Raw genomic sequence first — 72,089 nt, forward strand, 5'->3', positions numbered from 1 at the left:
ACTATGTTAGCAGACAACTTAGTTTATCAGGGAGAAAAACATGAGTGTCAATTGATGATAGCAAATGACCCCAAGGGCCCATTTGTATCAAAACAAAAAGGAGGGGGTAAGACGGGCCTGAAAGCAGAAAGACAAAGGAAACAGGAAAGGAAGAACCCTATTTTAAAATTTTTGTGGATGGCTCTTCATCAGTACAGGACGGGGAAAGGAGAACTGGCTGTGGGATATACATGAGGGATGACCACGGACAGGAAAGATTTAGTGCGGCTCTGAAATTACCTAACACTATAAGTGCGCAGGCAGTAGTACTAGCAGCCGTCGCATATGTGGTTGGTCACCCAGAATATGTTCCGCCCAGATCAGTCATATATTCTGATAGCATGTATGTCTGTAATAGTCTCACAGAACATTTGCCCCTATGGGAAGTGAGGGGATTTGTCTCAGCGGATGGAAGGCCCCTTCCGTCAGCCCCGCTATTACGGTACATCTTTGAAGAAGCACAGGGGAAAGGATATGGGGTCACAAAAGTGAAAGCTCATTCAAAACTATCTCCCAAAGGGAACAGGAAAGCTGATGAACTAGCTAAACGAGGTGCTGTAAGTGGACAGGAATGGCAGTTCGGGAAATCGGGGGCCAGAAAGAGAAGAGTCAATTCTCTCTTAATTCTCAATTCGCTTTATTAACGTTATTAGATCATGTACATACAGCTTATACGTCTGGTTAGATATAGGCATGCAGTTTACAGCAGGTTATACAGTTTTATACTCAAACTAGGATTTAAATGCACACCCACTAGGTTTCTCTGACTAACACTCCCTGAGTGGTCACAGAATAGAAAGGATATTATATTACCCGGAAAGGAGAGCTGACGCTGGCCAGGCATTCCGTTCTCTCTCTCTTGACGTCGTCTCTACGTCCCTGACGTAGTCTCTACGTCCCTAACGTAGGGTCTCCCACTTTTGCGATGGTTAGTCTCCGGAGTTTCGCACACAATGCCACCAAGCCTGCAATTCTCCAGTTTTAACTCCAAGCCTGTCTTTTTGAATGATGCTGTCTTTCTCCTGTTGGCTTAAATTTCCTCGAGTGGTCGGTGTCATCCCCTGATTGGCTCTGTTCCAAGGGGTTAGGTAGCATCACCTCAATACTCCTTTTCTAAATAAGGACTGGTGCTCATCACATCTCCTTTGTCCCTTAGAAGCGTAACTAATTCAAACTGGTTCCGGCCAGCTCAGACCAGTGATTGAACTCCAGGTCACTTCAGTTCAAAAGTTACTTTTGCCTTAGTGTTAGCAATTCGAAATAAACTCAGTAGTTTTCTGCAGCCCCTGGCCAACACTACCCTTCCAAGTTTTGTTTCATCTGCAAATTTTGAAATTGTGTCCTGTACACCCAAGTCCAAATCATTAATATATATTTAAAAAAATCATTGGTCCTTGTACTGACCCCCGGGGAACACCACTGTAAATCTCCCTGCAGTCCGAAAAACAACCGTTCACCACTACTCTCTGTTTCCTGTCACTTAGCCAATTTTGTATCCGTACTGCCACTGCCCCTTTCATTCCATGGGCTTCAATTTTGATGATAAGCCTATTATGTGGCACTTTATCAAACACCTTTTGGAAGTCCATATACACCACATCAACTGCATTGCCTCATCGACCCTTTCTGTTACCTCATCAAAAAACTCTATCAAGTTGGTTAAACACAATATGCCTTTAACAAATCTGTGCTGGCTTTCCTTAATTAATCCATACTTGTCCAAGTGACTGTTAATTTTGTCCCAGATTATCATTTCTAAAAGTTTCCCCACTACCGATGTTAAACTGACTGGGCTTTGGTTGCTGGGTTTATCCTTACACTCTTTTTTGAACAAGGGTGTAACATTTGTAATTCTCCAGTCCTCTGGCACCACCCCAGTATCTAAGGATTGGAAGATTATGGCCAGTACTTCCACAATTTCCACCCTTACTTCCCTCAGCAACCTAGGAGGCATCCTATCCAGACCGGGTGACTTATCTACTTTAAGTACAGCCAGCCTTTCTAGTATCTCCTCTTTATCAATTTTTAGCCCATCCAGTATCTCAACTACCTCTTCACTTACTGTGACTTTGGCAGCATCTTCTTCCTTGGTAAAGACAGGTGCAAAATACTCATTTAGTACCTCAGCCATGCCCTCTGCCTCCATGCGTAGATCTCCTTTTTGATCCCTAATCGGTCCCACCCCTTCTCTTACTACCCGCTTACTGTTTACTTGCCTATAGAAGACTTTTGGATTCCCTTTTATGTTGGCCGCCAGTCTATTCTCATACTCTCTCTTTGCCCCTTTATATCCTTTTCAACTTTCTATATTCAACCTGGTTCTCACTTGTATAATCAACCTGACATCTGTCATACGCCCTTTCTCGTGCTACATCTTACTCTCTATCTCTTTTGTCATCCAGGGAGCTCTAGTTTTAGTTGCCCAACCTTTCTTCTTCATGGGAATGTGTCTAGACTGTACCCGCACCATCTCCTCTTTAAAGGCCACCCATTGTTTAATTACAGTTTTGTCTGCTAATCGTTCATTTCAATTTACCCGGGCCAGATCCACTCTCAACCCACTGAAATTGGCCCTCCTCCAATTGGGTATTTTTACTTTAGAATGGTCCTTGTTCTTTTCCATAACTAATCTAAACCTTATGATACTATGATCACTATTTCCTAAATGTTCTCCCACTGACACTTGCTCCACTTGGCCCACTTCATTTCCCAAGAGTTCAGCTTCAAACCTATCTCAAAGCTTCGCGCAGTACAGCAGTACTCACTCATATGGGAGTATACAATCATAGAATGGGAGTATACACTTAATAGAATGGGACTATGCAATCAATGGAATGAGACTATACACTAAATGGAATGGGAGTATATACTCAATGGAATGGGAGAATACACTGAATTGAAAGGTAATATACACTAAATTCGATTCAAGAAACGGCTGAGTGCACTGGATACAGCAAAGGCGAAGGGCACCGACAACTGTCGCGCTGAAGCCTTGTGCTCCAGAACTACACATGCCTCTAGCCAAGCTGTTCCAGTACAGCTCCAACACTGGCATCCACCCGACAATGTGGAAATATGCCCAGGTATGTCCTGTCCACAAAAAGCAGGACAAATCCGATCCGGCCAATTACCGCCCCATTAGTCTACTCTCAATCTTCAGCAAAGTGATGGAAGGTGTCGTCGACAGTGCTATCAAGCGGCACTTACTCACCAATAACCTGCTCACCGATGCTCAGTTTGGGTTCCGCCAGGACCACTCGACTCCAGAACTCATTACAGCTTTGGTTCAAACATGGACAAAAGAGCTGAATTCTAGAGGTGAGGTGAGATTGACTGCCCTTGAAAACAAGGCAGCATTTGACCGAGTGTGGCACCAAGGAGCCCGAGTAAAATTGAAGTCAATAGGAATCAGGGGGAAAACGCTCCAGTGGCTGGAGTCATACCTAGCACAAAGGAAGATGGTAGTGGCTGTTGGTGGCCAATCATCTCAGCCCCAGGGCATTGCTGCAGGAGTTCCTCAGGGCAGAGTCCTAGGCCCAACCATCTTCAGCTACTTCTTCAATGACCTTCCCTCCATCATAAGGTCAGAAATGGAGATGTTCGCTGATGATTGCACAGTGTTCAGTTCCATTCGCAAACCCTCAGATAATGAAGCAGTCCGTGCCCGCATGCAGCAAGACCTGGACAACATCCAGGCTTGGGCTGATAAGTGACAAGTAACATTCGCGCCAGACAAGTGCCAGGCAATGACCATCTCCAACAAGAGAGAATCTAACCACCTCCCCTTGACATTCAACGGCATTACCATCGACGAATCCCCCACCATCAATATCCTGGGGTCACCATTGACCAGAAATTTAACTGGACCAGCCACATAAATACTGTGGCTACAAGAGCTGGTCAGAGGCTGGGTATTCTGCGGTGAGTGACTCACCTCTAGATTCCCCAAAGCCTTTCCACCATCTACAAGGCACAAGTCAGGAGTGTGATGGAATACTCTCCACTTGCCTGGATGAGTGCAGCTCCAACAAGACTCAAGAAGCTCGACACCATCCAGGACAAAGCAGCCCGCTTGATTGGCACCCCATCCACCACCCTAAACTTTCACTCCCTTCACCACCGGTGCACCGTGGGTGCAGTGTGTACCATCCACAGGATGCATTGCAGCAACTCGCCAAGGCTTCTTCGATAGCACCTCCCAAACCTGCGACCTCTACCACCCAGAAGGTCAAGGGCAGCAGGCACATGGGAACAACACCACCTGCATGTTCCCCTCCAAGTCACACATCATCCCAACTTGGAAATATATCACCGTTCCTTCATCGTTGCTGGGTCAAAATCCTGGAACTCCCTACCTAACAGCAGTGTGGGAGAACCTTCAGCACACGGACTGCACCGATTCAAGAAGGCAGCTCACCACCACCTTCTCAAGGGCAATTAGGGATGGGCAATAAATGCCGGCCTCGCCAGCGACGCCCACATCCCATGAATGAATTTAAAAAATGGAATGGGAGTATATACTCAATGGATTGAGAGTATACAATCAGTGGAATGGGAGTACACGCTCAATGGAAAGATACTGAAAGGTTATGGATGAACAGAATGATCAAGGGATTCAAATACAAAATTCTGTGCAAATGAGAGTGCAGGTAAATTATAGAATCATAGAATCATAGAAGTTTACAACATGGAAACAGGCCCTTCGGCCCAACATGTCCATGTCGCCCAGTTTATACCACTAAGCTAGTCCCAATTGCCTGCACTTGACCCATATCCCTCTATACCCATCTTACCCATGTAACTGTCCAAATGCTTTTTAAAAGACAAAATTGTACCCGCCTCTACTACTGCCTCTGGCAGCTCGTTCCAGACACTCACCACCCTTTGAGTGAAAGAATTGCCCCTCTGGACCCTTTTGTATCTCTCCCCTCTCACCTTAAATCTATGCCCCCTCGTTATAGACTCCCCTACCTTTGGGAAAAGATTTTGACTATCTACCTTATCTATGCCCCTCATTATTTTATAGACTTCTATAAGATCACCCCTAAACCTCCTACTCTCCAGGGAAAAAAGTCTCAGTCTATCCAATCTCTCCCTATAAGTCAAACCATCAAGTCCCGGTAGCATCCTAGTAAATCTTTTCTGCACTCTTTCTAGTTTAATAATATCCTTTCTATAATAGGGTGACCAGAACTGTACACAGTATTCCAAGTGTGGCCTTACTAATGTCTTGTACAACTTCAACAAGACATCCCAACTCCTGTATTCAATATTCTGACCAATGAAACCAAGAATGCTGAATGCCTTCTTCACCACCCTATCCACCTGTGACTCCACTTTCAAGGAGCTATGAACCTGTACTCCTAGATCTCTTTGTTCTATAACTCTCCCCAACGCCCTACCATTAACGGAGTAGGTCCTGGCCCGATTCGATCTCCCAAAATGCATCACCTCACATTTATCTAAATTAAACTCCATCTGCCATTCATCGGCCCACTGGCCCAATTTATCAAGATCCCGTTGCAATCCTAGATAACCTTCTTCACTGTCCATGATGCCACCAATCTTGGTGTCATCTGCAAACTTACTAACCATGCCTCCTAAATTCTCATCCAAATCATTAATATAAATAACAAATAACAGCGGACCCAGCACCGATCCCTGAGGCACACCGCTGGTCACAGGCCTCCAATTTGAAAAACAACCCTCTACACCCACCCTCTGTCTTCTGTCGTCAAGCCAATTTTGTATCCAATTGGCTACTTCACCTTGGATCCCGTGAGATTTAACCTTATGTAACAACCTACCATGCGGTACCTTGTCAAAGGCTTTGCTAAAGTCCATGTAGACCATGTCTACTGCATTAATTAATCCATAAAAAAGGCCAATGGCATCTTGGGAAACCTATTATAGAAGGGACATTAACACCATAGAGAGCATACAACAGGATCGCCAGGGTCACTGGTGGTGGAGGGGGTGAATACAATCCAGTGACAGAGGCACCAATCAAACATTGTGCTCTGTCCTGGATGGTGTTGAGCTTCTCAAGTGTTGTATAAACTGCACCATCCAAGTGAATGGTGAATATTCCATCCCACTCCTGACTTAAGCCTTGTAGATGGTGGAGAGGCTTTAAGGGGTGAGCAGGTGAGCCCCTCGTCGCCAAAGAACCCAACCTCTGCCCTGCCCTTGTCAGCCCAGCACTCCGTGTTGGTTCAGGTCTGAGGCCAAAGTCCCAGGTGACTTTGACCTGACTCAGAGTCCTGCAAAGATGAGAAGTTAAATGTGTGGCAAAGTGACACTGGGTTAGTAAGCTTGGCATTCAAATATGATTCCCATTTACCACCTAAATGAGGAGCTGGAGATTCCACAGAGCAGTTTGTGGTTTCTGAAACTGTTTATACTGCACTGGGGAATGAAATAACACCTGAAATAATTCTGTTTATTCTCACACTTATTGTTCCCAATAACAGTCCAGAGAGCTGAAGGCCACTCTTTCATTGGCTCCCAGCGACAGTGACTATGTACAAAAGATCTGTATAAAAGCCCCCGGTCTGAGAACACGTTTAGGGCAGGAATGCCTGAGAAGCCCTCAAGTTCTTCAGTTCAGGGCATTGCCTTTAAACCCATCATCAAAAGCAGAAGTGCTAAAATATCTTGGTGTCCAGCAGAAAATATTTATAGTTTTTGCTTTTCAGAGAAACACTGAAAGCACAGCAATCGGAACTGTGGGTGACAAAAAGTCACATTTTGCTAACCAGCAGAAAATATTCATAGTTGTCACTGAAAGCACAGAAAGAGGAAATGTATGTGACAAAAAGTCACATTTCTCCAATTGACTTCCACATTTTCTTCAAAGACAAGAAGTCCTTCCAACTGATAACATGGAGCTCGACGACACTTATCAAAATGTCAATGACTTTTCTCCTGATCAACTGAGAGGAGACAAAAGAAAACGGGAAGATTTGAAGTCAGGTACACATCAATGATCTGATCACTATTGTAGTTTATTCAGTTTGAGTTGATTAGCTAGAATTCATTATCACCTTCAGATCAATTAACATCAATGGAAAGGTCATTTCTTGTTCGTTGGGAGAACGTGTTGTCAGGAAATTCCACTTCTACAGAAGGACTGATTGGTTTTTAGAGCTGAACAGTGAAATAAAGCAGTGGGGTCAGAAATCACTCCGTGACCATCCCTTTAACTGATGATGTTATTGACTCACACTGAAATCTGTCAGGATGATTTTGAAGTAAAGTTGCTGGATGAGGGATGGTGAAATGTTGAATAAATGCTGAGGACGGAGATGTGAGATGGACGAACGCTCTTTATTCCTTGTACCTTGCAGATTACCTGAGTAAATGATATTTTGTGTCTGTTGTTTGTAACTGTCCATAACTTGTGTTACTTCAATTTCCTGCCCAGTTTAGATCTCTAACGTTCTATTGATGAAAGTTCTTGAATTTAAGAATTGTATGTTCGATCGGCCCAACCGTGCAAAGTTTGAAAAATTCCAATGTTGACAACAACACTTGGCTCTTCTGCCTCTTCCCCAGGTCCAAATGGGAAAAGGTTTGGAATCTTTTTCACAAGACGTTTCTCTCTAATCCTTTCGGTGATGACTTTCACTTACACTTTGCAGAACATGGTGTCGGAGCAGCAGAGCCTGTCCAAGGAAAGCGGTCATCTCTGGTCATCTATATTCTCCTGGGTCTCTCCATCCTGCTGTCTATGGTGATTCTTGGTGCTGCATTTATACTATGTAAGTTTTGTGATATCTTAAACTATGGAAATTATTGAATTCTGCAATGATAGTTAACAAAGCTAATTCGGAGATGTACTTAAATTAGCATGCATTAATAATGTAGGTAATATTAATTCCGTAGTGGGACTGGGGATCAGTAATAGTAAAGGTGATCCTACCAGACACTGTGGGGCAGGACACATAACAACACCTTATCCCGTATTGAGACCCCATCCTTCATCACTTTCTTGTGTATATATATCCCCATCTCATCCCCCTTCCCTCTTCTGACCACACTTCCTTCGGTGTCTGCCCCTGGAAAAAACTCTCTCCCAAGTCACTTACAAAGGCAATGTCAATTTCCCAACTGTCTAGCCTTTGGCCCTTCATTCACCATGACATTTCTGATAGGGAATTTCTTATGAGGTGGGAGACAGAGAGTAGGGATAATGGGTATGTACTTCAATTGGCAGGATGTCACTGGCAATGTCCCCCAGGGATCTGTACTGGGGCCTCAGCTTTTCACTATATTTATAAATGACTTGGATGAAGGGATCGAGAGCCGTATCTCTAAGTTTGCTGACAACACTAAGTTAGGTGGCACAATAAATAGTGTAGATGGGAGCAGAAAGTTGCAAAGGGACATTCAGTGAGTGGGCAAAACTGGCAGGTGGAGTTCAATGTGGAAAAGTGTGAGGTCATCCACTTTGGACCTAAGAAAGATAGATCAGAGTATTTTCTAAATGGTGAGAAGCCAGGAACTGTGGAGGAGCAGAGAGATTTAGGAGTCCAAGTACAGAAATCACTAAAATCTAATGGACAGGTATAAAAAATAATTAATAAGACTAATGGAATGTTGGCTTTTATCTCAAGGGGGCTGGAATGTAAAGGGGTGGAAGTTATGTTAGTTATATAAAGCTCTGGTTAGATCCCATTTCGAGTACTGTATTCAGTTCTGGGCACCACACCTCAGGAAGGCATAATTAGCCTTGGAGGGGGTGCAGTGCAAATTCACCAGAATGATACCGGGGCTCAAAGGGTTAAATTATGAGAACAAGTTGCATAGACTAGTCTTGTATTACCTTCAGTATAGGGGATTAACAGGTGATCTAATTGAGGTAATTAAGATGATTAAAGGTGTTGATAGGGTAGATAGCGGGAAATTATCTCCTCTGGGGGAGTCCAGAACAAGGGGGCATAACCTTAAAATTAGAGCTAGGCCATTCAGGGGTGAAGTCAGGAAGAACCTCTTTACACAAAGGAAATCTGGAACTCTCTCCCCAAAATTGTTGAGATTAGGGATCAATTGAAAAAATCAAAATTGAGTTTCATAGATTTTTGTTAGGCAAGGTTATTATGGGTTAGGGAACCACAATGTCATTAGGTTTACTGTCGTTGTGGAAAAGGACAAGGAAAAATCAAATATGAAAAGACTCAACTGGAAGAGGGCTAATTTCAGTGAGTAGAAAAGGGATCTGGCCCAAGTGGGTTGGAATCAAAAATTGGCAGTAAAACAGTAAATGAGCAATGGAAGCCATCAAAGAGGAGATAGTTTGAGTACAGACTAGATACATTCCCACGAGAGGGAAAGGAAGAGCATCCAAAGCTAGAACTCGCTGGATGACTAAAGACATAGAAATTAAAATGAAAAAGAAGGCTTATGATAAATATCGGGGTCATAATTCATTAGAGAACCAAGCTGAATACAAAAAGTACAGGGGAGAACTGAAAAAGGAAATAAGTGGGGCAAAGAGAGAGTATGAGAATAGATTAACTGTTAACATAAAAGGGAACCTAAAAGTCTTTTACAAACAGATAAATAGCAAAAGGGTAGTCAAAGGAAAGAAGGAGTCACAAAGATAACTTTCGTGATCAGTACATTTCTGGCTCAACGAGGAAGGAGACATTGCTAGACTTGGTTCTAGGGAATGAGGTGGAGCAAGTGTCAGTGGGGGAACATTTAGGGAATAGCGATCATAGTATCATAAGGTTTAGAATAGCTATGGAAAAGGACAAGGACCAATCTAAAGTAAAAATACTCAATTGGAGGAGGGATGAGAACTGATCTAGCCTGGGTAAATTCGAATCAAAGATTGGCAGGCAAAACTGGAATTGAATATTGGGCGGCCTTTAAAGAGGAGATGGTTCAGGTACAGTCTAGGTACATTCCCATGAGGCAGAAAAGTAGGGCAACTAAAGCCAGAGCTCCCTGAATGACAAAAGAAATAGTGAGTAAGATGAAATGGAAAAAAGGAGCATAGGACAGATGTCAAGTTGATAACACAAGTGAGAACGAGGCAGAATATAGAAAGTTCAGAGAGGAAGTGAAAAAGGAAATATGAGGGGCAAAGAGAGAGTATGAAAATAGACTGGCAGCCAACACAAAAGGGAATCCAAAAGTCTTCTACAGGCATGTAAACAGTAATCGGAAAGTAAGAGGAGGAGTGGGGCCGATTAGGGACCATAAAGGAGATCTACACATGGAGGCGGAGGGGATGTCCGAGGTACGAAATGAGTACTTTGCATCTGTCTTTACCAAGGAAGAAGATGCTCCAGAGTCTCAGTAAAAGAGGAGATAGTTGAGATACTGGATGGGCTAAAAAATTGATAAAGAAGAGGTACTAGAAAGCTGGCTGTACTTAAAGTAGATAAATCACCCGGTCCGGATGGGATGCATCCTAGGTTGCTGAAGGAAGTAAGGGTGGAAATTGCCGAAGTACTGGCCATAATCTTCCAAACATCCGTGAATACGGGGGCGGTGCCAGAGAATTGCAAATGTTACACCCTTGTTCAAGAAAGGGTGTCAGGATAAACCCAGCAACTACAGGCCAGTCAGTTTAACCTCAGTGGTGGGGAAACTTCTAGAAACGATAATCTGGGACAGAATTAACAGTCACTTGGATGAGTGTGGATTGATTACGGAAAGGCAAATAGTGTTTAACTAACCTGATTGAGTTTTTTGATGAGGTAACAGAGAGGGTTGATGAGGGCAATGCAGTTGATGTGGTGTATATGGATTTTCAAAAAGCGTTTGATAAAGTAACACACAATAGGCTTGTTAGCAAAATTGAAGCCCATGGAATTAAAAGGGCTGGTGCTGCATGGATAAGAAATTGGCTAAAGGAACAGAAAGCAGAGGGCAATGGTGAATGGTTGTTTTTCAGACTAGAGGTAAATGTGCAGTGGTGTTCCCCAGGGGTCGGTGTTAGGACCACTGCTCTTTTTGACATATGGACTTGGGTATACAGAGCATAATTTCAAAGTATACAGATGACCGAAACTCGGAAATGTAGTAAACAGTGAAGAGGGTAGTAACAGACTTCAGGAGGACATAGACAGACTGGTGAAATAGGCAGACACATGGCAGATGAAATTTAACACAGGGAAGTGTGAATTGATTCATTTTGGTACGAAGAATGAGGAGAGGCAATATAAACTAAATGGTATAATTTAAAAGAGGGTGCAGGAACATTTGCATGGCTATGAGGAGACAGCAGGGGAGTGGGTCTAATTGAATAGGTCTTTCAAAGAGCCAGGACAGGCACGATGGGCAGAATGGCCTCCTTCTGTGCTATATGATTCTATGATTCAAGGTGATTGATGGAGTTGAGATACAGATCAGCTATGATCTAATTGAATGTCTGAAAAGGCTCGAGGGGCTGAATGGGCTGCTCCTGTTCCTATGTTCCTATGTTCTGCAGCTACCTATCTGCTCAATCACACCCTTAGCTCCACCTTCGATGCCCTTGTCTGGTTGGACCACATAAAGAACTATTGGGACCGGCTCTTCTCTGCCAAAACTGCTCACTATTCCAGGATCATCCTGGAATGCAAAGATAACCCCCAGCTTCTCTTCTCCACTACAAACCGTCCTCTTAAACGCCTCTCCCCACCTCCTCCACCCTCAACTCCAACAACATGTGCGAGGAGATCTTGGGCTTCTTTGTCACTAAGATTGAGACCATCCGTTCAGCTGCTTCCCTGCCTACCAAGATGCTGAGAGGCTGTTTCCCCTGGCTGGAGAGTTTAGAACTGGGAACATAGTCTCAGGATAAGGGATCAGCCATTTAAGACTGAGAGGAGGAGAAATGTCTTCACTCTGAGGGTTGTGAATCTTTGGAATTCTCTACCCCAGAGAGCTGTGGATGCTGAGTCGTTGAGTATATTCAAGGCTGAGATAGATAGATTTTTGGACTCCAGGGGAATCAAGGGATATGGGGATTGGGCAGGAAAGTAGAGTTGAGGTTGAAGATCAGCCATGATCTGACTGAATGGCGGAGCAGGCTCGAGGGGCCATATGGCCTACTCCTGCTCCTAGTCCTTATGTTCTTATGTTATGTACCCCTAACCCACCAACCAAGCTTCCCCTACACTTCCTCCCTGCCCTAGCCCTGAACTTGCATCTTTCTCTAGTTTCTCTCCCATCTCCCCTCATGACCTCTCCGAGCTCCCCTTGATCGTGAGGCACACCTCCTGCTCCATTGACCCTGTTCCCACCGAACTGCTGACCACACAACTTTCCTTCTTGGCCCCCACGTTAGTTGATATTGTTAACGGTTCCCTCTCCTCAGATTATGTGCCCCTCCCCTTCAAATCTGCCGTCATCACCCCCCCCCTCCTCAAAAAAACCAGCCTCGACCCCACTGACCTTGAAAACTTCCACCCTATCTCCAACCTCCCTTTCCTCTCCAAAGTCCTTGAACTTGTTGTTTACTCCCAAATCCATACTCATCTTTGCTGCAACTCCATCTTTGAATCCCTCCAATCAGACTTCCACCACTGCCACAGCACTGGAATGGCCCTTATCAAAGTCACAAATGACATCCTATGTGACTGTGATGATGGTAAACTATCCCTCCTCATCCTCCTCGACCTGTCTGCAGCCTTTGACACGGTTGACCACACCATCCTCCTCCAACACCTCTCCTCTGTCATCCAGCTGGGTGGGACTGCGCTCGCCTGGTTCCATTATTATCCAGTCGTAGCCAAAGACTCTTCTGCAACGGCTTCTCTTTCCAGTCCCACACCATTACCTCTGGAGACCCCCGAGGATCTATCTTTGGCCCCCTCTTAATCTCATCTACATGCTGCCCCTCGGCGACATCATCCGAAAACATAACATCAGGTTCCACACGTACGCTGACGACACCCAGCTCTGCCTCACCACCACCTCCCTCGACCCCTCCACTGTCTCTGATTTGTCACACTGCTTGTCCAACATCCAGTACTGGATGAGCAAAAATTTCCTCCAACTAAATATTGGGAAAACAGAAGCCATTGTCTTCGGTCCCGAGCCACTATTTCATCCCACTCCCGGGCCACGGTCTGAGGCTGAACCAGACCATTCGCAACCGTGGCTTCCTATTTGACCCTGAGATGAGCTTCCGACCCCATATCAGCTCCATCACAAAGACTGCCTACTTTCACATTTGTAACATCGCCCGTCTCTGCCCCGCCTCAGCTCATCTGCTGCTGAAACCCTCATCCGTGCCATTGTTATTTCCAGGCCCGAATATTCCAATGCTCTACTAGCCGGCCTCCCATCTGCCACCCTCCATAAACCTGAGCTCATCCAAAACTCGACAGCCCATAGAAACATAGAAACATAGAAATAAGGAGCAGGAGTAGGCCACTCGGCCCTTAGAGCCTGCTCCGCCATTCAATATGATCATGGCCGATCCTCTATCTCAATCCCATATTCCCGCTCTCTCCCCATACCCCTTGATGCCTCTTGTGTCCAGAAATCTATCTCGCTCCTTCTTAAATATATTCAGTGACTTGGCCTCCACAGCCTTCTGTGGTAAAGAATTCCACAGGTTCAGCACCCTCTGAGTGAAGAAATTTCTCCTCATCTCAGTCCTAAATGTCCTACCCCGTATCCTGATTCTTGACCCCCCAGCCAGGGGCAACATCCTCCCTGCATCCAGTCTACCTAGCCCTGTCAGAATTTTATATGTTTCAATCTTTCACCTTTCACTCTTCTAAACTCGAGTGAATACAGGCCGAGTCGACCCAATCTCTCCTCATACGACAGTCCTGCCATCCCAGGAATCAGTCTGGTGAACCTTCGCTGCACTCCCTCTATGGAAAGTATATCCTTTCTTAGGTAAGGAGACCAAAATTGTACACAATACTCCAGGTGTGGTCTCACCAAGGCCCTGTATAACTGCAGTAAGACATCCCTGCTCCTGTACTCAAATCCTCTTGCAATGAAGGCCAACATACCATTTGCCTTCCTAACTGCTTGCTGCACCTGCATGTTTGCTTTCAGTGACTGGTGTACAAGGACACCCAGGTCCCTTTGTACATCAACATTTCCCAATCTATCACCATTTAAATAATACTCTGCCTTTCTGTTTTTCCTTCCGAAGTGGATAACTTCACATTTATCCACATTATACTGCATCTGCCATGTATTTGCCCACTCACTCAACTTGTCTAAATCGCCTTGAAGCATCTTTGCATCCTCCTCACAACTCACAATCCCACCTAGTTTTGAGTTGTCAGCAAACTTGGAAATATTACATTTGGTTCCCTCATCCAAATCATTGATATATATTGTGAATAGCTGGGGCCCAAGCACCGATCCCTGCGGTACCCCACTAGTCACTGCCTGTCACCCCGAAAAAGACCCATTTATTCCTACTCTCTGTTTCTTGTCTGTTAACCAATTTTCAATCCATGCCAGTATATTACCCCCAATCCCATGTGCTTTAGTTTTGCACACTAACCTCTTATGTGGGACTTCATCAAAGGCCTTCTGAAAATCCAAATAAACCACATCTACTGGTTCTTACTTATCTATTCTACCAGTTACGTCCTCAAAAAACTCCAGTTGTCAAACATGATTTCCCTTTCATAAATCCATGTTGACTTTGTCTAATCCCATTGATATTTTCTAAGCATCCTGTTATCACATCCTTTATAATAGACTCTAGCATGTTCCCTACCACTGATGTTAGGCTAGCTGGTCTGTAGTTCCCTGTTTTCTTTCTCCCTCCTTTTTTAAATAGTGGGGTTACATTTGCCACCCTCCAATATGCAGGAACTGTTCCATAATCTATAGAATTTTGGAAGATGACAATTAATGCATCCACTATTTCCATGGCTACCTCTTTTAGTACTCTGGGATGCAGATTATCAGGCCCTGGGGATTGATCGGCTTTCAGTCCCATTAATTTCTCCAGCACTATTTTTTTACTAATACTAATTTCCTTTAATTCCTCCTTCTCACTCGTCCCTTGGTTCCATAGCATTTCTGGGAAATTATTTGTGTCCTCTTCCGTGAAGACTCCGCCATCATTGAGAATGGGGATGTTTACAGAGCCTCCTCCTCCAGTTAGTTGTTTAATCGTCCACCACCATTAGATTAGAATACTTCACTTTCCATCTTAATGAAGAATTCTATTATGTTATGTTCACACTTCACTAAAGGACCCCGCACAACAAGATTATTAATTAACCCCTTCTCATTGCACAATACCCAATCTAGGATGGCCTGTACCCTGGTTGGCTCCTCAACGTACTGGTCTAAAAAAACATCTCATACACACTCCAGGAATTCATCCTCCACAGTATTATTGCTAATTTAGTTTGGCCAGTCTATATGTAGATTATAGTCACCCATGATTACTGTAGCACCCTTGTTACATGCATCTCTAATTTCCTGCTTGGTGCCGTCCCCTATATTACCACTACTGTTTGGAGGCCTATAGATAACTCCCAGCAGTGTTTTCTATCCCTTGGTGCTTCTTAACTCCACCCAGACTGATTCTACATCTTGATTTTCTGAGCCAATATCCTTTCTCACTATTGCTCTCATTTCATCCTTTACTAACAACGCCACCCCACCTCCTTTTCCTTTTTTCCTGTCCTTCCTAAATATCGAATACCCTTGGATATTCAGCTCCCAGTCTTGGTCACCCTGCAGCCATGTCTCCGTAATGCTGTTGTTTTCTTGGGTAGTTGAGACACTTGTTTGACTTGGACAGACACCCCCTGAATAAATGTAATTCAGAGTCCTGTGATGTACAAAGTAACCCAAAGGTATTTTAATGGCTGACTGGCAGAGCCTCCGCTCAGTACAACCGTGAAGGCAAGAAGTAGAGGTAAGTGTAAAGATTCAGCCACGTGAGCCAACTGGTCTAATCCCACTGCTGCTCGCTCCCCATACTTTTTAATCTTCCTCTTTTTCAAGCAACTGTCTGATTCCCTTTTAAAAAGATTAATGAGGGTAGAAATTCTGATGTGTGGGGATGTGGAGAACCTGCAATGTGGCTGGAGGCTGCTGTTTAGAGTGGAGCCCAGATCCACAGAATTTCCACCCCTTGCAACTTCCCTGGGAGACTGTGCTCGATGGAGGGACTGCCCCCCGAGACCTGTCCCTGTAACATCGCACTGACTGGGGGCATGTCTGGGTCTCTCTAGGACACGCCCAGGAATTCTGCCCATCATGCCCCTGATGGGCCCAGTGAGAGACACGCTGCTGAGAGTGGGCACGGGGCCAGTTGTGTCCTGATGAGGTCCCATGAATGATGAACACAAAGGAGATTGATCCTAAATGGACCGATTTCCTTCACATAGTTGTTCCTCTGTTCCCTGAGGGGCAGGTCAACATTTGGAAACACTTATCTTTATCCTGATTTGGGCCCCTGGGCCCTCTCATGGAGTTGCAGGGAGCCACTCCAACATCCACCTTCTCAAAGTATTCAATACCTTCACACTCAGCCACTATTTGTTCAAGGGCAAATGTCACAGTGTGCCCAGCTAAATCAGCCATTCTGTGCTTCATATCATGGGAGGGTATCATGCAGGGAGGGGGCAGCCACTTCAATAACTGCCAAGGCATTTCTAGATGCACAGCCAGTGGGGTTAAAGGTCAGGCTGTGGTGACCAAGAAAGGGCATGACTTTGAAGAGGATTTTTTTTTTATTCGTTCATTGGAAGTGGGCGTTGCTGGCAAGGCCAGCATTTATTACCCATCCCGAATTGCCCTTGAGAAGGTGGTGGTGAGCTGCCTTCTTGAACCGCTGCAGTCCGTGTGGTGAAGGTTCTCCCACAGTGCTGTTAGGAAGGGAGTTCCAGGATTTTGACCCAGCAACGATGAAGGAACGGCGATATATTTCCAAGTCGGGATGGTGTGTGACTTGGAGGGGAACGCGCATGTGGTGTTGTTCCCATGTGCCTGCTGCCCTTGTCCTTCTAGGTGGTAGAGGTTGCGGGTTTGAGAGGTGCTGTCGAAGAAGCCTTGGCAAGTTGCTGCAGTGCATTCTGTGGATGGTACACACTGCAGCCATTTGTCCTCTGATGCTCCTGATGGTCAGGTCCAGATAGTTCTTCCTCAACAGCAAAGTTGTGAAGGGTACAGCAGCTGTCACTATGCTGGACACCTGATCTTGATAATACATGCAGAGCCTGACCTGTCCAGGCAACCAAAGTGCGCTTTCAAAATGCCAATGATGCCTCGTAGCTGCATGTGCCTCACTGTAGTGCTCCTCTTCTGCTGTTCAGGACAATCTAATTGGGGTCATCATCCAAGGTTACCATTTCATGCTTTGGTAACCTTCACTTTAATGGGAAGATCTCACAAATTAATCCCGATGTTGTGCATCAATCTTTCTGCAGCAGATGTCACAACTCTGGCAGCCTATCTTGTGAAGTGTAGGCAGCAAAGCCAGTTCTCCTCTGACATATCCAAGTTTGGGTGAAGGTTCTATAAACCGAGGTCTTGAGATAGTGCCGGGTGTGTGGGCAAAATGCCTAATATGTCATTGCACGTTATTTGTTGGCCTCTCGTGGATTCCGCTTCCTCCCATAAAGTGTTTGTTTTTCCTCTCTTAACTCTTTAGGGTAATCAGAGTAAGATCAACTGAGACTTTAAACTTTTCGAACTAATGGTTTTATTAACATTATAACAGTACAGGTTTAGAGATAGAGATGCATACAACCTTCAAATCAGGAGTACAGTTTGAGACTCAGAATGGCCAATTCTTCTGTTTCGTGAACACGAATTGTCCACCGATTTCCTGCCTCACGTTCTTCTGGTCCCATGCTCCGAGCACCGTTCGGTCTCATGGACTGTCTCTTATACCATTCTTGTTGACAATCATAACCTCTCAGTAATTTTCCATTCTCTCTTTCCCATGGTTACACAGACTGATGCTACCAAACAGCACCTGGTATTTATGGTGACTTCCCACCGTCTCTCAAGGCCACATTATCTGTAGCCTTCCTGACAGACTGCGTAACACTTTTCAAATTTGGTCGCACTTCCCTGCAAACCCTCTTGTTACAGTTCTTTGAACCAAACTCTGTTCCTTTAGCAGGTAATTAATCCAGGTAATGTCCAAAAATCCTTCATTCCCCACTAATGTGTTGTGTGTTCAGAACTCTCAAAGGAACACAAACCTTCACCTCCTTGTAAGATGCAACATCAAAGTCAAAGCGAACAAGAATAATGATGGTGATGGATCCATTAGCCTCATTAAGGTATCATCAAACTCCAATCTGGACCAGAACAGCCTCTGAGCTGCCATTTGTGTACAAACTATGTGAACCTGTGCCACACTGATTTGCTGGTTGAGATCTAAAGGTTTCTTTCTATTTCAGTTACACAGATGTTCAGTGAAATGAAAGCATCAGTGGCCAATTTCAAGATGGAATTTTCCCAGATAAAGATTAACAGTAAGTGTTAAAGGCCTATCACAATCTCCAGTTCAAAGGAGTCTCTAGTTTTTCAGACAGTCTGGTCATTCTTCAAGGATTGAGCTGCAGTGCGTTCGACGAGAAGAAGATATAACTTATTCAAACCTACGGCTCACTAAAGAGCGGGCTTATATACACACCCATTCACATATATATATATATTACTAAGGAGGAGCAGGTATTGCTTGCAGTGAGCAGGGTTTAGGAGAGAAGTGGTGAGAGACAGTGGAGGAACTGAAGAGTGGGAAAGTGTTTTTGATTGGTTTCTGGGACGTTTGAGCAAGTTAGGATAACTGGATGGTGGTGAAATGTCTTCTGATTTGTTCAAAATTTGAGTCAATCAAGTATAAGTGGATTTGATTGGTTCACAATTCCCAGGAACCGATTATAAAAGCTCTACAGATGTTTATACTATGAACACATTGGGGGTAATTTTAACCCCTCGCCCGGTAGAAACCAGGCAGGGGGGCTTTTAAAATGTAGTGGAGGACTTACCCCAATCTGATTCTAAATTGCAGGCGGCAAGGACACCCGTCCCAAGCTGGCGAGGTCCTCTTTAAATATGCAGATCGGGCTCCGATGATGTAATTGGGGCCCAAGCTGCTATTTTAACCTAAGGCTTGAGGGGGGAATCAATGGTTGCTTCCCTGCCAGACCAAACCTGCTGGGACCCAGACTGAGGGCCAGAAGAGGCACGGAGAGGTGACTTGTTTTAAATTTGTTTTTAGGTTTCTTTGTGGGCCCCAAAAGGAAACCTTGGGCCTCACCTATCCCGGGCTTTCCTCCCCCCTGACCGTAATTCCCATTGGAACATCCTCAAAAGCATTAACCTTAGTGTCAGTGAGCTTTACCTCAGGTCCCCACAGGCGGCAGCCTGCCACCCGACATCCCACACCCTCCCACCGGCCTAGAGTCCAACAAGCTCCATTTAAATAAGACCAAGGAGTTAAAACCTCCCAGGTGTCACGCAGCAGTGGGGCAGCGGGCTTGTCACTCACCCCAGCCCCCACACGCGCCGATCCCAGCCCAAGATAAAATTGCCCCCATTCACTGTGACCGTCTGTATGTGAGACTTTTACCATATTATTGTTTGATTCCCATGGCATTGCTCTTTGTAAGTTGTAGGATGTGACGTTTTATGAGAAGAGCAGTATTATACCAATGTATTATTCTGCTCTTAAGGTGGAATTAACCTATCCTGTCCAGGTCTAATTGCTGTCAATGCAGATTGGCATCTGGTTGTAAATTCCAGTTCCAGCTCCGCAGAAACCAGCAACAAACGACTGCTTTTCTTTCTCAGTGTTTATATTTTCCCATCTTGGAATGTGATGGCACAAACTAAACACAAATGCCAGAGATTCCCTCGGGGATTTTCCCTGATCTGCCGGTGTAACTGTTGGCAGAAGATGGGCAGAAACAACCATGTTCAGGTCATGTAAATGGGGTTTCCACTCACCTTCCGTCAAAGTTATGGCCTCTGATCGGGAGAACCACTGAGGTAATTCCCAGAGACAAATCAATAGATAATAAACAAGTGTCCATGTACTGTACAATTAAAATCAATAGATAATAAACGGGTCCAGCTACTGTACAATTAAAATCAACATAATGTTACAGGACATTTTGTCCCTTTCCCTGTACCATTCTAAATTTTTATTTTTGAAATATCCAGCACTAAAAGCTATTCTGGATTCTGTTTCCACCACTATTTCTGGTCGGGCATTCCATGTCTTGTAAACTGTTTGCATAAAATAATTCCTCACCTCTTCCTTCATTGTGTTGATGATAATTTTCAATTGCTGCCCTCCAGTTACCAACCAGTGGAAATAGTTGTTTCTCATTTACCCTGTGAAAATCTCTCATAATTCAAAATCTAAAATGGAAGCAAAACTGATCCTGCGTTCCAATCACTGTCACAAGATCTAAAGTCTTTTTCCTCTTTCAGTTACTGGAATGTCTGAGGAGACAAGAAGCTCATTCGCTGAACTTAGGACTGAGATTTCACAGCTGAAGGAGAGTGAGTTTAATAACCATCAGAGAGACCTTTGATCTCCAATTATTCATACTGGAAACTGTCTGAATGGTGACACTGAGATCAGGTGGATTGATAATACTGTACAGCTTCTTATCGCTGGCTCTGGTTTCTAAATACATTTGTATCAGGTGCGATCAGCAAACGCTTCTGATCAGTGATAAGGAGATGTTGGTCTTCTTATCTTTAAAAGGACCAACTTTAAGTGCTTGAGAAGTCTTGTCAGACAGGGCCTGGAGTTTGCACATGACTGGGAGAGTTGGGAAACTGAGGAGTTGCTTTGAGGAGGTGATTCTGAATACAATAAACCAATGTGAACCAATGCAAAGCAAAGGTACCAAGCTTAAACACACTCCTGCCTGGTTAAATGGGACCTCCAGGCAACTCATACCGAAGGGAAAAAAAGCATTTAAGGCCATGAAGGAAAATGGCAAACAATTAAGACAGATTCAATACCAAAAGAGCTGCAGGAGAGTAAAAGGAGCATCAAAAGGGCAAAGAATAATTATGAATTGAAATGGTAGGAGAAGTGAAGGATAATAATAAAAAGTTTTTCAGTTATATTAAGAGAAAAAGAAAAACAAGGGATGGAGTGGGGTCACTGAAAGTGTGATTGGATGAGGGCCTGGCAACTGATGTTATACAGGCTGCAAAAGAGCTAAATAAGAATTTTGCCTCAATTTTTACCAAGGAGGAGACAGGTAACTTATTTGATCTGTAAACTGAACTAGAGAGCGTTTCAGAGGGAAGCTGTGATACTAGTCACATTACTGCCAGCATGGTTGCCGAACAACTGTGCAAACTTAAGGTAAATAAGTCTCATGTTAAAAATTAATTCTTGGGATACTGGTGTCGCTAGTAAGGCCGGCATTTATTGCCCATCTGTAATTACCTTGAGAAGTTGGTGGTGAACCGTCTTCTTGTACTTCTGCAGTCCGTGTGGTGAAGATACTCCCACAATGCTGTTAGGTAGGGAGTTCGAGGAGGTTTGACCCAGCAACAATGAAGAAACAGTGATGTATGTCCAAGTCAGGATGGTGTGTGACTTGAAGTGGAACTTGGGGTTGGATGGTGTTCCCATGTGCCTGCTGTCCTTCTGGAGAGGTCACAGGTTTTGGAGGTGCTGTCGAAGAAACCTTGGTGAGTTGCTGGCGTGCTTCGTGTAGATAATACACACTGCTGCCATGATGCACTGGTGGTGGCCTCCAACAACCACAACCATCTTCCTTTGCGCTACGTATGACTGGAGATATTTCTCTGATCCCTAATGACTTCAGTTTTACTAGGGCTCCTTGATGCCACAATTGGTCAAGTGCTGCCTTGATGTCAAGGGCAGTCACTCTCGCCTGACCTCTGGAATTCCAGGAGGTTTGATAGAATTGTTCAAAATCATGATGAGTTTAGTTAAAGTAAATAAAGAGATACCGTTCCCATTGGTGGAAGGGTCAAGAATCAGAGGACACAGATTTAAGGTGATTGGCAAAAGAACCAAAGGCGACATGAGAAAAAACTTTTTTACGCAAGTAGTTATGATCTGGAATGCGCTGCCTGAAATGGTGGTGGAAGCAGATTCAATCATGGCTTTCAAAAAGGAATTGGATGAATGCTGGAAGGGAAAAGATTTGCAGGGCTATGGGGAAAGAGCAGGGGAATGGGACTAACTGGATGGCTCTTACAAAGAGCCGGCCACGGGTTCGATGGGCCTCCTTCTGTGCTGTATCTATCCTATGATTCAATGTTCCCCTACGCTTATTTCTCTTGTCTGTTCTGGTTCATTTCCCGTTACTCCATCCAGCAGTGATTCCTCTCTTGTTGGGCGTCTCACATACTGGGTAAGAAAGGATTCTGTACACATTGTAAAAACTCCATTCCCCTTTCCCCCTTTCCTGACCTCCTCTTGCCAGTTTATTTGGGGGCAGTTAAAATCTCCCATGATTATTATTCGATGTCTTTTACTCATTTCATAGATTTGCCCACATATTTCTCCCTCCACTTCCCTTCCACTATTAGCTGGTCTGTAGAATATCCCTATTAACGTGATCGATCCCTTCTTATCCTTTGTCTCAATCCATATTAATTCTGTTTCTATCTAAATGTTACTTATGTCCCTTTTTCTACTGCCATAATGTTGCCTCTCATTAGTACAGCTACCACCCCCCTCCTGCACCCCCATCTTCCTTCCCTATCCTTTCTGAATACATTATATTCTGCAATATTTAACTGCCAGTCCTGTCCCTTATGTAACCATGTTTCAGTTATCCCTATCACATCTGGCTCCCTGCTATGAATTATTGCCTCCAGTTCCCCTGCTTTGTTTCGGATGCTGTGCACATTGCTGTACAGGCAATTTAATTTGTTTTTAGTAATTGTTCCCCTCCCTTTGTTTTTAACAGTCATTTTGTACTCATGTTCTGTAACTGTATTTGTTCCCTGTCCGTTTATATTACTCTTATTCTTTAACTTGGTCTGGCTTTTACTCTCATTTCCTATTTCTTTTTTCTTCAGACTTATGTTCTCTTCCCCAGATCCTTCCCCCCATCTTACCAGTTTAAAGTCCTATCCAAAGCCCTATTTGTCCTTTCTGCTAGGACACTGGTCCCATTCCGGTTCAGGTGGAGCCTGTCCCAGCAGTACAACTCCCTCCTGTCCCATGAAATGGAACCCCTCCTTCCCACTCCACTCTTTCAGCCACACATTCACCTTTCTGATCTGCCTGTCCCTCTGCCAATTAGCACATGGCTCAGGTAGTAATCCCGAGATTATCACCCGTGAGGTCCTGCTGTTTAATTTAGTTCCTAACTTCTGATATTTCCTTAGCAGGACTCCTCCCTTTTCTTCCCTTTGTCATTGGTCCCAACATGGAGCACGACATCTGGATCTTTTCCCCTCCCTTTCCAAGTTCCTCTCCAATTGCTCCGAAATATCCTTTACCCTTGCTCTGGATAGGTAACACACCCTCGGTCATGACTGCAGAGGACGCTATCTATCCCCTAATTATAGAATTCCATATGACGACATTTCTATTCTGTTCCGTCCCCCACCTTGGACTGTCTCGTGCTCCACAGTGCTATGGTCAGCATTCTGGCTGTCCACCCCGCAGCCTATATCTTTATTCTCACAGCTAGAAAGTACATTGTACCTGTTGGACTGCGGGACCTCCTTCTCTCCCCTTGGTTCCCCTTAACCTGCTGAGCTGTGAATTGGAGTGTTTCTAACTTGCACTCCAGCTCAAGGACTCTGAGCCGGAGTGACTCAAGGCAGAGACATTTCCTGCAGATGCAGCAATTCGGGACAGTCTCGCTGTCCACAGACTCCCACATATTACAGTCCCGACACACAGTCTGCACGGCCATTTCTAGTTTCTTTAAATTTATTTATTTGTTAGTATTAATTTAATTCTAGAACTAATAGAAACACTTAAGGTCTAAATTATATTTCGTTGATGGATTTTAGCTTGATTTAGAATTATTTAGTAATTAATTATTCTTAATATTTATTTAACTATTTATTTATAGTTTATAGTTAAAGATAGAACGTGTATCATAAATTAAAGACTTAGTTTAATTTCCTCGGATTCCACCGCCTCCCTCTGTGCTGATTATCATGTCACTGAGTGAGATTTTATTCCCTGGGTTGTTTAAATGTTCTGGTTTCCTGCTCTTTTTAACTCTTTGCTTAGCTTTAAGGTTATTTAACCAACACTAAAGACACTAACCACTAAAGACACGACCAACCACTAAAAACAAGAACCATTAAACACAATAACCACTAAAAACACTTACCAATCAACTAAATACTTACACTGACCTTCCCTCAGTGCTCCGCTGTGACCTCACTGTTTGTCTCTTTCTTGATTTTTTTTATTCACCCCTCAGGTCCGCTCTCCCCACTCCTTTTATTCACCCCTCAGGTCCGCTCTCCCCGCCCCTTTTATTTCACCCCTCAGGTCCGCTCTCCCCACTCCTTTTATTTCACCCCTCAGGTCCGCTCTCCCCGCCCCTTTTATTTCACCCCTCAGGTCCACTCTCCCCACTCCTTTTATTCACCCCTCAGGTCCACTCTCCCCACTCCTTTTATTCACCACTCAGGTCCACTCTCCCCACTCCTTTTATTCACCCCTCAGGTCCGCTCTCCCCGCCCCTTTTATTCACCCCTCAGGTCCACTCTCCCCACTCCTTTTATTCACCCCTCAGGTCCACTCTCCCCACTCCTTTTATTCACCACTCAGGTCCGCTCTCCCCACTCCTTTTTATTGGCCACTCAGGTCCGCTCTCCCCGCCCCTTTTATTGGCCACTCAGGTCCGCTCTCCCACTCCTTTTATTCACCCCTCAGGTCCACTCTCCCCACTCCTTTTATTCACCCCTCAGGTCCGCTCTCCCCGCCCCTTTTATTCACCCCTCAGGTCCGCTCTCCCCGCCCCTTTTATTGGCCACTCAGGTCCGCTTTCGCCATCTCGTTTATTAGCTGCTCAGCTCCGCTCTCCCTGCACCTCTGGCAGAGAGCCACTGCTGGCTGCATCTCTGGTGCTTGTTCCCTGGTGCTCCAAGGGGGAAGGCTGGAGGCCTGGAATGTGCTGCTCTCCTGAGAGATGGCAGGATCACGCTGTCCCATTCCACAGGGACCTGGATCTATGTCCCCATTGATCAGCAGGTTGGCTGGTGTAATGGCAGCTCTCAAACAAATATACCGCTTTGGATATTGTTGAGGGGGATGACTTATCAGGGGAAGGCAGCAGCAGCCAACTTCCTGGCACCAGGGGTAGCTCTGCTGCACAGGCTGGGAGGAAAAAGAGTGGAAGAGCTATAGTGGTAGGGGATTCTATCGTAAGGGGAACAGACAGGCGTTTCTGTGGCCGTAAACGTGACTCCAGGATGGTTTGTTGCCTCCCTGGTGCCAGGGTCATGGATGTCACTGAGCGGCTACAGGGCATTCTCAAGGGGGAGGGTGAGCAGGCAGAGGTCGTGGTCCACATTGGGACCAACGACATAGGTAGGAAGGGAGATGAGGTCCTGCATCAAGAATTTAGGGAGCTAGGTAGCAGATTAAAGAGCAGGACCTCAAAGGTTGTAATCTCTGGATTACTCCCAGTGCCACGGGCTAGTGAGTATAGAAATAGGAGGATAGAACAGATGAATGCGTGGCTAAAGAGTTGGTGCAGGAGGGAGGGTTTCAGTTTCCTGGATCACTGGGCCTGCTTCTGGGGAAGGTGGGACTTGTACAAGTCGGACGGGTTGCACCTGAACCAGAGCGGGACAAATATCCTTGCGGGGATGTTTGCTAGCACTGTTGGGGGGGGTTTAAACTAACTTGGCAGGGGGATGGGATACAGAGTGGAGCTACAATAGGGGGTGATGTGCAGCCAAATATAGAGAAAAAAACAAGTCAGCTTGGAAGACAGGGCAAATATGTGAGGGCAAGGCTGGATGGCATCTATTTTAATGCAAGGAGTCTTGCGAATAAGGTGGATGAACTGAAGGTGTTGATAAACACATGGGAGTATGATATTGTTGCTGTCACAGAGACATGGTTGAGGGAGGGGCAAGACTGGCAGCTCAATATTCCGGGGTACAGAATCTTCAGGCGAGACAGAGGGGGAGGTATAAGAGGAGGGGGGGTCGCAATATTAATTAAAGAATCAATTACTGCCATAAGGAGGGATGATATATTAGCAGGTTCCTCTAATGAGGCCATATGGGTGGAGCTTAAAAACAAAAAGGGGGCAAGCACTTTGATGGGAGTGTACTATAGGCCCCCAAACAGTCAGGGGGAGATAGAGGAACAGATATGTAGGCAAATCTCAGAAAATTGTGCAAATAATAGGGTAATAATAGTGGGGGATTTCAACTTCCCCAATATTAACTGGGATACTCAGAGTGTAAAAGGCTTAGAGGGTACAAAATTCTTAACGTGCATCCAGGAGAGCTTTTTGAGCCAGCATGTAGAAAGTCCTACAAGAGAGGGGGCGGTACGGAACCTAATTCTAGGGAATGTGGCCGGCCAAGTGGAAGAAGTGCTAGTAGGTGAGCACTTTGGTGACAGTGACCATAATTCGGTGAGATTTAAGGTGGTCATGGAAAAGGACAGGGAGGGGCCGGAAATGAAGGTTCTAAATTGGGGGAAGGCCGATTTTAATAGGATAAGGCAGGATCTGGCCAAAATGGACTGGGATCAGCTGCTTGTAGGAAAATCCGCATCGGAGCAATGGGAGTCTTTCAGAAGGGAGATTGAGACCATACAATGGCAACATGTTCCCGTAAAGGTCAAGGGTGGTTCCAAGAACTCCAGGGAACCTTGGATGTCATGGGATATACGAGAATGGATTAGGAAAAAAAGGAGGGCTTTTGGCAGATACAAAAGGCTAAAGACGGAGGAAGCCCTAGAGGAGTACAAAAAGTGCAGGGGGATACTTAAAAAAGAAATTAGGAGATCAAGGAGGGGCCATGAAATAACACTGGCGAGCAAAATAAAGGAAAATCCTAAGATGTTTTATAAGTATATTAAGGGTGAGAGGATGACTAGGGAAAAAATAGGGCTCATTAGGGACAAAAATGGCAATCTGTGTGTGGAGCCAGCAGATGTAGGAGGGGTTCTAAATGAATTTTTTGCATCTGTTTTAAGAACATAAGAACATAAGAAATTGGAGCAGGAGTAGGCCAATCGGCCCCTCGAGCCTGCTCCGCCATTCAATAAGATCATGGCTGATCTGATCCCAACCACAAATCTAAAGAACACAAGAAGTCGGAGCAGGACCCGGCCACATAGCCCCTGGAGAAGGACGATGCAGACATAGAAATACGGCAGGGGGACTGTGATATACTCGAACATATTAACATCGAGCGGGAGGAGGTATTGGCAGTTTTAGCAGGCCTAAAAATGGATAAATCCCCAGGCCCGGACGAAATGTATCCCAGGCTACTGTGTGAGGCAAAGGAGGAGATTGCGGGGGCTCTGACACATATATTCAGAACCTCTCTGGCCACAGGGGATGTGCCAGAGGACTGGAGAACCGCTAATGTAATACCATTATTCAAGAAGGGGAGTAGGGAAAAACCGGGGAACTACAGGCCAGTGAGCCTAACATCAGTGGTAGGAAAATTATTGGAAAAAATTCTGAAGGACAAAATTAGTCTCCACTTGGAGAAGCAAGGATTAATCAAGGATAGTCAACATGGCTTTGTCAAGGGAAGATCATGTCTGACTAATTTGATTGAATTTTTTGAGGGGGTGACTAGGTGTGTGAATGAGGGTAACGCAGTGGATGTGGTATACATGGATTTCAGTAAGGCCTTCGATAAAATCCCCCACAGGAGACTGGTCAAGAAGGTATGAGCCCATGGAATCCAGGGTGCCTTGGCACTTTGGATACAAAACTGGCTTAGTGGCAGAAGGCAGAGGGTGATGGTCGAAGGTTGTTTTTGTGACTGGAAGCCTGTGGCCAGTGGGGTACCACAGGGATCGGTGCTGGGTCCCTTGCTGTTTGTGGTCTACATTAATGACTTGGATATGAATGTAAAAGGTATGATCAGTAAGTTCGCTGATGATACAAAGATCGGTAGGGTGGTAAATAGCGAGGAGGATAGCCTCAGTCTGCAGGACGATATAGATGGGTTGGTCAGATGGGCGGAACAGTGGCAAATGGAATTTAACCCGGAAAAGTGCGAGGTGATGCACTTTGGAGGGACTAACAAGGCAAGGGAATACACAATGAATGGGAGGACCCTAGGCAAGACAGAGGGTCAGAGGGATCTTGGTGTGCAAGTTCACAGATCCCTGAAGGCGGCGGAACGGGTAGATAAGGTGGTAAAGAAGGCATATGGGATACTTGCCTTTATTAGCCGAGGCATAGAATATAAGAGCAAGGAGGTTATGATGGAGCTGTATAAAACACTGGTTAGGCCGCAGCTGGAGTACTATGTGCAGTTCTGGTCGCCACACTACAGGAAGGATGTGATCGCTTTGGAGAGGGTGCAGAGGAGATTCACCAGGATGTTACCAGGGCTGGAGCGCTTCAGCTATGAAGAGAGACTGGGAAGATTGGGTTTGTTTTCCTTGGAGCAGAGGAGGCTGAGGGGGGACATGATTGAGGTGTACAAAATTATGAGGGGCACAGATAGGATGGATACTAAGGAGCTTTTTCCCTTCGTTGAGGGTTCTATAACAAGGGGACATCGATTCAAGGTAAAAGGCGGGAGGTTTAGAGGGGATTTGAGAAAGAACTTTTTCACCCAGAGGGTGGTTGGAGTCTGGAACTCACTGCCTGAAAGGGTTGTGGAGGCAGGAACCCTCACAACATTCAAGAAGCATTTGGATGAGCACTTGAAATGCCATAGCATACAAGGCTACGGACCAAATGCTGGAATATGGGATTAGAGTAGACAGGGCTGATGGCCGGCACGGACACGATGGGCCGAAGGGCCTCTATCCGTGCTGTATAACTCTATGACTCTATGAGATCCTGAAAGCCCCAAGAGACAGCAGCTAGCATCATGGCCCCCATGATCTGGAAGCTGCTATACAGAATGCTGTTTATTCTGTCCCGTTCTGCCACCAGAGCTGTCGTCTGTGCTTCTGTGGAGGTGGAGGCACCGACTGGTCCCTGACTGCTTCTTAGCTGGGGATCTACTGCAGATTCCACTGGTCCTTGCAAGGACGAGAAAGATTCCCTGATGTTGCTGTCAATGAGAGACCAGGAACTGTGGAGGTGCAAATAGATTTGGGTGTTCATGCACACAACTCACTAAACGCTAGTGCATGGGTACAAAAAGGGTAGTGGAAATCTAGAACTCTCCCCTAAATGCTATGGATGCTGGGGCAATTGAAATTTTCAAGACTGAAATCAAAAGACTTTTGAAGGTTAAGACTATCAAGGGATATGGAGCAAAGGCAGGTGAATGAAGTTGAAGTACAGATCAGCCATCAGCCATAGAATGGCGGAAAAGACTTGAGGGGCAGAATGGCCTACTCCTGTTCTTATCACATCTACTCGCGCTCTGAAAGAGGTTTTCACTTTATCCCTTTCCGCTGCCCTTTCTCTGAACCCTTACATATTTTTCTTTTTGAAGTATCTAGCCAAGTCCCTTTTAAAAGCTATTCTGGATTCTGTTTCCACCACTATTTCTGGTCGGACATTCCATGTCTTATAAACCCTTTGCAGAAAAAAAAATTCCTAACATCTTCCTTCATTAAGTTAGTGAAAATCTGCAATTGATGCCTCTTATTACCAACTCACCAACCAGTGGAAATAGTTTCTAACCTGTGAAAATCTTGCATAATTCAAAATCTGAAAAGAAAGCAAAACTGATCTTGCGTTCCAATCACTGTCACAAGATCTAAAGTCTTTTTCCGCTTTCAATTACAGGACTGACTGAAGAGACAAGAAGCTCATTCGCTGAACTTGGGACTGAGATTTCACAGCTGAAGGAGAGTGAGTTTAATAACCATCAGAGAGACCTTTGATCTCCAATTATTCATACTGGAAACTGTCTGAATGGTGACACTGAGAGATCAGGTGGATTGATAATACTGTACAGCTTCTTATCGCTGGCTCTGGTTACTAAACACAGGTGCGATCAACAAACGCTTCTGATCAGTGATAAGGAGATGTTGGTCTTCTTATCTTTAAAAGGACCAACTTTAAGTGCTTGAGAAGTCTTGTCAGACAGGGCCTGGAGTTTGCACATGACTGGGAGAGTTGGGAAACTGAGGAGTTCCTTTGAGGAGGTGATTCTGAATACAATAAACCAATGTGAACCAATGCAAAGCAAAGGTACCAAGCTTAAACACACTCCTGCCTGGTTAAATGGGACCTCCAGGCAACTCATACCGAAGGGAAAAAAAAGCATTTAAGGCCATGAAGGAAAATGGCAAACAATTAAGACAGATTCAATACCAAAAGAGCTGCAGGAGAGTAAAAAGAGCAACAAAAGGGCAAAGAATAATTATGAATTGAAATGGTAGGAGAAGTGAAGGATAATAATAAAAAGTTTTTCAGTTATATTAAGAGAAAAAGAAAAACAAGGGATGGAGTGGGGTCACTGAAAGTGTGATTGGATGAGGGCCTGGCAACTGATGTTATACAGGCTGCAAAAGAGCTAAATAAGAATTTTGCCTCAATTTTTACCAAGGAGGAGACAGGTAACTTATTTGATCTGTAAACGGAACTAGAGAGCGTTTCAGAGGGAAGCTGTGATACTAGTCACATTACTGCCAGCATAGTTGCCGAACAACTGTGTAAACTTAAGGTAAATAAGTCTCATGTTAAAAATTAATTCTTGGGATACTGGTGTCGCTAGTAAGGCCGGCATTTATTGCCCATCTGTAATTACCTTGAGAAGTTGGTGGTGAACCGTCTTCTTGTACTTCTGCAGTCCGTGTGGTGAAGATACTCCCACAATGCTGTTAGGTAGGGAGTTCGAGGAGGTTTGACCCAGCAACGATGAAGGAACAGTGATGTATGTCCAAGTCAGGATGGTGTGTGACTTGAAGTGGAACTTGGGGTTGGATGGTGTTCCCATGTGCCTGCTGTCCTTCTGGAGAGGTCACAGGTTTTGGAGGTGCTGTCGAAGAAGCCTTGGTGAGTTGCTGGCGTGCTTCGTGTAGATAATACACACTGCTGCCATGATGCACTGGTGGTGGCCTCCAACAACCACAACCATCTTCCTTTGCGCTACGTATGACTGGAGATATTTCTCTGATCCCTAATGACTTCAGTTTTACTAGGGCTCCTTGATGCCACAATTGGTCAAGTGCTGCCTGATGTCAAGGGCAGTCACTCTCGCCTGACCTCTGGAATTCAGCTCTTTTGTCCATGTTTCAACCAACGCTCTAATGAGGTCTGGAGCCAAGTGGCCCTGGCAGAACCTAAACTGAGCATCAGTGAGCAGGTTGTTGGTGAGTAAGTGCCGCTTGATAGCACTGTCGACAACACCTTCCGTCGCTTCGCTGGTGATTGAGAGTAGGGTGATTGGGCGGTAATTGGCCGGGTTGGATGTGTCCTGCATTTTGTGGACAGGACATACCTGGGCAATTTTCCATCTTGTTGGGTAGATGCCAGTGTTGTAGCAGCACTGGAACAGCTTGGCTGGAGGCGCAGCTAGTTCAGGAATACAGGTCTTCAGCACTACAGCCGAGATGTTGTCGGGACCCGTAGCCTTTGCTGTATCCAGTGCACTCAACCGTTTCTTGATATCACATGGAATGAATCAAATTGGCTGAAGACTGGCTTCTGTAATGGTGGGGACCTCAGGAGGAGGCCGAGAAGGATCATCCACTCGGCACCTCTGGCTGAAGATCATTATGAACACTTCAGCCTTGTCTTTTGTATTCAAATGCTGGATTCCACTATCACTGAGGATGGGGATGTTCATGTAGCCTTCTCCTCCAGGTAGTTGTTGAATTGTCCACCATCATTCGTGACTGGATATGGCAAGACTGTAAAGCTTTGACCTGATCCGCTAGTTGTGGGATCGCTTAGCTCTGTCTGTAGCATGCTGCTTCCGCTGTTTAGCATGCATGTAGTCCTGTGTTGTAGCTTCACCAGGTTGGCACCTCATGTTCAGATATGGCTGGTGCTGCTCCTGGTATGCTCTTTGCACTCCTCATTGAACCAGGGTTGGTCATCTGGCTTGATGGTATGGAGAAGTGAGGGATAGGCTGGGTCAAGAAGCATTTGGATGAGCACTTGAAATGCCATAGCATACAAGGCTACGGACCAAATGCTGGAATATGGGATTAGATTAGACAGGGCTTGATGGCCGGCGCGGACACGATGGGCCGAAGGGCCTCTATCCGTGCTGTATAACTCTATGACTCTATATTACAGATTGTGATGGAATACAATTCTGTTGCTGCTGATGGCCCACAGTGCCTCCTGAATGCCCAGTTTTGACCTGCTAGATCTGTTCTTAATCTATCCCACCTAGCATGGTGGTAGTGCCACACAACACGATAGAGGGTGTCCTCAGTGTGAAGACAGGACTTGGTCGCCATAAGGAGGAGGTCACTCCTACCGATACAGTCATGGTCAGATGCATCTGCAATAGGTAAATTTGTGAGGAAGAGGTCAAGTAGGTTATTCCCTCATCTTGGTTCTCACTGCCTTCTGCAAGCCCAGTCTGGCAGTTATGTCCTCCAGGACTCGACCAGCTCGGTCAGTGGTAGTACTACCAAGCGACCCTTGGTGAAGGACATTAAAGTCCCCCACCCAAAGAACATTCGGTGCCCTTGCTTCCCTCAGTGCTTCCTCCAAGTGGTGTTCGACATGGAGGAGTATGGTTTATCAGCTGAATTAGAGTAGTAGATCGGAATCAAAAGGACTTTTCTTTCCCCATGTTTGACCTGAAGCCATGAGACTTCATGGGGTCTGGAGTCAATGTTAAGGATTCCCATTGTCACTCCCCACTCCCGACTGACTCTGGTGAGTCTATCCAGCCTGTGGGATAGGACATACCCAGGGATGGTGAAGGAGAAGTGAGGGATATGTTGTGTCATGAGGTTACAGATTGTGATGGAGGATGCTGGCTGATAGATATGATTCTGAGTATGACTATGTCAGATTGTTGCTTGACTAGTCTGTGGGACAGCTTTCCCAACTTTGGCATCCAGATGTTAATAAGGAGGTCTCTGCCAGATCGACAGGGCTGGGTGTGCCTTCATCATGTCTGAACCTGATGCCTATTCCATCTGGTTTTATCTTCTTATCCTGTTTGATACAACTGAGTGGCTTGTTAGGTAATTTCAGAGGGCAGTTAAGAGTCAACCACGCTGGTGTGGGACTGGAGTCATATATAGGCCAGACCGAGTAAGGACGGCAAGTTTCCTTCCCTAAAGGACATTAGTGAATTGTTGGGCTTTAAAGGCAATCGAACAGCTTCATGATCAGTGTTTTATCACAAATGTTTTTTTATAACTGAATTCAAATTCACAAACTGGTGGGATTTGAACTCACATCTCTGAATTATTAGTGCAGGCCTCTGGAACATAACCAGTAAAATAACCACCGTAGGGAAAACCTGATTTTCCACTCATCCTTGAACCCGGACAATAGTCAAGCAAAGAAAGTCACCCTCTCAGTAGTTTTGTTAATCAAAAGTAATTATTTAATGATGTTATAATTCATGCGAGCATTCATGAAGCAAAACCAAACCATACATATGACCTTACTCTACCTGTTATATATTTAGTATTTTGAAATGTTTTTATTTAATGATTTAACAATTCAAACAAACATTAGGCAAATCATTAATATATACAACCTTAAATCAAGGACTTTTCATCGTGGCCTGAAGGGTGATCAGCTCTTCGGCACTTGAGGTTCTTTTCATCATCCTGTTGTTGGACCTTCCTGTAAGCTTCTCTACTGCAGTGAGAGACCAACCGAGAGAGAGAGAGAGAGAGACTGGTGTTATCGCAAAGTGTTCATTTTTTTAGGGTTGGGAGAAAGTGTCATTCTTTTGTTACTAGGACTAAGTCTCTTTGATGTAGTTAAGACCATGTGCTCAAACCATGGAATGTGGGAGGCCTATTTATTATCTTTGTTTATGGCCTTTCATGCAGAGATCAGAATATGTGGCCTCTATTTCTCCATAGAAAGACTGTTTTATAACCATTTTGTTTTCAATTACCTTGTGGCATCTCTTTCTTATCAATTGTTTTTTACAAATCAAATGCCTGTTGGAATCTTCTGAAAGCTTTTTTAATATTCACAGTGCTGTTGGTTGCAAGCCTGTTTTAAACTTCTGAAAGATTTTCCATTGTCTGTAATTTATGTTTAAAAGGGAAACAATTAACTCTTTCCTTCAAATGTAACATTGTTCAATTAAAAGGGGGTTTTAACCCCACAGTCATTCCTCAAGTGGGTCTGTCTGATCTTCGGACTGATTCATTTGATAGTTGCAGCATTATCCTTAGTTGTTAGATTTTAACATTGGCTCCCATTTAGGATGGGTTTGCCATGACATACGCAAAGGATACTCCCTTTCCATATATTCTAATTAAATGTTGCATTACACATCAGCAAATTATCATTATAAACACTAGTATACATTGCATACATATTGAAGCCGTACTAATTATTCTGATCCAAGGATGTTATCCCACATTATACACTGTTTCCCACCATTCATAATCTCCTAGCTTTTTAAAAATTCGTTCATGGGATGTGGGCATCGCTGGCAAGGCCAAGCATTTATTGCCCATCCCTAATTGCCCTTGAGAAGGTGGTGGAGAGCTGCCTTCTTGAACCACAACTGAGTAGCTTGCTAGGCCATTTCAGAGGGCAATTAAGAATCAACCACATTGCTGTGGGTCTGGAGTCCCATACAGGCCAGACTGGGTAAGGATGGCAGGTTCCTTTCCCTAAAGGGCATTAGTGAACCAGATGAGTTTTTACGACAATCCAGTAGTTTCATGGCTACCATTACTGATACTAGTTTTTTCTTAATTCCAGATTTTATTCAATGAATTGAATTTAAATTCCCCAGTTGCCGTGGTGGGATCTGAACTCATGACTCTGGGCTATTAGTCCAGGCCTCTGGATTAGTAGTCCAGTAACATAGCCACTATGCTACTGTACCCTTACTGTAGCTTTTGTTCTATAAACGCATTGGCTTGTTTCATTTTAACCAGGTGATGAAGGACTTGTGACTTAATGATAATGGAGGAATAGGGTGACCATGGCTTGTAATGCCTCTTCCTGTAGAGTGAGATTAACATGAATCTCTGTTACATTCTATGGTCACATTGACATGAGATGTTCCCCAACCTGAGTAATTTCCGTGGGGATGAGAAAGAAAGAATAAGAGATAGGTCAGATAGTGGTACCACGCCTGAATGTAACATCGCTGGTGGTTACACAATACTGACCTCAGGTTTGATAAGCCACCTTGGTACCAACCCACCAATTGGTAACTTTCACCAGGCATTCCGGGTCCTCATCCCCTAAGGTGAACCCGCAGTCGACATATTCCGCTGGAGAATGTCACATTGACAAATCCAGGACCCTGACACCAGACTACAACAAGACAGGTCCACCCCGTTCCATTCTCCTTAATGTCCCTTTACCAGATGTTTAGGAAAAGTAGTGAGTTCTTTAAAGGCATCTCTCTCAAGCATATCCACTGACTGTATGCTAAATACTTCCCTTGGCTTGTCCCATATTTGAGGCAATGTTATCAACAGTGGGAGAATCATTTTCCCGTTATGGTACTACATAGTTTTTGGACCAGATATACCGTTCCATATCTTCTAGTCTTCTGAACTTATAAGTCATAGTCTGCCTTCTACCACTCCCATAAATGTTGATCAGTAATCCATTTGGGGATTTTGTTATTCTTTATATCGTTCAATCCTTGTTGTATCTGATTTAATACAAAACCCCCTTACATGCTGCATGTGATGGCTTTGGATACATTCTGATCTTTATATTCTCGATTACTTCCATTGTTTGTCATTTACTCCTGCCATTATTTGGTCCTTGCTTTTTGTTAATTCGGCTATCGGTACTGTACCCTGTTGAGTTTCATATATCTGATCTCTATCCCCCTTATTCATGCCTGGTAAAATACCCTTCACTTGTTTCCGCATCGATTCTTCATGTTCCCACGTTGATTCCCACGTTATACCTATCCACTTGGCTACACCCCTTTTATGTATTTTAAGGCCTGGTTTGTGAGGGCGTGGGGGCCATGGTTGGTCTAAATCCCGACCTGCATTTCATTGGTAGAAGTCATGTACTATCTCCTGCAGCATTGCACTGTATAATTTACTGTGGGCCTGATCTCACAGCCCTGGTGGAAAGACCATCTCTGATAGGGACATCAACACTGCTACCAACTTATAACTGACATCATTACGAACTCCTTGCTGAGTACGGATAATGACTATCTTACATCGTTTTATAACCATTCACGAATCTAAAAAGTCACCTGACCATTTCCGAGCACTGGATTTAGGATTGGGCATGGTGGCTCCCCAGCCTCGGTCCCAATTTCATGTGAACTCAAAGGAACACAACCCTGAATTTGGAAATCCAAATTTCTCTGCCCCCCTTGAATTTCAACCCATCTGATCGGTACCAGTGTATTTAACTCTATCCTGATTGTTTGATTGTTTCATTAATTATTCGGTTTCTCTATGGAACATGTGTCAGTGCCTTGGTTAAAAGATTTTCTCACTGTCCTGAGCCACATTAATCATTTCATCTCCCCCTGCATGGTCCTGATGACTCAGGCAGTGGCCAGGCTTTCAATTGTAGTTTCCTCATTGTTCAAAAGAGGCAAAGACACAAACATCTCCAAGTGAAAGCTATCAATTAACCATTTCATCTCATTCATGAGATCTCTAGAAGAACTTTACTGTTGAATACAATATTATCATTAACCCTTAAAACAGGTAAGAGATCACTTAAGACAGGCATTAGGGGCTGACACCAGGGTGATAATTAGTGTGTGGGCAGTTCTGTAAGCCAGTAGAATAATAAACCTTTTTGGAATCTTTCATGTAGTTCCATGTAGTAGCTGGTGCCCATGCAATGTTAGTTGACATGAATAACAACATTGCTCTTTGGCATATGCTGTTTATTTGACAGTGGAAAGACTGGGAGATATGTTGGACATGACTGTTAACGCAGGGGAGCAGGGATTGTTCAACTGAAGAGCTCTTCAATGAGCTGCTGCTGAAGGGCTCTGGCTATAGGCAACTGTTGAGCCTTCCTGCTTCCTCATCAGTCTCAATATCATCTGTGTCCTTTCCTTCATCACCTGGCCAGTGTCTTTTTTTAAGTCCTTAGTTTATTTTTGTTAAGTTTAGTTAATCTAATAAATCGAGGCATGGCAGGGCAGCTCAAACCCGTGGAATGCACATCCTGTGCCATGTGGGAACTCTAGGATGCTTCCCGTGTCCTGGACAACCACAGGTGCAGGAAGTGTCGTCAGCTGAAGGAGCTCGAGCTCCGGGTTTCGGAACTTGAGCAGCAGCTGGCGTCACTGCAGTGCATCCACAAGGTTGAGAGCGATGTGGATAGCACGTTTCAGGAGGTGGTCACCCCACAGCTTAAGAAAGTGCAGGCAGAGAGGGACTGGGTGACCGCCAGAAAGACAAGGAGGACCAGGCAGGTAGTGCAGGAGTCCCCTGAGGGCATCTCACTCTCTAACCAGTTCTGAATACTGGTGAGCGAGAGGGTTCCTCTGCGGAGTGCAGAGCCAAGACTAGAGCACCATGGGTAGCTCAGCTGTACGGTGGGGAGGAGAAAGGTCAGGAGAGCAATAGTGATAGGGGATTCTATAGTTAGTGGAGCAGACAGGCGTTTCTGCAGCCGCAGACGTGATTCCAGGATGGTATGTTGCCTCCCTGGTGCCAGGGTCAAGGATATCACTGAGTGGCTGCAGAACATTCTGGAGGGGGAGGGTGAACAGCCAGAGGTTGTGGTCCATATCGGCACCAACGACATAGGTAGAAAGAGGGATGAGGTCCTGCAGGCAGAGTTTAAGGAGTTAGGAAAGAGATTAACAAGCAGGACCTCAAAGGTAGTGCCACGCGCTCGCGAGTATAGAAATAGGAGGATAGAGCAGATGAATGCGTGACTGGAGAGATGGTGCAGGAGGGAGGGCTTTAGATTCCTGGGGCTTTGGGACCAGTTCTGGGAGAGGTGGGACCTGTACAGGCCGGACAGGTTGCTCCACAATGGAGGTGGGAGCAATGTCCTCGCGGGGAGGTTCGCTCGTGCTGTGGTGGGGGGTGGGGGGGCGGTTAAACTAATTTGGCAGGGGGATGGGCACCAGGATGTAGCATTGGAAAGGAGAAACAAGGGACACAAAGGATCAGGAGAGAAGGATAGCCCTAGAGCAAAAAAATAGTAAGGTATTAGATGGGGTCAGGCCAAGAGAGAGTACAAGAAGGTCTAAGATGGGTTTGCGGTGCATGTGTTTAAACGCACGAAGTGTGGTAAACAAGGTTGGTGAGCTGCAGGTACAAATAGTCACATGGGAATATAATGTTGTGGCAATAATGGAGACCTGGCTCAAAAAAGGACAGGATTGGGTACTAAATATTCCTGGATAAAAGGTGTTCAGGAAAGATGGGAAAGGAAAGATAGTGGGTAGTGGGGGGGGGGGGGGTGGTGTGTGGCAGTATTGATTAAGGAGAATATTGCAGTGCTGGAGAGAGAGGATGTCCTGGAGGGGTCAAGGACAGAATCTATTTGGTTAGAGTTAAGAAACAATAGAGGTGCCATTACACTACTGGGTGTATTCTATAGGCCACCAACTAGTGGGAAGAATATAGAGGAGCAAATTTGCAAGGAAATTACAGAGAGGTGCAAAAGCCATCGAGTAGTGACAATGGGGGACTTCAGCTATCCTAATATAGACTGGGATAGTAATAATATAAGGGGCAAAGAGGGGGAGGAATTTTTGAAAGGTGTTCAGGATAACTTTCTCGATCAGTACGTTTCCGGCCCAACGAGGAGGGAGGCATTGCTGGACTTGGTTCTAGGGAATGAGGCGGGCCAAATGGAGCAAGTGTCAGTGGGCAAGCATTTAGGGAGCAGCGATCATAGTATCATAAGGTTTAGAATTGGAGGAGGGGCCATTTCAGAGGAATGAGAACAGATCTGGCCCAGGTAAATGGGAATCATAGATCGGCAGGCAAAACTATAATTGAACATTGGGCGGCCTTTAAAGAGGAGATGATTCGGGTACAGACAAGGTACATTCCAGTGAGGGAGAAAGATAGAGCAATTAAAGCCAGAGCTCCCTGGATGACAAATGAGATAGAGAATAAGATGAAGCAAAAAAAAAGCGGCATATGACAGGTGACAGGTTGATAATACAAGTGAGAACCAGGCAGAATACAGAAAGTTCAGAGGGGAAGTGAAAAAGGAAATAAGAGGAGCAAAGAGAGAGTATGAGAATAGACTGGCGGCCAACATAAAAGGGAATCCAAAAGTCTTCTACAGGTCTATAAATATTAAACAGGTAGTAAGTGGAGGGGTGGGGCTGATTAGGGACCATAAAGGAGATCTGCTCATGGAGGCAGAGGGCATGGCCGAGGTATTAAATGAGTACTTTGCATCGGTCTTTACCAAGGAAGAAGATGCTGCCAGAGTCTCGGTAAAGGAAGATATAGTTAAAATACTGGATGGGCTAAAAATTGAGAAAGAAGAGGTACTGGAAAGGGTAACTGTACTTAAAATAGATAAGTCACCTGGTCCAGATGGGATGTATCCTAGGGTGCTGAGGGAAGTAAGGGAGGAAATTGCGGAGGAACTGGGCATAATCTTCCAGACATCTTTAGATACGGGGGTGGTGCCAGAGGACTGGAGAATTGCAAATGTTACACCCTTGTTCAAAAATGGGTGTAAGGATAAACCCAGCGACTACAGGCCAGTCAGTTTAACCTCGGTGGTGGGGAAACTCTTGGAAACGATAATCCAGGACAGAATTAACAGTCACTTGGACGAGTGCGGATTGATTAGGGAAAGCCAGCATGGATTTGTTAAAGGCAAATCATATTTAACCAACTTGATCAAGTTTGTTGATGAGGTAACAGAGAGGGTAGATGAGGGCAATGCGGTTGATGTGGTATACGTGGATGTTCAAAAAGCGTTTGATAAAGTGCCACATGATAGGCTTGCTATTAAGATTGCAGCCCATGAAATAAAGGGGTCAACTGCAACATGGATACAAATTTACTAAATGACTGGAAACAGAGTAGTGGTGAACGGTTGTTTTTTGGACTGGAGGGAGGTGTGCAGTGGTATTCCCCGGGGGTCGGTGCTGGGACCACTGCTTTTCTTGATATATATTAATGACTTGGACTTGGGGTACAGGGCACAATTTCAAAATTTACGGATGACACAAAACTTGGAAGGGTAGTGAACAGTGAGAAGGCTAGCAATAGACTTCAAGACGATATAGACACCCTGGCGGCATGGGCGGACATGTGGCAGATGAAGTTAAACACGGAAAAATGCGAGGTGATGCATTTCGGAAGGAAAAATGAGACGAGGCAATATAAACTAGAGGGCACAATTCCAAAAGGGGTGGAGGAACAGAGGGATCTAGGGTTTTCTGTGCATAAATCGTTGAAGGTGGCAGGGCAGGTTGAGAAAGCGGTTAAAAAAGCATAAGGGGTCCTGGACTTTATAAATAGAGGCATAGAGTACAAAAGTAAGGAAGTCATGATGAACCTTTATAAAAAACTGGTTCGGCCACATCTGGAGTATTGTGTCCAGTTCTGGGCACCTCAGTTTAGGAAGGATGTGAAGGCCTTAGAGAAGGTACAGAGGAGATTTACTTGAATGATTCCAGAGATGAGTGACTTAAATTACATGGATAGACTGGAGAGGCTGAGGTTGTTCTCCTTGGAACAGAGAAGGTTGAGAGGAGATTTGATAAAGGTGTTCAAAATCATGAAGGGTCTAGTCAGAGTGGATAGAGAGAAACTGTTCCCATTGGCGGAAGGGTCAAGAGCCAGAGGGCATAGATTTAAGGTGATTGGCAAAAGAACCAACGGTGATATGAGGAAAACCTTTTTTACACAGCAAGTGGTTAGGATCTGGAATGCACTGCCCGAGGGAGTGGTGGAGGCAGATTCAATCATGGCCTTCAAAAGGGTACTTGAAACGAAAAAATATGCAGGGCTACGGGGATAGGGCGGGGCAGTGGGACTAGCTGGATTGTTCATGCATATAGCCGGCATGGACCCGATGGGCCAAATGGCCTCCTTCCTTGCTGTAACCTTCTATGATTCTATGAACAGAAGGCAGGTATGGGACTATAGTAGGGCCCAAGCATTGGAATGGAGCACCAGAGGCACCATTGAGGAACATCGTACCAGGTAACCAGGTGGTAACATTGGGGTATTGGTGCTGCCATAAAGAGGGAAAAAATTGGGGCTTAGTTCTGGTATCAACAGGGAGCGGTTGAGATGTGGGGCAGGAAAAGACTGATAAATTTCCCTAGTTTATCAAGAAGTGCAGTGTCCAGGTACAGCCATTGCAAGGAGTTTCTGCCTGTCGCAAATGGGATGTTTTCTTCCATTATCCTTCCATAGAAGAAAAGAAGAATGAACAGGGGCAGTGAGGTCACACATGCAGAGAGCACCCAAAAATATATGGGGCCAGGGTCTTGCTGAACAATGCAAGCTTCAGAAAAGGAGCAAAATTCAATTCGCCCTCTGGGATCAAACTTATTGGACAGGTTTCCAACAGGACATTGCCAATTTTAGTAATTATTTAGATTGTTATATGTTGTTATTTTATAAATGTTAATTTTAGGTGCATCTAGTTGACTGGCTGACTAAACAACATAGCCTCTCAAAGAAATTGGAAAACAAATTGTCCAAGTAATTTGATTGGTTTGTTTTGTGATAGTTGCTGATTTGTTAATGGCAGTGTTCAAAACATACTGACCAATTTGATTGGTCAGTTTTGTAATTTATGAATGGTACCTTTTCCCGTCTGGGTACTGAATCGAACTAAATTTCATTGGTAATCAAAGGTCCCTCAGAGGCTGAGACAGGAGAAATTATAATGGGGAATAAGGAAATGGCACGGACGTGAAACAAATATTTTGTATCTGTCTTCACAGTAGAAGACACAAAAACATACCAGAAATAGTGGGGAATCAAGGGTCGAATGAGAGTAAGGAACTTAAAGTAATTAATATTAGTAAAGAAAAAGTACTGGAGAAATTAATGGGACTAAAAGCTGACAAATCCCCTGGACCTGATGGCCTACATCCTAGGGATCTAAAAGAGGTGGCTGCAGAGACAGTGGATACATTGGTTTTGATGTTCCAAAATTCCCTAGATTCTAGAACGGTCCCAGCGGATTGTAATGTAGCAAATGTAACCCCGCTATTCAAGAAAGGAGGGAGAGAGAAAACAGGGAACTACAGCCTGACATCAGCCGTCGTGAAAATGCTGGAATGCATTATTAAGGACGTGGTAATAGGGCACTTCGAACATCATAATATGATTAGGCAGAGTCAACATGGTTTAAAGAAAGGGAAATCATGTTTGTCAAATCTACTGGAGTTTTTTGAGGATGCAACAAGCAGGGTAAGATAAAGGGGAACCAGTAGATGTAGTATATTTGGATTTTCAAAAGGGATTCGATAAGGTGCCACATAAAAGGCTGTTACACAAGATAAGGGCTCATGGGGTTGTGGGTAATATATTAGCATGGATAAAGGATTGGTTAATGGACAGAAAAGAGAGTAGAAATAAATGGGTCATTTTTTGGTTGGCCGACTGTAACTAGTGGGGTGCCACAAGGATCGGTGCTTGGGCCTCAGCTATTTACAATCTATATATTAATGACTGAGATGAAGGTGCCAAGTGTAATGTATCTAAGTTTGCTGATGATACAAAGCCAGGTGGGAAAGTAAACTGTGAGGAGGACTCAGAGTTTGCAAAGGGATATAGACAGGTTAAGTGAGTGGGCAAGAAGATGGCAGATGGAGTACAATGTGGGGAAATGTGAGGTTATTCACTTCGGTAGGAAGAATAGAAGAACAGTATATTTTTTAATTGGTGAGAAACTATTAAATGTTGGTGTCCAGAGGGATTTGGTTGTCCTTGTACATGAGACACAAGTTAATATGCAGGTACAGCAAGCAATTTGGAAGGCAAATGGTATATTGGCCTTTATTGCAAGAAGGTTGGAGTACCAGAGTAAGGAAGTCTTGCTGCAATTGTACAGGGCTTTGGTGAGTACTTGTACAATTTTGGTCTCCTTACCTAAGGAAGGATATACTTGCTTTAGAGGCGGTGCAATGAAGGTTCACTAGATTGATTCCTGGGATGAGAGGGTTGTCCAATGAGAAGAGGTTGAGTAGAATGGGCCTATACGCTCTGCAGTTTAGAAGAAAGAGAGGTGATCTCATTGAAACATATGAGATTCTGAGCGGGCTTGACAGGGTAGATGCTGAGAGGTTGTTTCCCCTGGCTGGAGAGTCTAGAACTAGGGGGCATAGTCTCAGGATAAAGGATCGGTCATTTAGGACTGAGATGAGGAGGAATTTCTTCACTGAGAGGGTTGTGAATCTTTGGAATTCTCTACCCCAGAGGGCTGTAGATGTTCAGTCGTTGAGTATATTCAAGGCTGAGATCAATAGATTTTTGGACTCTAAGGGAATCAAGGGAAATGGAGTGCAGGCAGGAAAGTGGAGGTTGAAGATCAGCCATGATCTTATTGAATGGCGGAGCATACTTGAGGGGCCATGTGGCCTACTCCTGCTCCAATTTCTTATGTTCAAAATAACGGCGCAAGTTTGATGGAACACCACGGAAATTTAGCGCATGATGTTTAGCCCTACAGGCAGATTTCAGCTTTGAGAGGGTTAGCATCTTTATAATAATGTCACTTTTGAGAAGTGAGACACCTTTAACAGGTGCAGTCCCTTTAAGAGGTGTGACACCTTTAATAGGTGTGGTCCCTTTAAGAGCTGTGAGACCTTTAACAGTTGTCGTCCCTTTAAGAGCTGTGACACCTTTAATAGGTGTGGTCCCTTTAAGAGGTGTGACACCTTTAACAGGTGTGGTCTATTTGAGAGGTGCGATGCATAGTAGATGGAGGACTTTTATTGATAAAGGTTGGATGTATAAAAGAATATGTCCCAGGTATGAGCATTAACTCCCCACTCTTTCTATAATCTGGTCTGTAACCAGCAGTTTTACAATGCTGGTTAAAACCTTTGTAAACAATTTTACAACACCAAGTTATAGTCCAGCAATTTTATTTTAAATTCACAAGCTTTCGGAGGCTTCCTCCTTCCTCAGGTTTGTTCACCTGAGGAAGGAGGAAGCCTCCGAAAGCTTGTGAATTTAAAATAAAATTGCTGGACTATAACTTGGTGTTGTAAAATTGTTTCCAATTGTCAACCCCAGTCCATCACCGGCATCTCCACATCATGGTTAAAACCTCGGTGAATAAGGAGGAGATATGTGAGGTGCTGAAGTGCTCCAGCTGTTTCTAACATTTATTTCAATGTCTTCCCAGGTTTGTCTCGTTTCCTATGTCCTGACCAATGGAGGCGGTTCGAGCAAAACTGCTATTACTTTTCATCAAGTGGAACAACTTGGGATGAGGCCCAGAAATCCTGTACATCAATGGATGCCAATCTTCTTGTCATTAACAGTGCCGAGGAGCAGGTAGGAGTTATCTGTTTATTATAGTGACTGGCTGTTAAATTTCATTTACAGCAGATTATTTGTCATGGTTGTTACTCCTACTTTTATAAATATTATTCTGTATCATTGATGTGGAGAACACTGGCCGCACAATAATGGACCTGAATGTACACAATCCCTCTTTAAAATGCTTGAGTATACAATTAAAAAAACAGCAGACACCTGGGAATGCTTGCAAGAACTTTGATCAAAAAATGGGATCACGTCACATTTTTCATTCATTATACAAAATGACAGACACAAGCAGCTCTGGAACATATGATTTCACACAATGAAGCATTTTGATTAGTCTTAGTTCATAGTCATCCCTTTAACTCAGTCATAAAACATAATGGGCTGTATTTTCTGCTTGTGTCAAAACAATTTGATGTTAATAATTGGTACAGATGTGTGTATCAATTAGAATAAATAAACCATGTATGAAAGAATTTAACAAAGGGTTTGAATGAACTATTGTCAGTATAACAGTGTACTACTGAATCCCATTTGTTGACACAAACCTGTCCAGTTCCTTCTTGGAACCCATTAGGATTCCTTGTTCCACCACTTGTGCCTATAATCAGTTCTGCATACTCACCACCCTTTTAGTAAAAACAGCCCCTCCTGCATTTTCTACTTTCTTAATTTGTAAAGATGACCCCTGTGCTTAAATTCTGTACACAGCATAAAAGCTTACTTGGATCTAATGTGTCAAAATCTTTCACAATTTTTAAACATTCCTATCATGTCCCCTCACAATTTTCTCTCTTGAAGAGAGAAAAGATCCAGGGTAGTCAATCTTTCCCCATTCCATTCCCTTAAGTTCTGGGACCAACCATCAAGCCCTTCTCTGTACCATCTCCAATAAATGAATATCCAGTACTCCAGATGTGGTCTCACTGGGGTCAAATACAACTTTAAAATGACCTCTCTGGGTTTAAATGTCATACCCCTTGCTAAGAACCCCAACATGCTGCTTGCTTTTCTAACAGCCTGGGAACTTTGTGTGGACAGTTTTACTGACCTGTAGACTAGGAAGAGGCCATTCAGCCCCTCGAGCCTGCTATGCCATTCTTTTAGATCATGGCTGATCTTTATCACAACTCCAGTTACCCACCTTTGATCCATATCCCTTGATACCCTTAGCCAATCTCAGTCTTGAAAATTTCAATTGATCCACAGCCTTTTAGGGGAGAGTTCCAGATTTCCACTACCCTTTCAAAAAGTAATTCCTGATTTCACTCCTAAATGGCCTACCTCCAATTTTAAGATTTTTTTTTTCCCCCACCAGAGGAAATAGTTTCTCTGTATTGACCCTGTTGGATCCCTTATCATTTTAAACATCTCAATTAAATCAACCTTCTTAACTCAAGGGAATACAAGCCAAATTCATGCAACCTGTCTTCATAATTCAACCCTTTAAGACCCAGTATCATTCTGGTGAATCTGCACTGCACCCATTCCAAGGCCAATATATCCTTTGAGGTCCAGTGCCCAAAACTGAATGCAGCACTCTAGGTGGGGTCTGACCAGGGCTCTGTACAACTGAAACATAACTTCCTCCCCTTTGTATTCCAGCCTCCTTGAGATAAAGACCAACATTCCATTAATCTTTTTGTACCTGTGCACTAAAACCCCAAGATCTTTCAATACCTCAAGTATATTGCCATATAGCACATAATCAACATCAATCAATGCTACTCTGCTAAATCTCAAACTTAAATTTCCCTGTATTAAACTGCATCTGCCATTTCTCTGCCCAATGATCAAGCTTGTCAAGATATTTGTGAATTTGTGTGCACTGATATTGATCTGTAACCTTCTCTTAAATTGGTATTGGCTGTGAACACAATTCCTTCCCCAAAACAGTTTATAAAATTATAAACAGCGGCCCCAATGCTAAAACTGATGGCCCTCTGCTGGTAACTGGCCGCCATCCAGATTCCTGCCCATCCAATACTACTTGTTGTCTACCAACCATTTGCCAATCCATTTAAAAATATTCCCATCTATCCCATAGGCTTGGACTGTATGTAATAGTCTATTATTTGTCAAATGTCTTCCTGAAATCCAGGTAGATAACATCTACTGTCTGTTCTCTATCTGAGATCTGTCATCGTCACAAATAATTTGAATAAATTAGTCAAGCGTGACATCCCACTCCTAAAACCATGATGACTATCTCATGCCCCTCAAGATGCTCCCTCATATTATCCCTCATAATACTTTCAGACACTTTCCCAACAATAGAAGTAGGACTGACAGGTCTGTAACATGGGTCACACATTGTCCCTTTTTTTGGAGATGGAAGCCACATTTGCTATTTTCCAATCCTGGAATTTAGCCTGAAAGAAGGCTCTGAAATGTGTGAGCAAATTCCAGTGTGCTGGACATATGCACCTTGAATTTCCACAGGCCCTCTCTGGCAGGCGATGGCTAGGAGCCCAGAGAAATGGCTATAAATGGCCATTTACACCATTTCTTCAAGGTTTGCCCCAATCTTCCACCACAGTTACAGCAGGTGTCTGAGAACCTCACGCAAATTCTCCCTCTAACTTTTAATTAACTCTTCTCACAACATGCAGTGAGATAAATGTGCTTTAACTATCTCCTGTCATACACTACAATGTGATATGGATATGCTTTGAATTCACTTCTGTTACAGACTTTTTGATATAGATATACTGTTATTTACCTGACAGGTATATTTACAAGGGAATCTAAAATCTAATCATTGGATTGGACTCAGTGACAGTGTTGAAGAAGGGAACTGGAGCTGGGTGGATGGTACAGATTATGCTTCAAATGTTAAGTGAGTAGCGTTTTTGCATTGCACAATAAGGTAATTTTCACTTTCATTGCCTGGACAGTAAGCTAACAGAGTGCATTGCCCACTATATGGCACCCTTCCAAATTTTATCCCATTGCTTTCTGCCCTCCAGCTTTCTTTCTATCCCTGTGGCCACATTCCCTTAATGCCATGTGCCATTATCTTCTCCATAAATCTTTTCTGTGATACTGTATCAAATGCTTTTGAAAATCCATAAAAGCTACACCCACTGCAACTCCTTTTCTTCTCTGAAAGAAGAGGAAAACCTTTGATAAGGTTGGTCAAGCGTGACCTTTTTAGAAGTCCATTGGAGTGGCCCTGATTAACTCCTATTTCTCCCAATGCTCAGTATTTCAGACTCTGGCAGTTTATCAGTTGAAGTGAGACTAAATGGATTATAATTCCTTGTCTATTGTTTTGAAGAGGAGAGTCCCATTTCCCTCTCTCCACTCCTCTGGCACAATTCTCCTCTTCACAGAACTTTGAAAAATTAATATCAGAACTTTCAGAATTTTTGTCCCAGGTTCCCCCAGGATCCTTGTCTGTCAGTCAGGTCCTTAGGTTTCAGCACGTTCTTTAGCGCCATCATCTTTTTGAATAATAATAATGTTCATTGCACCCTCCACTGGTGGTTCTACAGTTCCAAAATTCACCCACCCTGAAAACTCAGGCAAAGTCCTAATTTAGTGACTATCTGCCCCTCCTCACTCTTGCCTCCTTCATCTTAGTGGCCCTCCCTCCACACTGACTGCCCTCTTCCTCCCAATGTGCCTATAAAAAAAGCCTTTCACTGCCCTTTATGTTGTTGCTATTTCTCTCGTACTCCTTCAGCCTTTCTAATCTCTTTCTTTCTGCAGCTTTCCGATATTCTCCATATTTGGTAACAACATTTTTTATTATTTGCCCTGACTGCTAAATGCTCCTCTGTTAGTTTCAAATATGATCAAATCTTCCACCCATGGGATGCCAGTTTTCGATGCACCTTTTCCCTTCTTCGAATATACTTGCTTTGTATCCTTTCAAACTCCTGTTTAAATATTTCTCATTGTTAATCTAAGGGGTGATTTTAACTCCTTCCGCCCAGCGGAAACCAGACGGTACAGGAGTTAAAATCAAAGCGGGAGACTCGCCGCTGGTTTTCTGCCCCACCAATATCTTCCCACCACTGGTTTCATCGGTGACTGAGGCATTCGCCTGACTCAGGCCGAGTCTCTTGAATATGTTGATATCGTGGCCCTATTATCTAGATAAGACGAGAAGCCATTTTACAGCCTACTGGGCGGAGTGACCACCACGTACCCTCCGCTCATTAGAACCTGTCAGCCAAGAAGCAGAAGCCCTCAAAGGGAGGTGACAAGATTATTTCTGTAGGAACAGGAGGAGCAGGAGGACTGCTGTCTCGAGCGCCCCGCTCAAGCAGAGAACAATGAAAAAAAGATAGATGGTATTGCGCAGACACATTGAAAGAAAAAAATGTAGGACTGTCCTTAACTCGGTAATGTAGTAGGTTAACGTACATATTTACGAGATGTAGCTAGAACTCATTGATATAACATCACATTAGGAGGATGTAATTAACCCCATACAGGATATGACCCATGGGAGTCCCTCTACCTAGTCTTGCTTAGGCCAGTGTGAGCAGTCAAGACGACACACTTAGGAAACCCGATGACTCTGTTGCACGTTAGTTACTTTTGGTACTAGTCTCGTGATTTGATAATTAAAGAATATTAATTGAACATCTCGGCATTTTCTAGTCCTCGAACTTGTATTAAGGGCAAGGATAAATGACTATCCTATTAACCCAGTAATGCCAATGCACAAAATGTCAGCAACTTAGCATAAATGAATGTTTGTACCAGCTGAAACACAGAAAATGCCATGCCCATGTGTTGAATCATTATTGTACTGTTATAGAGGGACCAATGACTCTGTTACCTGTTTAATCCTCAGTTTATAGTGGATATTCTTTTGGCAGTGTGTACATTAGAAAGGGTCCTTACCCTAAACTTAGTGTCCAACAGTCCATTCATTCTGTTCTATTTGTCTCTTTCCTCATTCAGGTTTTGGGAGAGTGGCCAGCCCAATAGTAATGGAGACGAAGGCTGTGTTGTGGCCGCTGCAAATGCAGCATGGCATGATTGGCCGTGCAGTTCCAGACATTCCTCTATTTGTAAAAAACCAGTGCAGTGCTATTTTCCATAATGTTACGGTCAGTGCAACGTGGAAAGTGAATCGATTTTTTAATGTAATTTCAAATCCATGGTTTAATGTGAATACAAACTGCTCAGCGGGTGTGGAGTTACATCTGTCACCTGAGATGGAACAAGTTGAAGTTAGTCTGACCCAATCCTGTTCAATGACTTCACTGAAATATTCCAGCCCCTGCGTCTCCTCTCTGTTCAACACAACTACCAGGTGACTCAGTGTCCATGATGGCACAGCACATCCTGCATCAATCAAATGGCAGCAACTTTACAAATCTAGCAAGTTTCATTGGTGCAAAATTGAATCTAATCTTTAGGGTCATTGGCTGTGGACACACTTAAAAACAAATGGAATGGACACACTGTTCGGTACATGTACATTGGGCAAGCAGCCCTCAGCTGGTAATGATACGGTGGCTGTGTGGCCAGGTCCCTTCCCCTTCCCTCCCCGGTTGGCAAGGGGAGGGAAGAGGGGAAATAGATTGCAAAGGAAGAAGAAATGGATGGCTAGATGAGGGGGTAAATGGTATGACGAGGAGCAGAAAGTCAAGATGGATGGCAGTGGGGAGAGTGGATAGCATTGAATGGGAGAGAGAAGACGAAAATGAAAGGCAGAGTGAAATGGATGGTAATAAATGGGCAGGAAATGAATGGCATTAGAGGGAATAGATGGTAATTATGGGGAGCGGCAGAATCTGGGCATGGGGCTTTAGGGTGGGGGAGGAAACATAATGCCAACACCAGGTTACAGTAGGGTCGTAGTTATACTGCAGTAGCAGCCCAGCAGTCATGTAACGGGCGAGAGCCTCATGAATATATTCACATCGGGGCCACGTGATGAGGCTGATGCCATTTTCTGACATTACTGCCTGACTAACACCACTTTCTGCTCCTGCTCACCAACTATGGGTGGTCCAGGTCCTGAGGTGGCCATTTCAAACACTCTTTTTAAAGGGGTCCTCAGCTGTTTTCAGGTAAAGCTGGACTGAACTTTTGGAGACCTTTTTCTTTCAGTAGGTTGTGGTCCCTGCTCAGTGTGTAGATGCTGCTTCAAAGGAAGATTGTAAACAATTTTACAACACCAAGTTATAGTCCAACAATTTTTATTTGAAATCTACAAACTTTCGGAGGCTTCCTCCTTCACATTTACCTGACTAAGGAGGAAGCCTCCGAAAGCTTGTAGATTTCAAATAAAAATTGTTGGACTATAACTTGGTGTTGTAAAATTGTTTACAATTGTCAACCCCAGTCCATCACCGGCATCTCCACATCAAAGGAAGATGTTAGAGCTCTGGTCATGTGGATTTCTTTGAGAAACACAGGCTGGTCTCTTCTGCTTTCTATGCTCCCCAGCCTGCAAATTTTTTTCACCTTAAAGTGCAAACCTCCAATGCAAAGTTCAACTTTGACAGTTCAATATTGATTATTGCCATGACCATCACTCAAAATTCAGGTTATGGCCTGTGCAGTTGTCCCATCAGGGAGTCCTGTGAACAAGACTCACTGTTAGGCTGTGTCCTGAAGGTGTGTGAATTACTTGTCTGGTTTCTAAGACTGCTGTAGTAACTGTGAAATTTAATTTGATTGCTGGGTCAGTAATTGCAAAAGTTATTTCCCAGAGGGTCAGCCTTGATTAATTGTGAACAATGTCTGCTATTTTTTTTTAAATTAGCTTACTATCAAAAGGAAAGATAAAGATATACACCAGAAGGTAGTACATTTTTAATTTCCCTTTTCACTATAATGGATGACCTCTAGTGAAGGACTCCATAGGGTTAGTTCGTCGTATTAAAGCTTTTCATTAACGACATGTTACAGGTTGTTTAAAGCACTGCAGAAAACTACTAAAGGCTCTTGATTTTTATTTTGAAAGAGACATAATGAATGACATGAAGTATTATAATCTAGTGACATCTGCTGTTTGTGTTAATCTCACTTTTTTGTTAATCCTCATAAACTTGATTCGTACTTTTCAGTCTCACGGTCTGTAAGTGAGTAGTTTGAGAGATCAGGAGGGTACAGTGGGATTCATGCTACTCCTAGTGCAAGGGACTCAATGTACACCCTGAGGCCTGTCACCCCAACATAATATGCATAAGGTTACATTTTAGTTCATAGTGAGAGCGCACTATGGAAACGGATTTTTGCCCTGCAAAGCCTACTCCATCATATCGCTCCTCACACTCACTTAAGGATCAGTGTCAAGTTACCTTCACTTTCTGTGCACTTCTTTCCCCCCACCCCCCAATTTGTGCTCCCACTCACCCCAATCCTGATCCAATGTGATCAATCTGTCTGATAGTGACCCTCTGATGCATCTGCTCCATTGTCAGCCTGACCCAAAGCGATGTAGCCATCAGGTGACCACTTCACCCTCACTCACATGTCTGTACTTCTTCCCCTTGTAGGAGAAGAGAGTGCAAAATGCAAGGGAGAGGGTGAGGACTGGAGGGGGGCCTCCACAAACTGTAGCCCTCACAGAGGTGGTGGTGGAGGAGGAGGATGATAAGTTGTATGGGGGTGTGCCTGGCCTTCAGGGCTGCCGAGTCTGGTATCCTGCAAACATCTGGTGCCAGAACTTTAGCATCCCTCATGCAACATGGATTGATGCTATCAATGATTGATCTGTTGCATACCTCAGTATGCTCATTGCAACATTATTTCTGCGATGATTGATTAGTAATATTGCTGTATGTTCGCTTCCGGGGCGTCACGGACTGAAGACGTGGATGAGGGCGATTCCTCAGCGGAGCTCCCAGCCTCGGGGTGCACCATCACATCTTAGTGAGCCATCCACCAGTGCAGATACTCTCACCTTGGTGAGTCCTATTAGAGAGTTAGTTGGGTTGTCACCTGGTGAATCAACACACACAATTGAGCACGAGCAGACACTGGTGGCAGGAGCAGCAGTGGAGAGTCCGCATCAGTGGGCACGCTCTGCTCAGCTTGGCACAGATGCTGAAGTGCAGGGGCCATCCTTGAAAGGGAGAATGAGAGAGGTATAGGAGCAACTTTGCACGGGAGTGAAAAACGTGCCATGCACACTCTCCACAATAGCGGAGAGGATGGACTAGTCCAACTCCATCGCTAGTGGATGGGTGGTACAAGTAAGTGCAGGAATGTCTGCGCTAGAGAGAATGGCAGCCTCCATTGAGTTTCAAGCACGGCTCACAAATGAGTTCATTCAGGCACTGGCAACGGTCGTACGGACTAGATTAACTACATTCTGCTCCATTTGACAGGCAGACAGATACACTAGCACTGGCCATACAAGGCATCATACATATCCTCCAAACACGACTATTATTCTACACACCCTCGCCGGTGAGTACTGAAGGGCTCCCACAGATCGATCTCTGCACCGGAAGTACATCCTCAGATTTCCTAAGGCTTGCTCTGACAGAGCTGGTGGTGCTGTGACTGTTGTCGTAACACTTCTGTGCCTCACTGGTGGGGTTTCTCACAGGTGTCATGAATCAAATCTGCAGGGGGTATCCCTTTGTCTCCAAGAAGCCATCCCTTAAATCTGTTTTGTGTGTGGAAGAGGGCCAGGATGTTAGATTCGCGCAGAATGAAGGAATCATGGAAGCTGCCCGGGAATTTGGCACACTCCTGCAGAAACCTCTTCCGGTGGTCGCAAACCAGCTGCGCATTGATATAGTGATATCCTTTTCTATTGATGAACAGTCCTGGCTCATGTAGAGGTGCTTGGATTGCTACGTGTGTGCAATCAATTGCACCTTGTACCCGTGGGAAGCCAGCCAGAGAGTGGAAACCTACTGCCCTCTCAGTCTGGCTGATCTCGTCGATGGGGAAGTTGACGTAGTCGGCCCATATACACTTATGGGCAGAAGAGTGAGAGATCCCGGTGATGTCACCGGTGGTGCCCTGGAAGGGTCCGGAGGTGAAGAAGTTGAGGGTATTGATGACTTTAACTGCGACGGGCAATGCGTGCCCACCAAGCCCAGTCGAGAGCAGCTCTGCATGAAGGAGGCTGCAGATGTCTGCGACCATCTGGCCACTTAATCTTAGCCATCGTAGCGGTCCAGGAAGATCAGCCTCTGCCTGTAGAGGGTAGTGCCTCCTGCGATGTTGGGCCCTCCGTTGTTCCCCTCTCTGCTCTTGTACAGGTCCCTATGGCGCAACTCTGTCTTGTGGAGTTGCAACTCCCAGAACTGCACACCGTGCCTGCCGCGAATGGTGATGTGCCTCCTCCTCAGATGTCGTGCTGAATACATCCATTGCGCCCCCCCATCCTGATGGTGTCAGTTTAGGGGGGTCCAAAATGTAGGTAAATATGTCTGAACAGAAGAATTCTAAGTGTGAACAAATAAATCTAAGTCTAAACACTAAGAACTCCCAGTCAAAGGTTTGTCTGAGAGAACTACTTGCCCTGCTGCAAAAACTCACCTTTAATCCCATCTGTCAATCACTGGTTTAAACGTCCAAATGGCTGCTGGCTGCAACTCGCTTCCGTTTCCATGGCGTCTTTCAGAGGCCACAGGAGACACGTTCAGGCAGAGTTAAAATCGTTTCTCTGCCTCAATCCCCATAAAGTTAATTGATTTAAGTACCTCAACGATCTTAATTCCCTCTTTAAATGTTATCCCGCCGGTTTTAATTGCCGGCGGGACTTCTGGGTTTCTGAAGTGCACGCAGACCCAGATGTGTCTGGGTTTAACTCATTTTTCAGTGTGTTGGAGCTGGGACTTGTTCCCGCTCCAAATTTAAAAATTTTTTACTGCCCCCATCCCCAACCAACATGTTTTTTGGGGTTAAAATCATGCCCCAGAAAGTCCCGCCCCCACTTAAAGCTGGTGGGCTGATACTTAAAAGAGCAATGTACCTCATTGAATTACTTGAGGTACTTAATATTTTGTGTATTGGAAAATTAAAATGAATTTAGCCTCACCTGTTCAGGTTTCCCATCGCTTCCAATTCACATCAGCTGAAGGCTAGAAGGGCCGGATCCTTGAGGTGAGAGCCTTTATTGCACTGCTCGTGGGCCCGGAGAAGCTTCATCCAGGCTCACCTGGCTGACGGGAACCGCGCCATTGGCTGCCCCCCCCCCTCCCCCAACAGAGGGCCTCCCCCGGATGCTGGAATGATGGGCCCCCCCCACCAAATGTTGGATCCCCTCATGGGCCCCCAAATATTTCCGACTCTTCACCCGACCTCCGATCTCCAAGTTCTGCCCCCTCCGAACTCCTCCCCGCCCCCTCCGGTCTCCAAGCCCCGCCCCCTCCGGTCTCCAAGTCCCGCCCCCTCCGGTCTCCAAGTCCCGCCCCCTCCGGTCTCCAAGTCCCGCCCCCTCCGGTCTCCAAGTCCCGCCCCCTCCGGTCTCCAAGTCCCGCCCCCTCCGGTCTCCAAGTCCCGCCCCCTCCGGTCTCCAAGTCCCGCCCCCTCCGGTCTCCAAGTCCCGCCCCCTCCGGTCTCCAAGTCCCGCCCCCTCCGGTCTCCAAGTCCCGCCCCCTCCGGTCTCCAAGTCCCGCCCCCTCCGGTCTCCAAGTCCCGCCCCCTCCGGTCTCCAAGTCCCGCCCCCTCCGGTCTCCAAGTCCCGCCCCCTCCGGTCTCCAAGTCCCGCCCCCTCCGGTCTCCAAGTCCCGCCCCCTCCGGTCTCCAAGTCCCGCCCCCTCCGGTCTCCAAGTCCCGCCCCCTCCGGTCTCCAAGTCCCGCCCCCTCCGGTCTCCAAGTCCCGCCCCCTCCGGTCTCCAAGTCCCGCCCCCTCCGGTCTCCAAGTCCCGCCCCCTCCGGTCTCCAAGTCCCGCCCCCTCCGGTCTCCAAGTCCCGCCCCCTCCGGTCTCCAAGTCCCGCCCCCTCCGGTCTCCAAGTCCCGCCCCCTCCGGTCTCCAAGTCCCGCCCCCTCCGGTCTCCAAGTCCCGCCCCCTCCGGTCTCCAAGTCCCGCCCCCTCCGGTCTCCAAGTCCCGCCCCCTCCGGTCTCCAAGTCCCGCCCCCTCCGGTCTCCAAGTCCCGCCCCCTCCGGTCTCCAAGTCCCGCCCCCTCCGGTCTCCAAGTCCCGCCCCCTCCGGTCTCCAAGTCCCGCCCCCTCCGGTCTCCAAGTCCCGCCCCCTCCGGTCTCCAAGTCCCGCCCCCTCCGGTCTCCAAGTCCCGCCCCCTCCGGTCTCCAAGTCCCGCCCCCTCCGGTCTCCAAGTCCCGCCCCCTCCGGTCTCCAAGTCCCGCCCCCTCCGGTCTCCAAGTCCCGCCCCCTCCGGTCTCCAAGTCCCGCCCCCTCCGGTCTCCAAGTCCCGCCCCCTCCGGTCTCCAAGTCCCGCCCCCTCCGGTCTCCAAGTCCCGCCCCCTCCGGTCTCCAAGTCCCGCCCCCTCCGGTCTCCAAGTCCCGCCCCCTCCGGTCTCCAAGTCCCGCCCCCTCCGGTCTCCAAGTCCCGCCCCCTCCGGTCTCCAAGTCCCGCCCCCTCCGGTCTCCAAGTCCCGCCCCCTCCGGTCTCCAAGTCCCGCCCCCTCCGGTCTCCAAGTCCCGCCCCCTCCGGTCTCCAAGTCCCGCCCCCTCCGGTCTCCAAGTCCCGCCCCCTCCGGTCTCCAAGTCCCGCCCCCTCCGGTCTCCAAGTCCCGCCCCCTCCGGTCTCCAAGTCCCGCCCCCTCCGGTCTCCAAGTCCCGCCCCCTCCGGTCTCCAAGTCCCGCCCCCTCCGGTCTCCAAGTCCCGCCCCCTCCGGTCTCCAAGTCCCGCCCCCTCCGGTCTCCAAGTCCCGCCCCCTCCGGTCTCCAAGTCCCGCCCCCTCCGGTCTCCAAGTCCCGCCCCCTCCGGTCTCCAAGTCCCGCCCCCTCCGGTCTCCAAGTCCCGCCCCCTCCGGTCTCCAAGTCCCGCCCCCTCCGGTCTCCAAGTCCCGCCCCCTCCGGTCTCCAAGTCCCGCCCCCTCCGGTCTCCAAGTCCCGCCCCCTCCGGTCTCCAAGTCCCGCCCCCTCCGGTCTCCAAGTCCCGCCCCCTCCGGTCTCCAAGTCCCGCCCCCTCCGGTCTCCAAGTCCCGCCCCCTCCGGTCTCCAAGTCCCGCCCCCTCCGGTCTCCAAGTCCCGCCCCCTCCGGTCTCCAAGTCCCGCCCCCTCCGGTCTCCAAGTCCCGCCCCCTCCGGTCTCCAAGTCCCGCCCCCTCCGGTCTCCAAGTCCCGCCCCCTCCGGTCTCCAAGTCCCGCCCCCTCCGGTCTCCAAGTCCCGCCCCCTCCGGTCTCCAAGTCCCGCCCCCTCCGGTCTCCAAGTCCCGCCCCCTCCGGTCTCCAAGTCCCGCCCCCTCCGGTCTCCAAGTCCCGCCCCCTCCGGTCTCCAAGTCCCGCCCCCTCCGGTCTCCAAGTCCCGCCCCCTCCGGTCTCCAAGTCCCGCCCCCTCCGGTCTCCAAGTCCCGCCCCCTCCGGTCTCCAAGTCCCGCCCCCTCCGGTCTCCAAGTCCCGCCCCCTCCGGTCTCCAAGTCCCGCCCCCTCCGGTCTCCAAGTCCCGCCCCCTCCGGTCTCCAAGTCCCGCCCCCTCCGGTCTCCAAGTCCCGCCCCCTCCGGTCTCCAAGTCCCGCCCCCTCCGGTCTCCAAGTCCCGCCCCCTCCGGTCTCCAAGTCCCGCCCCCTCCGGTCTCCAAGTCCCGCCCCCTCCGGTCTCCAAGTCCCGCCCCCTCCGGTCTCCAAGTCCCGCCCCCTCCGGTCTCCAAGTCCCGCCCCCTCCGGTCTCCAAGTCCCGCCCCCTCCGGTCTCCAAGTCCCGCCCCCTCCGGTCTCCAAGTCCCGCCCCCTCCGGTCTCCAAGTCCCGCCCCCTCCGGTCTCCAAGTCCCGCCCCCTCCGGTCTCCAAGTCCCGCCCCCTCCGGTCTCCAAGTCCCGCCCCCTCCGGTCTCCAAGTCCCGCCCCCTCCGGTCTCCAAGTCCCGCCCCCTCCGGTCTCCAAGTCCCGCCCCCTCCGGTCTCCAAGTCCCGCCCCCTCCGGTCTCCAAGTCCCGCCCCCTCCGGTCTCCAAGTCCCGCCCCCTCCGGTCTCCAAGTCCCGCCCCCTCCGGTCTCCAAGTCCCGCCCCCTCCGGTCTCCAAGTCCCGCCCCCTCCGGTCTCCAAGTCCCGCCCCCTCCGGTCTCCAAGTCCCGCCCCCTCCGGTCTCCAAGTCCCGCCCCCTCCGGTCTCCAAGTCCCGCCCCCTCCGGTCTCCAAGTCCCGCCCCCTCCGGTCTCCAAGTCCCGCCCCCTCCGGTCTCCAAGTCCCGCCCCCTCCGGTCTCCAAGTCCCGCCCCCTCCGGTCTCCAAGTCCCGCCCCCTCCGGTCTCCAAGTCCCGCCCCCTCCGGTCTCCAAGTCCCGCCCCCTCCGGTCTCCAAGTCCCGCCCCCTCCGGTCTCCAAGTCCCGCCCCCTCCGGTCTCCAAGTCCCGCCCCCTCCGGTCTCCAAGTCCCGCCCCCTCCGGTCTCCAAGTCCCGCCCCCTCCGGTCTCCAAGTCCCGCCCCCTCCGGTCTCCAAGTCCCGCCCCCTCCGGTCTCCAAGTCCCGCCCCCTCCGGTCTCCAAGTCCCGCCCCCTCCGGTCTCCAAGTCCCGCCCCCTCCGGTCTCCAAGTCCCGCCCCCTCCGGTCTCCAAGTCCCGCCCCCTCCGGTCTCCAAGTCCCGCCCCCTCCGGTCTCCAAGTCCCGCCCCCTCCGGTCTCCAAGTCCCGCCCCCTCCGGTCTCCAAGTCCCGCCCCCTCCGGTCTCCAAGTCCCGCCCCCTCCGGTCTCCAAGTCCCGCCCCCTCCGGTCTCCAAGTCCCGCCCCCTCCGGTCTCCAAGTCCCGCCCCCTCCGGTCTCCAAGTCCCGCCCCCTCCGGTCTCCAAGTCCCGCCCCCTCCGGTCTCCAAGTCCCGCCCCCTCCGGTCTCCAAGTCCCGCCCCCTCCGGTCTCCTTTCTTTCCCCAAAAATATACTTTATTCATAAAATTTGCAGCAATACATACAATACAGTTGTCATATCACATTCCAAATGTACACAATACAGATTATACAATTTGCAGGTTACATCAAGTACAGTTCATTGAACACATTGTACATAATTACAGATCATCACACCCTAGGGTGCTTCATTGCATCACACTCAACACAAATTATTGCTTACAGATTCATTACAGGTACATTACAGCAATTTGAATTTTACATTCTGCCCGAGGGGGGTTTTTCCCTGATTGCATCTCCTCTGTTTACAATCGCGGGAAGGCTCTGAACGGTTGCCTTTCCCCTCAGAGCCTTTGCAGCGGCCGCACCCATCCTCAGTGCGTCCCTGAGCACGTAGTCCTGGACCTTGGAATGTGCCAGTCTGCAACACTCGGTCGAGGACAGCTCCTTGCACTGGAAGACCAGCAAGTTTCGGGCAGACCAAAGGGCATCTTTCACCGAGTTGATAGTCTTCCAGCAGCAGTTGATGTCCGTCTCTGAGTGCGTCCCCGGGAATAGCCCGTAGAGCACAGAGTCCTATGTTACGGAACTGCTCGGGACGAACCTGGACAGATACCACTGCATCTCTCTCCAGACCTTCTTTGCAAAGGCGCGTTCCAGAAGGAGATGGGTGACGGTTTCGTCTGCACCGCAGCCTCCTCGGGGACAGTGTGCAGTGGCGCTGAGAGTCCGGGAGTGCATGAAGGATCTGACAGGAAGGACCCTTCTCACCACCGGCCAAGCTATGTCTTGGTGCTTGTTTGAAAGTTCTGGCGATGAGGCGTTCTGCCAAATGACATTGACAGTCTGCTCGGGGAACCGACTGACTGGATGCATCGTCTCCTTTTCCCGCAGGGTCACGAGGACGTTACATGCGGACCACTTACTGATTGCCTTGTGGTCTAAAGTGTTTTTTTGCATAAACTTTTCGATGAGGGACAGGTGTGGCGGAACGGTCCAACTGGACGGAGTGTTCCGTGGTAGCGTGGCCAGGCCCATCCTTCGCAACACCGGGGATAGGTAGAACCTCAGCACGTAGTGACATTTTGTGTTTTCGTACCAAGGGTCCACGCAAAGCTTGATGCAGCCGCACACAGAAGTGGCCATCAGGATGAGGGCCACGGCCCCTCCGATCTCCTCCTCGGCCCATGATCCCTCCCTCCCTCCCTCCCTCTGATCCCTGGCTGCGCCCTGCTGCCACAGGCCTTCCTGCCCGACAGCCTATCAATCAGGCTGGCTGCTGGGTGTGAAGCCCGGAAGTAAAATTTATCAGCCTCACTAAGGTCGCGATCTAACTTACTTTCCAGGTTTCACACCCGAAATTCATCCCCCCCACCCCGCTCCCTTCCCGGTTCTAAGTCAAAATTCTGCCCCAGATTGTATGTTGCATCCTGGAATTTCTTATATAAAGTATGGTGCATCATGGAATTCTTTAACAAGTGTGGAATCACCACAAAACAGGTGCCTTTTCACAATTGAGAGGACCCCTGTAGTGCACTGATTGGAGGTCATTTTAAATGTGCGATATGTGTAAAATGGGCGATATTGAATTAGCCACACATTATATGCCACGCCCAAGTTTCCTCAGGTTGGGATAATGACCTTTTCAATATCGCCCATTTTACACCATCACCCAAAGTTAAAATTACCCCCATTGTGTAACCTGCTTAAAAGAAAAAGTGGAAGATGGATAGATGGCCAATGTGACCTTCACAGGCCATTCCACCAGTACTTTCTCCATGTTTTTTCCTTTCCCTTTGTTCTGATTCTATTAAAGTGCTTGTTCATTTTTTACTTCTGTCTCCTACTTGTTCCACGTTGATTCTGACAAATGTTCAACACTTCCTTGGATCTACCCACGATCACCAATGTCTCCAGAATATTCAAAGTTCCTCTAACCATTGCTCTCATTGCTTCTTGCAATCCACATCCACCCTTTCCGCTATGTGCTGCTGCTGCTCCTGACCCCTCTCTTCAGCAGCAAAGGCTCACTTTATTTTGCAGTTGCTCTGCTACTCAGTTCCATTTCATCCTTCATCTCATCCGGCACTTTAACAATTTTTTTTGCTTTCAGGTAGCGAGGACTGTAAGCTTCAATGATTCTTGGATGTTCCAAAGTGGAGACTCCTAGCTCCTGATCTTCTTCTTCTTTACACTCCTCCAAATCTATTTCTCCTTTGATTGTCCTTTCCCTAAGCTGGAAAGCTGAATCCTTAGCATACACCTCACCTTCATTCCCTACATCCCCACCTCAATGAATTCTGAGCTTGACCTGATGCTTAGCTCTTTTTCCAACTCCTCCACATTCGGGCCTTCTTTTCTAGCCAGAATCCTCTAGCCTAAACATATCTGACTCCTTCTCAAAAGTCTTCAGCCTCCCCAATCGACCTGGACCCCTTGCCTCAGCCTCATACCCTCTCTTGATCTTTCCATCGAGGACTGCTGGTCGTGTCAGTATTTTCACTCCCCTCACACACTCGAATCTACCTCCATCTGAACATGGAGTTTTCCATTCTCGGCATATAGGAACAGGAGCAGGCCATTCATTTCCTTTCATTGCTCCATCCTTCAGTTAGATCATGGCTGATCTATATCTTAACTCCATTTGCCTGCCTTGGTTTCATATCCTTTAATACACTTACCATACAAAAATGTATCAACCTGTTCTGAAATTTTCAATTGACCCCAAGCCTCAACAGCTTTTTGGGGGAGAGAGTTCCAGATTTCCATTACCCTTTGTGTGAAGAAGTGCTTCCTGACATCACCCCAGAACAGCCTAGCTCTAATTTTAAGGTTATGCCCCTTTGTCCTGGACTCCCCCCACCAAACAAATTAGGTTATCTCTATCTACATGAGTAAATCCTTTAATCATCTTAAACACCTCAGTTGGATCTTCTATACTCAAGGGAATACAAGCCTAGTCTATCCAACCTGTCCTCATAATTTAACTATTTTAGTGCCAGTATCATTCTGCTGAACCTGCACTGTACCCCCTCCAAGGCCAATATATCCTTCCCGAGGAGCGGTGCCTAGACTGAACACAGTACTCCAGTTGCAGTCTAACCAGAGCTTTATACAACTGTAGCATAATCCCTTTGTATTCCAGTCCCCTTGAGATAAAGGCCAACATTCCATTAGCCTTTTAAATTATTTTTATACCTCTCCTGTAGTTTTTCGTGATTTCTGTACATGGACCCGTAAATCTCTCCCACAGTTCCTAGCTTCTCACTATTTAGAAAATACTCTGATCTGTCTTTCTTAGGTCCACACTTCCTCACACTGAACTCCATCTGCCACAGTTTTGTCCATTCACTTAATATATCAATGTCGCTTTACAATTTTCTGCTCCCATCTACTTATTGTACCACCTAACTTAGTGTCGTCAGCAAACTTGGATATACTGCTCTCTATTCCTTCATCTGATTCATTGCTAAAGATAGTATAAAGCTGAGACCCCAGTACAAATCCCTGGGGGACATCACTAGTCACATCCTGCCAATTGGAGTACATATACATTATCGCTACTCTCTGTCTCCTACCTCCTAACCAATTCCCTATCCAGGTTGCCTCCAATTCCATGCACTTTCATTTTTGATAACAGTCTCTTGTGTGGAACTTTATCAAATGCCTTCTGAAAGTCCGCATAAATAACATCCATAGATACTCCTTGTCTACCTTATTAGTGACCTCCTCAATAAATTCAACTAAGTTCGTTAGACAAGACTAATTACAAATCTATGCTGGCTCTCTCTGATCAGCTCATATTTGTCCAAGTGCTCAGTCACACTGTCCCTAATGACAGATTCTAGTAACTTCCCCGTAACATACTTTAGATTAATGGGTCTATAACTTCCGGGTTTCTCTCACCCTTCTTAAATAATGGTGTGACTGGCAAATTTTCAATCCAAGGGGACAATTCCTGAATCAAGAGAATTTTGGACTAAAGTATCGCAATTTCCTCATTCACTTGATTCTCTCAGGACTAATCCCAACATTAGCAAGTGTGTTGATGAATGGGGTGCTGTTGCTGTATAGCAGACGGACCTTTACCTTGCTAAAGCTGAACCCCAACTCTCCTGTCTCCCTCTTAAACAACGGTCCCACTATTGAACAACAAGCCATCATATCCTATCAAAACTGTTACCAATCTCATCTCTTCTGGAGATCTTCCTTTTGACTGCCTTCAATCTCCAACCCTGGACAGCCTTGCCCTGCAGATACACAGATAGGATTGTCCTGCTTCTGCTCTTAGCTCCCCCCACCTCTCACAACTGTGACATGGGCCCCTGAACTTCACCTTACACCTTAACAGCCTCATTTGCTAGATCAGCTTTTGCCATTTCCATCACATATAGCATAATCCCACCACCAAACACATCTACCCTTCCCCTCCACTTTCCAGAAGGACCATTTCCTCGTGTCATCCTCCTTCGCCCTTCCACTACCTCCAGCTGCACTCTCCTGGCACTTTCCTGGGTTAATGCAAGAGATAAAACACCTGCCTATCCATCCTCCTCCTGCACCACTCTCCAGGCCCTAACTTTCCTTTTCATTTATGTGCACTTCCTCTAATTCTGTAACACTGTTCATGGAGTGGTCTCCTCTACACTGAGGAGACCAAACAAGGATAAGGTGACTTCTCATCACTGTTTGTCTGTCTTCCTACTCTCCTGCCACCGAACCAGGCCTGAATCATCCTTGAAAAAGCCCAAAGCCATTTCCTGTGCCTCTCACAGCATTTTCCGAAGGGCCCATTGAGGCACCCGTCACTACCTCCTCAGAAGCAGCAACTCAAGTGGCCCACCCTCCTCTAGTGCCAACCTTCCCACCCAACGTGCCTGCTGAGGGCTAACCTCGCCATTGTCCTTTTTGTCTAATTCACCCCACCCACCACTGCCCCTTTGGACTCTGCAAGTGGATCAACAATCACCGGCCTTCTCCGCATTTCCCTCCAGAATGTCCATTCACTTGTGAACAAAGCCCTTGCCACCCACAACCTGATTGTGGATGATTGCATCGACATTCTGGCTTTGACTGAAACTTGGCTTACAGGTGGTGACACCTTGCCCCTTACTGAAGCCTCCCCACCTGGCTATACTTTCCACTATCTGCTCGCCCAAACCGCCGTAGTGGCAGTGTTGCCCTTATCACAAAGTCACACATTTATTTCTCCCTCTGGCATCTCTTCCTTTGAGTACCTAACCCTTTTCCACTCTCTCAGTTGTCCATTAAAATCCTTGTCGTCTACCAGAACAGCAGGTTTCTAATTAAGATATGCTCCCTGCTTTCCTCCCTCAGTTCAGCATGTCCATGAGACCCACCTCCTGTTCCTTTGACTCCTCATCAGTGATGAATTCACTTCCCCCCGTCCTCCATAAACCTCTCCCTCCATATAAACCCTCCTACCCATATTCAAGTCCATCTCCTAAACCTTTCAATCTTCTGTGGCCTGTCCACTCCCATGGTCTAGATTACTAGCACGGTCATCTGCAACCACTTCCTTGTTTTCCTCACCAGTCACATACTCCTTCCAACCCCATTTCCTTCTACGTCTGTCCCTGGAAAGAACTTTCCTCCAGGTCACTTTAAATTGCATTTTCAAGCTCCCAGCTGTCTAGCCTTGGGCCCTCCATTCTCTACGATACATTTGCAGCTGTCAATCTGCTCAACCACTCCGTCTTGTCCATGTTTGATGTCCTTGTCCTCAGTAAAACCTTTACTTTCTCCCACATGGAACAATACATCATGGAACCAACCAGTGAACAGGTTATCTTAGATCTTCTCTTGTGTAATGAGACAGGGTTAATTGGTTATCTCATTGTAAGGGATCCTCTGGGGAAGAGTGATCATAATATGATAGAATTTCACATTGAGTTCAAGAGCGACGTACTTAAGGCTGAAACTAGAGTCTTAAACTTAAATAAAGCCAATTACATAGGTATGAGGGGCGAGTTGGCTAAGGTAGATTGGGAAATTAGATTAAAAGGTATGACGGTAGATAAGCAATGGCAAACATTTAAAGAAATATTTCATAATTCTCAACGAATGTACATTCCACTGAGAAATAAAAACTCCAGGGGAAAAATGATCCACCCATGCCAACTAAAGAAGTTAAGGATAGTATTAGATTAAAAGAAGAACCTTATAATGTTATCAAGAAGAGTGGTAAGCCTAAGGATTGGGAGAGCTTTAGAAATCAGCAAAGGACGACCAAAAAATTGATAAAGAGGGAGAAAGTAGAATATGAGAGTAAACTAGAAAGAAATATAAAAACAGGTTGTAAGAGCTTCTACAAGTATGTAAAAAGAGAGTAGCGAAAGTAAACATGGGTCCTTTAGAGGCTGAGACAGGAGAAATTATAATGGGGAATAAGGAAATGACACAGATGTTAAACAAATATTTTGTATTTGTCTTCACAGTAGAAGACACAAAAAGCATACCAGAAATAGTGGGGAACCAAGAGTCTAAGGAGAGTAAGGAACTTAAAGTAATTAATATCAGTAAAGAAATTAATGGGACGAAAAGCTGACAAATCCCCTGGACCTGATGGTCTACATCTTAGGGTTCTAAAAGAGGTGGCTGCAGATTGTGGATGCATTGGTTGTGATCTTCCAAAATTCCCTAGATTCTAGAACGGTCCCAGTGGAATAGACGGTAGCAAATGTAACCCCACTATTCAAGAAAGGAGGGAGAGAGAAAACAGGGAACTACAGGACAGTTAGCCTGACATCAGTCGTCAGGAAAATGCTGGAATCCATTATAACAGGGCACTTAGAAAATCATAATATGATTAGGCAGAGTCAACACGGTTTTATGAAAAGGAAATCGTGTTTGACAAATCTATTAGAGATTTTTGAGGATGTAACTAGCAGAGTAGATAAAGGGGAACCATTGGATGTAGCATATTTGGATTTTCAAAAGGTATTCGATAAGGTGCCACACAAAAGTTTGTTACACAAGGTCTCGTGGGGTTGGGGATAATATATTAATATGCATAGAAGATTGGTTAACAGTCAGAAAAGAGAGAGTAGGAATAAACGGATCATTTTCTAGTTGGCAGGCTGTAACTAGTGGAGTGCCGCAAGGATCAGTGCTTGGGCCTCAGCTATTTACAATCTATATTCACGGTGGGATCAGTCATCGGGGGGTGGGGGTCAGTTATCGGAGGTCAGTCATCGGGGAGTCAGTCATAGGGAGGAGGGTCAGTCATTGGGGGAGTCAATCATGGGGGTGCAGATTGGGGGTCATGGGGGGGGTGATCGGGTGTCAGTCATCGGGAGGGGGGAGTCAGCCACAGAGGGGGGAGGGGTCGGGATCGGGAGTCATCGCTGGGGTCTGCGATCATTGTGGGGAGGGTCGTCACAATCGTTGGGGGTCTGTGATTGTTGGGGGGGGGTTCCACAATTGTTGTGGGGGTCGCTGCAGGTAGGCTTGTTGGACCGGGAGGAAGTACTCCTGCTCTTCTGGGCCCACAAGCTGTGCCAGAAAGGCACTTACCTGCAGTTTTGGGCCTTCTCACCTCCTCTCACGTGGCGTGAAGGAGAAGGCCCGGGAATCCCGGCTCCCAGGGTTTGCAATCGCAAAACCTTTCAAAATAGAGGCCCGCTGCCTCCTTGAAAGGTTTTAGTGACAACCCACCTCCTGAGAGCGGGTTGGATGCCTGCCACTTGTCCTGCCCTGATTAAACCTGAAATGGGTGAGTTGGGGGCGGGTCTGATATTGTTGCAATGTTCAATGCCCCCCGCCCCCAATGCACCCGTTTTTCACAGTTAAAATCCTGCCCAAGGAGTCTGCAAAGAGATATAGAAAGGTTAAGTGAGTGGACAAGAAGGCAGCAGATGGAGTTGGAGAAATGTGAGGTTATTCACTTTGGTAGGAAGAATAGAAAAACAGAATATTTTTTAAATGGTGAGAAACTATTAAATGTTGGTGTTCAGAGGGATTTGATTGTCCGTTTACATGAAACACATTAAGTTAATATGCAGGTACAGCAAGCAATTAGGGAGGGAAATGGTATGTTGGCCTTTATTGCAAGGGGGTTGGAGTACAAGAGTAAGGAAGCCTTGCTACAATTGTACAGGGCTTTGGTGAGACCACACCTGGGTCTACTGTGTATAGTTTTGGTCTCCTTACCTAAGGAAGGATATACTTGCTTTAGAGGCGGTGCAATGAAGGTTCACTAGATTGATTCCTGGGATGATAGGGTTGTCCTATGAGGAGAGATTGAGTAAAATGGGCCTATATCCTTTGGAATTTAGAATGATGAGAGGTGATCTTGACAGGGTAGATGCTGAGAGTGTTTCCCCTGGCTGGAGAGTCTAGAACTAGGGGACCCAGTTTCAGGATAAGGGGTCGGCCATTTAAGACTAAGATGAGGAGAAATTTCTTCACTCAGAGAGTGGTGAATCTTTGGAATTCTCTATTCCAGAGTGCTGTGGATGCTCAGTCATTGAGTATATTCAAGGCTGAGATCGATAGATTTTTGGACTCTAAGGGAATCCAGGGCTATGGGGATCGGGCGGGAAAGAAGAGTTGAGGTCGAAAATCAGCCACGATCTTCCTGAATGGCAGAGCAGGCTCAAGGGGCCGTATGGCCTACTCCTGCTCCTATTTCTTATGCTCTTATGTTCACCCTGGTCATTATCCCTGGTGTGGCCCCCATCTTTGCTCCTCAAATCCAAGGGACACAGACTTGAGTGTATCTGGAGTGCAACTGGTTTAGCTGGTCCACATTAAGTGCTGTTGAGCCTCACTTTGTTCTGCTAAAACCACCCTCTAACCAGAATTATCCTGCAGAGCAAAGAAAACATCCGGCTTTTTTGTTACACCACGAGCCATCTCCTTAAACCCCTCTCCCCTGCCCCTTCATCTCAGGTCCAACAACCAATGCGAGGAGCTTAGAGACTTATTTGTCACCAAGATTGAGAAAATCTGTTCAGGTTTCTCTGCCACATCTCCCTTCCCCTCACCCATTAAACCAACCCCAAGAATCCCCCCTGCCCTAGCCCTGAACCCATTTCTCTCTCTAGTTTCTCTCCTCTCTCCCCTCATGCCCTCTCCAAGCTTATCTCGTCCATGAGAACCATCCCCTGCTCCCTTGACCCCTATTCTCACTGAACTGCTGACTACCCAACTTCCCTTTCTGGCCCCAAGTTAGCTGACATTGTAAACAGTTCCCTCTCCTCAGGTACTATCCCTCTCCCTTCAAAAATGCCGTTATCACCCACTCTTCCTCTATAAGCCCACCCTTAACCACTCTGTCCTTCCAAACAACCGCCCCATCTTCAAACTCCCATCCCTCTCTGAAGTTCTTGAACATGTTGTTGCCTCCCAACTCCGTGCCCATCCTCCCCACGACTACATGTTTGAACCTCTCCAATCAGGTTTCCGCCCTTACCACGGCACCGAAGCAGCCGCGACCAAACTCACAAATGACATCCTCTGTGACTGTCATCGTGGTGCACTAGACCTCCTCACCCTTCTCCAGCTGTCTGCAGCCTTTAACATGGTCGACCACATCATCCTCCTCCAATACCTCTCCTCCATTGTCCAGACCTGTGGGATTGTCCTCACCTGGTTCCATTCTTACATAGAATTATATAGAAATTACAACATGAAATCAGAGTGTCTCCAGCAATGACTCTTCTTCCTATCCTTGCATTGTTACCTCTGGAGTCCCCCAAGCATCTCTCGTTGGCCTCCTCCTCTTTCTCATCTACATGCTGCCACTCAGTGACATCATCCAGAGGCATGGGCCTCGATTTTTACGGGGGCAGGGGAAGGGTGCGCGGGAGCCCAACAGCGGGCAGATTGGGGAGATGACGGTCCTCCCGATCTTAATGGCAGGGCCTCATTTAAATAAAACTTCCCGGAGACCCACCTGACACCTGGCCAGCTTCACTACCTGGGCAGCCGACAAGAGCAGGAATTTGGCCACAGGAGGCTGTAGCTGGGTACCCATGGGAATGGTCCCCGGCAATCATTGGGAGGAAAAATCATTTTTGGCACGTCACAAACATGCAAGTTCCAAAAGACATTCAGTACTCAAAAGGGTTAATCTGTACCGTTTACTTTCAGCTCCCAGGTCGATCGATGATAGGAAATCGGGGAGGGCTTGGGATTCCCTCGCGATGCGCGATCGGGGGGGAGGTTGGGGATGGGGAGGTCCAAGAATTCCTTGAGGGGCCTGGGGGAGCACTCCTGCTCCACCTGGTGCACAAGGAATTCAAAGAGAAGGAAGCTTCAAAAACTTAACTTGGTCTCTTCTGGCCAGTTGTCTCCTCCCGTCATGTTTCAGTGCAGGACTCCCCCTGGCTCGGTGTTAATATTAATGTCGCGGGCTGATGTCATCAGGCCTTGACTTTTGCATCTTAAGTAGCTTTTAGTGGGAGCCTCGTTGACCACCTGAATCATTGTTGTTAATATTATGGCGGCCAGGAACTCGGTGGGTTGGGCAGGTTTCAAATTTCAAGATTTTAACCCTTCACCTGACCCTTTTCTGCCGTCGGGGGTTGCAGGGGGGTTAAAATCGAGGCTATGGGGTCAGCTTCCACATGTACACTGATGACGCCCAGTTGTACCTCTCCACTGTCCTGACGCCCAGCTGTACCTGTCCTCGGCCTCTTACACTGTTCCAATGAAGCTCAATGTAAGCTCGAGGAACAGCACCTCATCTTTCGTTTAGGCACTTTACAACCTTCCGGACTCAACATTGATTTCAATAACTTCAGGTCATAACCACTGCTCCCATTTTTTCAGTCAGCAAGTGCTGGTAATGGTTCTGTTGCTACCATTTACAGCCGCTCCTGATCAATCTTTTGTTTCTTAACCTGTCCCATTACCACCTTCCTTGCCTTGCACCATCTTTTGTCCTTTAATCACTCGTGCCTTCTACCATATCACAGACCTTCCCTTTTGTTCTTTCCTCCCCTCCCCCCCTTCCCCTGACTCTGTACTTCCTCAAAAACTTTAACTCTTCTAACATCTTCCAGTTCTGTCGTAAGGTCTTTCACCTTCGCGCCCACTTCTTTAGCCAGGAGTCTTCCCCCTGCACAGCGGACCCTTTCTCCCGTCTCCAGAATTCTTATTCCACCTGGACCCCTCCCTCTGGCCTCTTACCTTCTCTTGATCTTTTCATTGCAAACTGCCAGCGTGACATCAGCCGTCTCAATTTCTCTACTCCCCTCTCTCACTCTAACCTACCTCCCTCTGAATTCGCAGAATTCTGTTCTCACAGGTCCAACCCTGACATTGTCATTAAACCTGCTGACAAGGGCGGTGCTGTTGTTGTGCGGCGAACAGACTTGCCGAGGCTGAATGCCAACTCTCCGACATCTCCTCCTACCTCCCCTGGACCATGACCCCACCGCCGAGCATCAAGCCATAGTTTCCCTGGCCATCACTGACCTCATCTCCTCTGGAGATCTTCCCCCACAGCCTCCAATCTCATAGTCCCGCAACTCCGCACAGCCCGCTTCTACCTCCTTCTCAAGATCCACAAACAGGACTGTCCTGGGAGACCCATCGTTTCAGCCTGTCCTTGTCCCACGGAACTTATTTCCTCCTATCTTGACTCTATTTTTTCTCCCCTTGTCCAGTCTCTTCCAACCTACATCTGCGATTCTTCTGATGCCCTTCACCACTTTAACAGTTTCCAGTTCCCTGGCCCTAACCGTCTCCTTTTCACCACGGACATCCAGTCCCTCTACACCTCCTTCCCCCAGCAGGATGGCCTGCGAGCCCTCCACTTCTTCCTTGAACAGAGGCCCAACCAGTTCCCATCCACTACCAGCCTCCTCCGCCTGGCTGAACTTGTTCTTACGTTGAACAACTTCTCCTTTGACTCCACTCACTTCCTCCAAATAAAAGGTGTCGCTATGGGAACCCATATGGGTCCCAGCTAAGACTGCCTTTTAGTGGGATACATGGAACATTCCTTGTTCCAGTCCTACTCAGGTCCCCTCCCTCACCTCTTTTTCCCGTACATTGATGACTGTATCGGTGCAGTTTCCTGCTCTTGCCCCAAACTGGAAAATTTCATCAACTTTGCTTTCAATTTCTACCTTCCCTCGCCTTCACATGGTCCATTTCCGACTCTTCCCTCCCCTTCCTCAACTTCTCTATCTCCATTTCTGGGGATAGGCTGTCAACCAATATCTATTATAAGCCCACCAACTCCCACAGCTACCTTGATTACATTTTCTCCCACCCCGCTTCCTGTAAGGACCCTATTCCCTTCTCCCAATTTCTCCGTCACATCTGTTCTGACGATACCACCTTCCACACCAGTGCCTCCGATGTGTCTTCCTTTTTCCTCAACCGAGGATTCCCCTCCACTGTAGTTGACAGGCCCCTCGACCATGTCCATCCTATTTCCCGCACTTCTGCCCTCACCCCTTCCCCTCCCTCCCAGAACCATGATAGGGTCCCCCTTGTCCTCACCATCCACCCCATCAGCCTCCACATTCAACATATCATCCTCTGCCATTTCCGCCACATCCAGGGCGATCCCACCACCAAACACATCCATACGGATTCCCATAGCGACCCATCCTCTCCATGCATTCCGAAGGGACCCCTCCCTCCGCGACACTCTAGTCCTCTCTTCCATCACCCCCAACACCCGCTCTCCTCCCCAAAACACCTTCCCGTGCGAGCACAGGAGATGCAACACCTGCCCCTTCATCTCCTCCCTTCCCACCATCCAGAGCCCCAAACACTCCTTTCAGGTGAAACAGCGGTTTACTTGTACTTCTTTCAATTTAGTGTACTGTATCCGCTGCACACAATGCAGTCTCTTCTACATTGAGCAGACCAAACGCGGATTGGGTGATCACTTTGCTGAGCACCTCCGCTCTGTCTGCAAGCGTGACCCTGACCTGCTGGGAAAGGAGGTGGGGTAGCGTTGTTAGTAAAGGAGGAAATCAATGCAATAGTGAGGACGGATATTGGCTCAGAAAATCACGATGTGGAATCTGTATGGGTGGAGCTAAGAAACACCAAGGGGCAGAAAACGTTGGTGGGGGTTGTCTATAGGCCCACAAATAGTAGTGGAGATGTAGGGGAGGGCATTAAACAGAAAATTAGAGAAGCATGCAAGAAGGGTACAACTATAATCATGGGTGACTTTAATCTACATATAGATTGGTCAAACCAAATTAGCAATAATACTGTGGGGAGGAATTCCTAGAGTGTGTACATGATGGTTTTCTAGACCAATATGTTGAGGAACCAACCAGAGAACAGGCGATCCTAGACTGGGTATTGTGCAATGAGAAAGGATTAATTAACAATCTTGTTGTGCGGGGTCCCTTAGGGAAGAGCAACCATAACATGATAGAATTCCTCATTAAGATGGAGAGTGAAATAGTTGAATCCAAAACTAGGGTCCTGAATCTAAATGAAGGAAATTATGAAAGTATGAGGTGTGAGTTGGCTATGATAGATTGGGGAACTTTACTAAAAGGGATGATGGTGGATAGGCAAAGGCTAATA

At 46.5% G+C, this 72,089-nt stretch overlaps 1 protein-coding gene across 1 annotated transcript; it reads left to right on the forward strand.

Annotated features, from left to right (window-relative positions):
* The first annotated feature begins 6,908 nt into the window (after positions 1-6,908).
* LOC137304323 (C-type lectin domain family 4 member M-like) lies at positions 6,909-50,822 on the forward strand. The gene is made up of 8 exons (XM_067972872.1): positions 6,909-7,014; positions 7,683-7,802; positions 18,393-18,467; positions 20,434-20,505; positions 29,880-29,945; positions 44,523-44,674; positions 47,395-47,504; positions 49,586-50,822. Exons 1-8 carry the CDS (start codon positions 6,924-6,926, stop codon positions 49,725-49,727), a joined length of 828 nt encoding a protein of 275 aa, XP_067828973.1. The 5' UTR covers positions 6,909-6,923; the 3' UTR covers positions 49,728-50,822.
* Positions 50,823-72,089: the final 21,267 nt, after the last annotated feature.

Source organism: Heptranchias perlo, chromosome 37 (assembly GCF_035084215.1).
Source record: "Heptranchias perlo isolate sHepPer1 chromosome 37, sHepPer1.hap1, whole genome shotgun sequence".
Classification (NCBI taxonomy): domain Eukaryota; kingdom Metazoa; phylum Chordata; class Chondrichthyes; order Hexanchiformes; family Hexanchidae; genus Heptranchias; species Heptranchias perlo.

Coding starts and splice junctions, on each gene's coding strand:
- LOC137304323 (XM_067972872.1), top strand. CDS start 6,924: ATGGAGCTCGACGACACTTATCAAAATGTCAATGACTTTTCTCCTGAT. Junction 7,015..7,682: donor ACGGGAAGATTTGAAGTCAG/GTACACATCAAT, acceptor TACACTTTGCAG/AACATGGTGTCGGAGCAGCA. Junction 29,946..44,522: donor GATTTCACAGCTGAAGGAGA/GTGAGTTTAATA, acceptor ATGTCTTCCCAG/GTTTGTCTCGTTTCCTATGT.